This window comes from Gavia stellata, chromosome 12 (genome assembly GCF_030936135.1).
Source record: "Gavia stellata isolate bGavSte3 chromosome 12, bGavSte3.hap2, whole genome shotgun sequence".
NCBI classification, from domain to species: domain Eukaryota; kingdom Metazoa; phylum Chordata; class Aves; order Gaviiformes; family Gaviidae; genus Gavia; species Gavia stellata.
Window position 1 is genome coordinate 16,711,784 of NC_082605.1, and position 56,134 is coordinate 16,767,917.

The following is a 56,134-nucleotide window of genomic DNA, read 5'->3' on the forward strand; positions in this document are numbered from 1 at the left end:
GCGTGCAGGAAGAATGATGAGATCCAAGGCCTGCTTTAATTAGATCTCAAATTTCCTAGCAGCACTCAGCTGGGAACTGTCTCTCAGTCACTTGACAGTGGAGATCACCCTTCCTTTCTTAATTGTCTCCGACTATTAGAGAGCTGCCGGTAACCCCCTTCCCTCTCCACCACCGGTCCTCCCCCAGACTGTTGTGACCCATCAAAATCCCTTCTGGAAGGGGGATTGTCTCCGTTCAGAACAGGACCTCAGAGCCTGCACTTTATCGCCAGCTCTTTTGGGTGTGCCCTTCCTTAGGTGTAACTCTGGTTTATCAGCCGATGCCTGCATGGAAGAACAGGGGCTTCCACCAAGCCGCTGTCACCTGGTTTATGTGATAACCTGCGTCTACTCACTGCTCAACTAACCCCAGAGCCGTGCTAGAAAAAGCAAAAGTACTCATCCCCATCTCAGGCAGGCTGGGAGGGAAGGACAGATGTTCCAAATCCTAGAGATAAAGCAGTGAATGTTCCCCATGGAGTACATTTCTAGTCATACCTCCCCGCTGCATCTGAGCCAAGAGCTGTCATTGAAATGGGCGCGCACTACACCATCGATGCCTGGTGTTTTGCAACAAAACCTCGACAGCTCCGCATGCCACCTCCCGTGCTGATTCCGTGCTGAATGCATGTGTTGCTTGTTTTGTTGTTCTTGTGGGAAAACCACTTGGATTTGTGGATACATTCTCGTTCAGATCTGCTGCCAGCGGTGAGCCGCGGAGGCAGACCTGCCTGAATGGGGGCACGGCAGCTGCCCGGGCTGACGGAGCCTTCAGAAACAGGGCAGCACGCAGCTTCCAGAGCAGTACCCGCACATGGACAAACAACATCAATAACTGAAATTGCTTGTTGACGTAAAATTGCTGGTTAAAATCAATACACTATACATCTGCCTTCTTTCGTGTTGCTGCATTCTCACCTGTAAGGTCCACGTTCTGGTTCACCGGGAGAAAGAGGGAACCGGGGGCACTAGAAGGGGACTGTGATAGTGTGACACGGCAGTGCTAGCAGTCACAGCCTGCAGAGCCTCTGACTTTGTAGCATGCTTCTTCCAGCCCTTGCTCCAGGGCACTGCCTCATGCTGCATCCCAGTAACAGCCCGACGCTAGCCCACAGGCAGGCTCCACCTGCCTTGCTGCCAAGGGAGCAAACATGGGAGGGCAGGGAGCTGCTTCCCTGCCTACCAGGTCTTCGGTGGAGGATGCTACAGCAGCACTCTGCATGTCTTTCAGGCCAGGGACAGGCAGCTGGGCCCGGACACCCAGGGAAGGCTCCTCTGCCCAGCTTGGCTGGTGTACCTCCGTGGAGAAGATGGCAGCCCCTGTGTGCACAGGTAGGTGGGAACATAGTGCTTCGGAACAACAGTACGAGAAAGCTGCTTAAATACCACTTGCCTGGGAAGCGCCTGAAAGATGGAGCCGATGGCAAACTGAACAGGAGTCAACACCGCTTGCTGCAAGAGAAAGACGAAGCAGACCCAGGTCTAACCTGGGACCAGGTGAGGAAACCCTCCCATCCTGCTCACGGCACATTTAAAACCGTATCTTGAAGGGAGGGAGAACCACACAGGAAAAACATGAAACCCCACTGAAGACAGGCAAAAGGAGAGCAACAGTGATCTGGAAATCCTCTGAGCAAAGGATGAACTGGGATGTTGCCCAGTGAAAGGCTGGAGAGGGATGCCCTGGGGGAGGCAGGGGTGGAGGAGAGGCGGTGGGGCTTGTCTCCTGGTATTTAACACACCAGTCCTGGAGGAAGGGTGTAATCTGCTCCCTACATCTTTGGTAGATAGAGAACTTGAACAGCCACAAGGAAGGGAGGGGTTGGGCAGTGGGAACATCTAGGAGAGCGATGCAAGAAAAAAAGATCTGTCTGTGTCAGTTACAGAAATCAGGACAACCCAAGGCAGCCCCTTAAACACTAAGACCACCCCCGTCTACATTTTCGTCAGATAACAGCAGCTCTGAGGTGGATCCCACCCTGCTGCTAGCCCGATCATCACCCATATGCTCATACGCCACGTGGGGCAGAGCTCGCGGCTCTCTTCTCTAACCCACCCTCACCTTGAGCCAAGCTCAGCAAAAGCCCCTTCATCACCGTTCTGGCAGTGCAGCTCTTGAGTCCCTGATCCTCCTGAGCCATCTTAGTGAGCACCACAGGCGGGAGTGGAGGACAGGAGAAAAGGCAAAGCCTTGGAGAAGAGCTTGGATTCTGTGCTTGTGCTGGGGAAGAGGCCTGGCTGAGACCTCTATCCAGTGGAAACATATAGTAAGTAGTTCATTAATACTTTGGCATACAAAGATACAATTTACCAGCACTTCTCGCTACTAACAATACGCCTGAATTAATTGGTGGTATCAGGAGATCCCAACTTCTTCTGTAATAAACAGCTAATGAGTTTAGCCTTTAAGGCTTCCAGAGGCTGCTAGCAGTCGTGCTAAGCAGGCACAAATAATAGCAGCATTTTTATTAAATGGATTCAAATGCCAGAAGGTGTACTTTTGAGACCTTTTGCAACATAAAAATAATTTTGATCAATGGTTTGGTCCCAGTCCTATTACTTAGCCACTTCAAACTCTATGAAGTGCTTCATGCGCTGATGTGTCACCCCCACCTGCTGGCACCTGCCTTATTGATCACTTGTGGTTTCTGTTTCCCCTTTGCTGCCAATCAATGTTTTTGATGTCTTTCTGACTTTGTAATGCTTTAAGAAGCAACACTTCACAAAGCAATCTTTCCTGACACTGTGTTCAATTAATCTGACAGTCACTGGGCTCGCTTTTCTTTTCTAAAGTTGTTATCTTCCTTATGTCTTGAAATCCTTGTTTAGGAGTTGACGCCTGCTTTGCTGGTGTTTTATGTTACGTTTTTGAATTTTGAAAAGATTCTGCATTTCAGTTCCATGTCTCTTATGGGAGCAGTTTCCAATATTCCATATTTCACTGTCTCTGTGTCCATGTGCCATCTTTTCTGTATGGCTCGTAATTTCTGTCACTCCCAAATTCACACCCTGTTGGTCATATGTCCCATATCACAGGATATTCTTGCACAATATCTAATCATAAATACTTGTTCGTTTATCTAAGGAGCCGCTGAAAGAGAGTGTTTCTGAGTCAACATCAGAAGAAAGCCAGAAGGTATGTGTGTTTTGTCTTGGAAGGATAGCGTTATTGGCTGAAAGCCCAAGGCTTGATAGAAAGGAACGTGGCACAACCCTCCACCAGCTGTTTTGCTGTTATTTTATGATCTAAAATGATGCCCCATCTGAAAGATGAGGGCCAGCAGGCTCTGATTGCACAGGCTCCTATGTAATGTAGATGTTTTCCTGCACTATTTAGGGTCTACGGGTCCCAGCTTCCTCTGGGTCCATCAGGGGATGATGCCAACAGCCAGGAGTGAAGAGAGCACTAAAGCTTTTCCTAGACATGTATCTGGCCTAGGATGGGTTTGAGACAGTTGCTGGCTACTTTTAGTACTGCTCCATAAAATGTATTGCCGCTCAGGTCATAGGCACCACATGTGTACAGAAGGTAATGTGCAGTCCTGTTAGCTGGTGTCACACTAGCCCTCACAAGCCGGACCTGGGGGAATGAGACACTAAGGCAACAGAGGGAACCTCCACATAAAACCCAGGCACTGTAAGAAATCTAGTACAGATTCTTGAAAAGTATTTGCACATCCTAATAAAGAAACTGTGGCTTCTCAGCCGTGCATCACACAGACCCACAGTCCCTCCCTGCACCATCCACTGCCCAGCTGCCTGCCACATCCCATGTGCTGTTATGAAGCGTGTGACAGCTCCAGTGACATTCTGGAGCGTGTGACAGCTCCAGCGACTATTTGGGTGGAAATAGCAGTAACATCTGACCAGCCCATTTTCTATTGGTTTACACTAACTTCACACTGGGTGATCAGTAGGCTGTGTGTGGGACATAGATGAAGACTTGATAGTCTGCTAGAGTAAGAAATCAGCGTGCCCCACAGCCACTTATGGTGGTCAACGTGTTCTCATCCATTGGTTGAGGTGCTTCCTTAACACAGACCTTTAGTGAGGCAGGAAATACTGGTGACAATGACAATCGCCATGAATTTTGTAGAATGAGACTTAAGGGAGGGAGAACTCTATTTCAAATAGTATCTATTTGGCATGTGGCACAGTGCCACGTTGTGTAGTTCAGCACCAGAGCTCCAAAACGCTGCATGCCCCTTCTTTCTGTGAGAGGGGAAGACTGCAAACCTCTTCAGTTGCTTGCTGAGAAGGAAAAGCAAGGGGAGAGCTGACAAGCTTGATCACAGGATAAAATGAGATCTTTAGCATTCTCTCAGCCAATGCATGGGAGGAAAATTATGGTCTCTTAAAGAAAGCCTGGCAGTTTTCTCTCTGCAAAGAGGTTTGTACGTGGTGCACAAGAGGGATGGAATGGGGGTGTCCTGCATGTGCTAGATAAATGAGCAATCTTCTGTAACAAGGTGCTTATCAGGTTTCATCAGCAGACAACCAAGAAGAATAGAAAAACGTAGAAAACCAGTAAATTGAGACCTTCATTACATGCAGCCTGATGGGACCATCAGCACCACACAGCTTCGCCCTCCAGGAATTTTTCCCAACAGGCTCAAATCATTAATGGTATTGGCTCAGTGTCAGAACTGTTGGACGAACTCTGAGTCCAATCATCAGATGAACATTCTGATTCTAAGCTGTAGTTTTAATTTAAAATATCATTTAAATTAAATATCATTTCATTCATGACACTGTGAATTGGCATTTGTAGAGAACATCGGGTTGCAGAATGTCTGACGTGTTCAAATGCCATGGGTGTGACTGTGACCAAAACGAGCTGTTGGCTATCGTAGCTGTATAAAAATACGTGACACAGAATAAAAGGGTTAAGCTATTTAACGCTTTATTTAGCTAGGTATAGAAAGGTTGCCACACTTTGCCACTAGCAAAGAGTGTCTTTAGTTTTGCTTAATATTAGCCTTCAAGCTGAAAAACACCATTAGTGAGGGGGAAAAAAAACCATAAAACCTCTTAAAAGTTCAGTAACTTAGGTTATGAAAGGCTCTGCCTTCTGAATTTTAGTGCTTTAAATAAGCTTCCTTATTACTTAAATCCAATTTTCTAGATAGCCTCTTACTTTGAGCCTGTTAGACATATGTTATGCCTTTGCCTGAAAGTCTCCTAGTGACCTGTAAATTGATTGCAGCCTGTGAACTGGCCCAAAGTAAATCTTCGCTCTTTTTTTTTCCTATTTTCTTTTCTTTTTCTGAAATAAAAAGGATGCAGGTGGCTTGTCTACTTTCAGGTTATAGATCCTGTATGCACTTCAGAAGTGCTATTGACCTCCTAGCAATGATGTAGCTCCTGAAACCTGTAGCAGTAGGCTCTTACATTATGAAGCTAAGATGACTGCGTTCATTGATAATGCCACTATGTAATAAAAAAAAAATCTTTTCAATCTTTGTTCTTTGTCATCACAAGTACATTTGCAATAGGTGGGGTTTTATTAATCTGATAGATTTACATATCTCATAGTAGTCTACTATGTAATGTATTTGGAAAGAATGAGGCACACCACAAACTTACCTAATTGGTTTCATGCAGGGTAACAGTTTAAAGAGTTTTACAACATTTGTTTATCTCATTATTTGTGTTTACAATTTACATGTGTTAAAAAATGTCCTGTATCTTTCTTGCATCATAACAACTCTGCAATAGCAGAATGCCATAGCCAGCTCTCACGTCATTGCATCTTCGTAACATTCACCCAGTGAACTGGGAGAACATTTTATGACTGTGTAGGAAGAATAACTGATTCAACCTAACCTGGTCAGATGAGCGGAGCCCTGTTGCAACACAGTTTTCTCTATCATCTGCCAAAATTTTCCTCCTCATTCCCCAGTTTGAGTCATGGGCGCCTGATCAGCCAGGGCTCAGCACCTTCCAGTCCCCAGCAAAGATCAATGACTGGTCTCTGATTCATCAGCTTTAATAGTTTCTGAAACACATTGTTGTGCTGATATCCACAGAAATCGGGAAGATTAAGTATGTAACTGACAAAAAAAAATATCTTAAGCTGGAGTTTGTCACATAAAAGGTATGACAAAAGAAAAAGAATAAGCTCCAAAATGATAAGTGAAAAGAAAACGGTGATTTAATATAAATGGCATAAAGTTGTTCCAATTACACCAAAGTTCACAAATAAGGGATATTAGCAGTCCACACCTCTGCCCCCATTTTTTATGACCTTATTTCTTTCAGATGATCCCTGGTTTTATACTCCTGCCACTGCATGTAACTGCGAGGAAGACCGTGTCCCACAATATGGTAAAACTAATTTTGCAAATCATCACAAAGTCACAGGCACATGGCACAAAATGTTAACCCGGTCCAATGCCCTCCTGGTGGTTTCCAGTTTGTTCAAAACATTGTTTTGGGGCAGCTGTATCCCCACAGACTTTACACCAAGTGAGGAAAGTCCATTCTCTCACAACTAGCATAAAACCACCACTTTGGGTGCTTTGACCAGATATTTGTTATTAACAGGCACTTAATCACAGCCTCAGCAATGAACAGCCCTGAGCAGGGCTGATGTCTTCCTGAGCACGCAGCCACCCCTGCCCAAATTTTTGGCTTGAATCATCTCTCACCCTCTTTTCTTCCTCAGACTATACTGTGGTCCCTTTCCAAAACAGAGAGCAAAGTGCCATTATGTTATTTCCTTCTTAGTAAGTCCAAAAAGCGTGTCCCAAAAAGGCAATATTAACTTTGGCAATTGGACTCTTTGCCTTTGGAGCTCTTATTCCACATTCTGCCTGCGCTTATAAAGACTTCAATCTTTATTGATTTTCCTGTGCCACCTCTCAGCATCCTTCCTAGGCAGCATGATGCATTAACTTTCCATATAATGAATATTCCTGTTTGGTTCCGTACTCTGAAATACACCCATCTCTGAATGAGATTTCAACACTCTGCATTGCTGATTTTCAGCTGCATGCCATAGCCCTTGTATTTCATAGGCTGGGAACACCAAAAGAGCCCTCTAGACCCAGCGGTCTTGCTTCTAACACAATCACTGTTGTATTGGTGGGGAGGAGAGCCTTTATGTTTTTTAGACCAGTTCCAACAATGAAGTTATTAAAGCTATTTTCCACCTTGCAAGAAAGCTACCTGATGATGATATTGTTCCTGCCTTCTAAACTAATTTTATTTCAATATGGTACATTTGCAGTCATCATAATCCTATTGTTGCATGTTATTCCCAGTATAATGACTGAAAATGCTATTTCTTGGAGGAAGGGTTTTGCTCTGTTTTTTTGTGGGTTTGGGGTTTTTTCTGTTTAATTTTATCTACCGCTATAATATCAGAAGAGAAGCCAATTTATTCACTAAAATCCTTCCTATCCATTCCTTTGTTGACTTCAGTTTCCAGTGAAGGATACAAGGTACTTTTACAAAGCAATATGAAGACAGACCTACAGTTATTCCGCTAAAGGTAGGCTGCATCCACACAGCTAAGTGTCTGTCCCAGCCACAGTGCAGAGCAGGTAGCATCCTTGCAGTTCAGCTTCTCGTAGCAGATGAGAATAGGAGCTGTAAAGCTATATAGTCAGCTCTTCCACACTGGGTTTGGAAAATTGTGGCACTAAATCCATAGCCCCTCTAGGGTGGCACCTCCACAGCACTGGGGGCATCGTAGTCTTCTTGATGCGAATGGCAGCAGACCTCCAAATAAAAGAATCCCAGATATTTTATTTTTACTCTTAACTTGTTGCTGGATTTTAAAAATTCATTTTCAACTTGTGTAAAACAGGATGATGATTGGTTTCACACCATGTCATTACAACTATTATAGCTTACACTATAGCACGAAAGCACTATTTTGAGTCCCAGATGAGGCAATTTAGAAGGTAATGAGGTTCAGGAGAGTGGAATTTTAGCCTTCCTGCAATTACGATTTTTGAGTTAAGCAGACAAACCTCAAAGGCTTTCTCAGATATCCATGTGAACCTGAGATCCAAGGTGGGTATGAGGTACTTAGTGACCAGGTTGGCACAGGAGGCCATTACCCCGCTTAGCTACCCAGCTCTCCACCTACGGTTAGGGGGTAAGATTGGATTGATATGGAAGAGTTGTTGCAGGGGGGGTGACTTCCAGAGGATGTCATTTCATGTAACCCAACTTAACTGCACAGCTGTTCTATGCACTGCTGTAACAAACCGTTTCTTCATGAAACCGTTATTGCCTCCGCCCAGCTCAAAACCTGAGCTTCCTAACAATGCAACAGTAGAAGAAAAATAAATTTCTCTCTCCTCACACATGAGCTCTAGCTGACGCATTTCCTATTTACAGAAGTCTCTCCTCAAGCACAAGCAAGTGCTGAGAGACAAAATAGCATTAAAAAAGTGATCTCATATTATATGCCCATGACTTCCATGTTTTGTATTAAACTTCCTTTTATAATACTTAGTAAGAATTAACAGATATTTTCACAAATAGGTCTCAATTATTATAGGTGATTACAGAGTTCAGCAGGTTGATTATTACTGTAATAGAGCATTATCTGCTGATGAGCTTGTAACCCATGTTATTCTTATCTGTTAGGTGCTCATACTATCTATTAATAATTTATAAACTAACCTCATTATAAGGTTGTAATGTGGACTGCAACAGATTACAGCACAAACAGGCAGTACTCAAGCACTAAGAAGTTTCTCTATGCAGCTAATCCCAGCTCCATTATGTGTTCCTCGTTTAGATTTTATCATATGCTGTTGATATTCTGGAGGCCTCCGTTTCTTCCTAGGATGTGGTTATCAATAATCCATGTACCTCATTTCCCCACATGGCAACTGATGCCCATAGCAGAAGCTTAGCTCTTGCCGTTGTATCGGTGTAGACAGATTTGGGAATAAGACCAGGAGTTTGCTAACAGTCTTTGAAGACAGCAGGGCTCTCTCTACATAGGTTTGTGGGTCTGAGTGCAGAGGCGAGGCCACCGCGATTGCCATCTCTGCTCTCATCCCCATCTTTGAGCTAGTTCCTTCAATTCTCCTTTCACAGGACTTCTGTCTAGTGCCTGAAGATACAGCTTCACCAGTACACTAAGCCATGTTTCCCATCCGTGTCAGCCACGCTCTTAATAGATTTATTTCACTGAAATGGCCACAACATAAAAAGTACTAAACTACAAGCAGAAGCACTTGCTGTAAAATGGCTGGAGAAATTGCCAAAGAAGGGCTGGTAGTGGTTCTTTTCCTGATTAGTATGTACAGAAGATGGAAAGCTTGGGGAAAAAAAAGTGGTTTATGCTCAAGTCTTTCATTTTTCACAACAGTCACTTTCCAGTGCTATCTAAATAGCAAGCCAACAATTTTTTACAAAATCCTCTGTACTTGAATGTTTTTTGCCAGTTCTCCCTCACAAGGTGGAAACACTGACAACCGTGAGTGCTCAGCTGCGGTATCTGACTTTGTGAAAACTAATAGCAAAGCTGGAAAGAGTAGGTTGTTCACAAAAAGAGTAGCATAGCCATCCATGGTGCACACATGCTTGTTAAAACCCATTTTTTGGAATTCATGACAGCACACCTTTCCTTGGAGCCCCTTCAGGCAGGAGATGCTCTCAGGACATCCAGGAAGAGCAGTTGGTCTGGACAGAATCTCAAGGCAAAAATCTGGGCTTTACTGAAGCCACTGGCAAAGTTCATTTTGACTTTAGCGCAGCCAAGATTTTACTGTCACATTATCACTAAATCTCTTGGCTTTCAATATTACTGCATATTTTCCTGAGCAATTTTAGGCATATCTATTTCAGTCTTCTGACAAAGATATTTATGATGAATAGTAATTATTCTGTTGTAGTAGTATCCTGGGACCTTAGCTGTGGACCCATGTGCATCATCAGTAGCAGTGTGTGGATGCATAATAAAGAGACATTATTTATGTATCGTGCTCTTTACCTTATCCTCAGACATTTACGCAAAGGAGTTTAAACTGAGGAGTAAACACAAAGATGTGGATACGAGCTGTGGTTCAGGATGTGCCTGGTCTACAGACTGTCAGAGCCTGGTAAGAATTAATGCGTGTTGTGCTTTATCACTTTCCCTGGCTATCCTCGACTGTCCCTTCTTAGAAACAGGATACAGTATCAATATTCCTACACTCTCAGTAATACAAATTTTACTGCCTGTGTTATGTTGGGAAGATCTGTCTGGAACTTCAGTGGTGCCATGACAAACAGATCCAAATCCTGCACCCTGACTGCAAATGGATGGTTCCTTCTAAAGCACTTCTGTGATGTGTGCCTTATTTTTTCATAACTAGAAATGGGGCTTTGTAGAACATTTTGACAGTTTAAAAAGAATGATGCCATTTCTAACTTAGTGTTTCCACTGAGATTAATCTGGTTTTCAGACATGTATTTTGGCTTAGAAAGTAGCTAGTAATCTAACTGCCTCTAAAATTTTATACAAAATAAACAAATAATTTTCCCAAGCCACATTTATTGTAAAACTCAAGCTTGTAGTTGTGAGATCTTTCATTGTCTTCTTCCTCACCCCCATATCATGCTGAGTCATTTTCTAAAACATTTTCTAATCCAATTGCTTTTCTATAAGCAAGTGAATGAAATCTAAACACAGACTACACAAGGAAGACGATGAGAAGGAAGGCATATGTTATCATAACTTCCCAGTCTTCCAAGGGTTGTATTTCCTCATAGTCTCGCAAGCATTTGCAATAAGAACAAACAAAACTCTCAATAAACTACAGGGGAAAAGAATACCTCCCTTTTTCTCAGAACTTGTGTGGGCTTTGCAAACACACAGTTCATTAGACGAGAATTCCTTATACAGGGTTACTTATCAGGCTGAGTCAGGAGCACTTAGGTTCTGCGGTAAAAGCATCTCAGCTTGGAAGAACAGGGCAGGGGGTCAAAACAAGGTGGAGAGCACATCCTTAGATGGAGATTTCCTTTCTGCTCTGTTCTAAACACTAGCAATTAATGCTCTCTTAGCTGAGAGGAGCAAATTCTGCAGTAGCAGAACAGTTCAAGCGCATGGTGAGAGCTGCTCCTGACACTGCCACACAGCCTGGGGTCACACACTCAGCTCTGCAGCCTCCCACCGAGGAATAGGGATTGCCTGGCCAGAGGCTGCTCAAGTTGTGGTCCCAAATACCTCCTGCTGTACATTGTACCAGTGGCTGTTAGCCTTTAAGGTTTCCCTTGGTTTGGGTATTATGCAGAGCACAAAAAAGGACGAAGCAAATACATTGCTTTTATCACACACACAGACACTAGTGTGAGACGGTGTGGAATGACAAAGTGGATCACCAGCTGCAGCTTCTGGTCAGCATGGGTAGTGTGTATAGGCATGGGTATCTGGTTTGGCGTGCATCCTCTTCTCCACCCCTACCACCCCACTGGCTAAGACTGAAGGCACACGGAAAAGAGCAGTTAGCTGAAGAGCCAAAAGCAATGGAGTAGAGCTGAAGTCCTTTAAAAATTCTCTTTACTGATTCACTTTGGTTCTCTCTCATAGTGCATCTCTAAAAAGACTCAGTGACTGAACAGTTTCTGACTTGCGTAATTCCAACTTTACTGTCCCAAATTATCTGGCTCTTTATTTTTTTAAAAATACTCAGTTCCCTTTCAGAATGAATTCCTATCGTTTCTTTTCTTCATCTGGTCTCTGATTTTAAACGAATGTTGCTCCTAATTCTATGCTATATCTACGGTGGGAGAGTGTCCCAGAAATTACTCCTTTAGTGTCCAAAAATACTTGATAAATAATACTCAGGCTACATTGAAAATGATCTTTTATTGCCAGAGATTACATTTTTGGAAGGTACCTTCAGCACCTTGTGGTGATGTACCTTGCTACCTTCAGCATGCCGTGGGGGATTTAGGCCATGAATACCAACAATGCTTTCATGATCTTTCCTACAGGTAACACCCACAGTCTCTCATACATGAACAGAGACTAATAACCATTTCTTCACTTGGCTATGCGCCTTCTAGTGCAGAGACAACAGACCCTTCTCAGAGCCTATAACAATCTAAGACAATTCAAAGTACATAAAAGTTATAAACTATGTTTTTTTAAACAGAACTGGGGAAGCATAATTTTAATCAGACTTGTTTGATTATTCCAGTCGGCACAATGTATAAAAAGGTATCACAAATTATTTTGAGAGATTAGCCAATTACAGAGAGCCATTTCCAGAGAGGAAATTTAGGGCATCTCACTAACGGCTTGATTTATACAGCAGGCCATATTTTAGCAACAGATCACTTGATCACTTACATAAACTGCTTTCATTTCACTTGCTTTAAATACAGAAAAAATGTAAATAAGTAGATAAGCAGCTCTATGAATGAAAAGAACCAAGGAGCCTGGTTTCCTATGGATTTGAGTTGGTAAGAAAAAATCCTACATGGACCCTCTGACATCTAGCAAGTGGTAAGCTCTCCTTATAGCCTTTCTTTTTCTCTGAATAGACATCTATTTTCACAAAACTTTTAGAACCGCGATGTCTGCGGGACTAGTAACCTTGGTGTTGAATTTGGCTGCAATTGGTCAACTTCAGAAATTACTGAAAAAAGAGACGTGAAAGACATGCACACGCATGCATGCGCAGGTACGCGCGCGCACACACACAGAGCATGACCGCATAAGCCTCATTTAATTAGAAAAACATGCTCTTTAAAAAACTGATATAAACTGCTGCAACTCTACAGCTTTTGCCAGAGTCAGGTCCATTTTCAGAAACTGAAGAGTTAACCATTAACTGGTATTCTTCTGTGATATGGTTTAATGAAGAAAATAAATGATACTCCCTAAGGAAAGTCATTTTCTCATTCTTTGGAATGTATTTATTTTCTCATATTTCTTACTGAACTTACTGCTTCGTCTTTCCAAAGAAAATCTCCTTTACTACATTATTGCTAAGCTGAAACATAAATGACAGAGAACCGAGCATTGACCCTTTTCACGTCAATGGCAGCACTGACATTTTTACCCAGTTATTTTAAAGCCTGGACTCTATAGTGCTGTCCATAACTCTGGTTACAAATAGAGTCCTGTTCAGTAAAGCCAAAGACAGTCAATTGGGCAAGAAAATCTGAGAATGTTGTTAGAACCTGCTGTTATTTTAATATTTTAAACTGACAGCATTTGAAAACCAACTTGAAAGCTAAAATTTAAATTCACCTGCCTTTCTGTGCCTTAGGCTATGAAATAGGTTCAGACAAACAGCCAACTACAAATAATGTCATGTAGGACTTTGTAATATAAAGCTCATAGCAAGATCACAGGTAATAGAAGTTTACATTAGGAAGCCTATGCAGACAGAAAGATCTTCACAACATGGAGATATTTTGTTAAAAACATTCTCCTTCCAATGCCTGAATGGCATAGCAATACTCTATAGACACCTACACAGCATTGGTGTCAACTGCAAGCAGGCTGGCCTGGCAGGCAAAGCCAAGCAGGCTGCAGAAGTTCTGCATTACATGGTTTATTGTCGATTTTCCCTCTGCAATACTATTCGTAGCCAGAGGCTTAGAGCAGCAGGTGACTTGGAGCTTTAATTTCCAGGTTTTCTCTCAGAGATGACTAGCAGCTGATTACAATATTGATGCTGGTGATGTGATTCTGGAATTTCACCAGCACTGCTCAGCAGAACATGGCTGCTACAGAAGACTTGCCATTGGAAAGGCTCTGCAAGTCAGGCTTCCCTCTGAAGGTCATGCAGAAAGGCATGTCGCAGGCTCCCAGTCACAAACAGATGAAGGTCTGTGTTAAAATGAATCTGTTTTCTTGCTCTCCCTCCACCTCTACTCTTTCTGGAAGGCTGTCCTAGATGTTCACTTGTCTGATGCTTAAGCACTTTCCTCAAACTTCTCTGTTCAAGAGAAGGTATATTCATTACATCCATTTGTCCTTCTGCTAGCTCTATCTTTTTCCTTAAAAAGCTTTTTTCCTCTGATGTTAACTACTCACTTATTAGTAGAAAGCAATCAGATACTCTTCCTGCTTTTGTTTTGATAAATAAGCCAAACATTTTAATCTTTTCTCACAAAACAAGCTCACTCCACTGTCTTCATCATCCTAAAAGCTTTTTCTATACCTCTTCATTTTTCTTGAACTCAGGTGACCAGAAACATGCCATAACCACCACAGCTGGTCAAATCAGTAGAATGACCCATAGCAGGATTGCAAGGACCTCAGGTGAACAATTCTCTCAAAAGGAAAGAGGGGTGCTGTAGTCCATCTTTTTCTCCATTTGCTGATTATGGGTAAACCTGAGAAGGGGGTTTAAATTGAAGGATAGAGTATGTGCTGTAATTTGGGATTAGTGCAGATTATTTCTGTCCCTTGGAAGTATTAATTTATTATGCTTTTATATTACTTATATAACTCTTGCCTCTCTCTGCTTCCCATTCATCCATACAAAGCAAATATGATGCATTGCTCTTTATTCTTTACATAGCGTTATAAAGCAAAGTTGATTCATTTTATGACACAGGGCTTGAGATATTTAGATTCTGTTTGCTTTTCTTAGATTTATGTGATCATGCTGCTTGCTTCTCTGCTTTTAGTATGGTTATTAGTGTTCTAAAGGTTTTGTTACATTCTGTTTACATTCATTCATCCAAACTTTAAAACACATCCTGAAGATAATTGGTTATCAAAACAGTATTTTGTGTTTCTAAAAAAATGTAACTTCTCTCCTAAAAAAAAAAAAAAACCCAACACAAAATAACAACCACCTTCATAGAAGCAAAACAGAGGAAAGAGATGAGGCAAAAAGAAAAAAGAAACCTTGCATATCTTTTAAAATCTGCTATAAAAGCTACTTCTGAGGGTCTTAATTTCTGGTTACCTAACAAGATGCCATTAGACCTTTTTTTTTTTTTTTAGCAGTGCTAAGGGCACCGCTCAAAATGATTTAAATTGCAGTTCTGAGCACTCGGCTACTCTGAAAATCAGGCCCTATATGGGTCAAGTTGGTCATTTCCTCTGAATGAACACTTAAGAAAACATTGGCTTTAAGCGAGGTGGTTCCAACTGTGAATCCACCCTGGCAGAGATGGGAGCAGAACCTGGGTTTTCTGACTGACTGATCAAATGACTCGACTGTGCTATCACCAAGAAAGAGAGTTTAAAGAATGACTCTGAAAGGTTATTTTCACTGAATTGCTGAGTACATAAAATGTGTTGAAAGAAAGGGTAAAACTTCTTGAAAGGGTTTAGAAATGGTTATATTTATAATCTGTTGTGGTAGGATTTTCAAGTCCAGTGTTCAGTGAAGCTAGACTGACAAATTTATTATAGTTATAAGGCTGAGAAACCTATTAGAAGAAATATAATAGAAGGTACATTTTTGTGAAGCTTTAACAGGAACTGAAACAATTCAACAAAAGACTAAATTTGGTGAGGGGGGAAAAGTCATTTATTAAATCTTTCTATAAAGATTGACTGACCTTTCTTTAAAAAGAGTGGGCTTTTTGTAAAAAATGAAAAGCTCAACCTTCATAACAACAACCTAGTAAAAGGGTTTATTAGAAACTGGCTTCTTGTGCAAGTTCAGTTATTTTTATTGTCAATAAATGTTGGTGTTATGCAATAAGAGAAGCATTGTTGCCTCTCTAATTTCTCTCAGGGATTGAAGAAACTCATAATAAAAGCATTCAAAACCTAAACTGAAAAAATAGAACACTACTGCTTGGGTTTGTATGGCAAAAAACAGAGACAGAAACTATGGGCTGAGAAGTCAGCTCATAAGGAAACTTTGCCAGAACTGTGAAGGTGGTGTTATTTCTTCTACCTCTGCTTACAGTAAAAGTCAAGCTATTAATATCAGGCATCTTGACAGTCACATAAATGCATATATTAGAATTCAAAGTACTTTTTGCTTCTGTAGATGTATCATCATTACAGAATAAGACAATTTTAATGTAAGACCAGATGGCAATAGCATTACTTACTTACAGTGGATAAAATTTATAGGCTGACTTGTATACCCAGTGCAAATGGACTAAAACTGAAGATGGTGTCTATCATCATCCCAGAGCAAGAGTGGACACAAAGTTAAATACCCCAGTCCGCTCAAAGCAGTGTGGGAAAGCAGTTGGAAGACTTTTTAAATAACCAGCAGTGCCTGCACATGATTGGATTCACACAAACATTAGCAGGCACTGACTTGCTCCTCAGTAAACTTGCTACAGTTTCAAGCAGCAACCTCAAGTCAGACCAAAGCTGACAGGCTTTCCATCCACGCAGCAGGCAAGATGAGTCTCGAGAAAACCAGTCACAGTCCAGGAGTCTGTGATAGACATAAGCTGTTGTTGGTTTTGAAGCAGATGATCAGAAACTGATCAGGTACACCATTATAGGCACCAAGCTGAGGAAGCCAGTTTCTCAAAGCTCCCTGTACCAGATACCTCTGGTCCTTCAGAGCAGCCCCAAATGCTCAGCCTCATGCTCTGCACCACTGTCACGGAGAGCTTATCTCCCTGTACCGATTAGGGAGGGAGCCTAGGAAAATCAGCCTTCTCGTGTATAAATCATCTGATGTGACTCTCTCACTTGAGAGCCAAAAGGTGTATTTCTGTCCCTCTTGTTCACGTGCATCCTCTTGCTGCTCTCAGGAGGAGTACATTCTCAGTGTGCAAGGGAAGAAAGATGTAGCCTACATGGGGAAGTGAAGTGCTGCTTGTAAGATCAAAGCTAAGCATCCCCGTTCGACACACTTCAAACAGGAACTGAGAATGGTGGTTCTCCAAGTGTTTGTTTTCACTGGGTTTCCTGTGCTCAGTTTAGGGAAAACAGGAGTTGTTTGAAATAAAGCTGTAATTTACTATCCTAACATGCTGAGAAGCAATTAGATTAAAGCTAATTACTGTAAATAGTTTTTATAATTACTTGTAAAACATTCTACTACCTGTACTTCTGTTAAAGTCAGTTGAGGCCTGTAGATTTTTATTTTTTTTTTTTAAAGAGAAGTCTTAATGTTATTACTCAAGGGCCAAACTATTTTCTTGGAATCTTCAAAAAGAAGTAGCTATGCCTCAGAAACTACTGATGGAAGGCACCTGTTAGGGCACGTATCCCCTTCACAATACTGAGTGGGTGTATCAGTAAACTGTCTCAAGAATTGTCTAGGCTAGTTTATATTTCACAGCTATATCTACTACTACCTGGAAAGTCTGTTCCAGAACCTAAAAGGATCTTTCTCAAAAGAAAAAAAAAAAAATCAAATAATTTGCAGCTGAATACAGATTTTTCTGAGCTTTGTCCTATTTATCAGGTTTTTATCTCTACTTGAAGCATAAAGAAAATATTCTCTTCCTTATGTCCTTCTACCAAAACCATTATTTTTTCTTTGATGTTGGACAGAGTTTGGCCGGGCCTGATCCACAGTTTTATACTGCACTTTCACAGGCACACAAACCAGTTGGGGTTCCACCACCTCTGTGCCCTCCCACTCACAGCCGTCGGTTCTTCCTCTTCCCACAGGTCTTCCAACTCTTGTTCTGAACCTGAACCCAACTGTCTCTAGTTTGGACAACTATTTTTGCACTGGCTGATGGGTGTTCAGCCCATCCTTGTCTGCTGTTTGGGTTCTGGTTCACCTGAAACAGGTCTCCTGATGTCTAGGGGCAATTCCAACAAGCACACACAGATTATTCACATTAGTTTGTCTAAGCATACAGTAATTCACTGGCAATTTTCTTTCAACAAAATGTGACTTCCACACGTGTACCAGTCTTCCCCGCACCAAATACACGTCTTCAGCTGCCAAATAACAAAATGCAAATACAGGAACGTGTTGCTGGGTTGTCCTGCCGTTCATGAGCTTCATCTCAGCTCTGATCTTACTAACACAGAGAAAACAACTATTTGTAACCCTGAACAGAGAATGGTACCTGAACGGTTTGTAACCCTGAACAGGTATGAGACCTGCCAACAGTAAGGTAGAGAGCAACGCCCTGAATATCGGAATGTGAGGGGAACAAGGAACTGGAAGTCCATTTTTGCACTTTCTTGGTTTGATGCTTTATTAGCTTGCTCCTGCACTGGGAAGACATTTCCTTGCACACCTTTGCCTTTTTAGCTTGTTGTAACTTAAAGCAGTTTCGCACAGGGCTTGTGCAGTTGATGGAAATGCTTCTGCAGTTGATAGGAAAAACTGCCAGAACCCAAGGTGATGCCCACAAGCTGCTCTGATGGGATTTCACGGCTCTTAGACTGTCCCGTAGGCCTGGTATATTTTACCAGTGGTATCACTTACGAAATGTTTCTGAACAGATGATAGATAGACTTTGGACCTCCAAGGGGATATGAAGCTACTATAGCAACAGAGGTGTACCTCCAAAAGGCAAGTAAAGAAAGAAGAGGAAAGCAAAGCAATTAGAAAAAAACTAAAATATATGCATTTGAAAAAAAATTTGGAAGTGGTTTCATGTAAAAAACCTCCTTTCTTATTGTTTTCCCTTTGAAATACTCCTGTTTTAAAATCCCGATAGATAAAAACATTCCATTTTTTAAAAACTGACATATGGCAAAAGTTGGTACCAGTAAATAAAAGCACATAAAGCTAAATCGCACCATTCTAAATGTTAGTAAAAATGACAAAATAAAATACTAGCTACATAAACTACGCACAGGTGTGTAGCATATTACAAGCAAAAAACATATCTTGCAATTATAAGCCTACAGTATTTATTTCACTTGTCTGTAATTACATTTTATACATGTTTGTTTAGTAATATCAATCCAAGACATCATTTTGAGGATATAATTAACTGCATGTTAGAACAGAATGTGTTTGACTGGGGTTTTTGTGTCACTAGACTTGAAAGTCTTTGTTAGCAGTGTTTAAGTGCCACCTAGTGTTACAATACACCAATTTCACTCAGAAAACCCTTTTCTCCTAAATTCTCAGGCTAAAATCAAATTGCAGGGTTAAGAAAAGCCTGGGGTCACAATGCCCACATTTCAGTGCTAACAGTAAGTCCTTAATTCGTATTTAGGCACTCATGGAGTACACAATCTCATGCGTAACACTCCTACTGCAGACTGCGACCAAGCAACAGAGAGACTACACTGGTGTTACAGTGTACACTCGGTCATATGAGCACAAGTGGACAGTAAATAGTTTTTCAAATTTTTATACCAGTGATCAAACGGTAAATTCACACAAAGATAGAAGTATTTAATGGAGACACACGCATACAAAAACTTTTAAATATTTTTTTTCTGTAAGATGCACAGTATAACTAGAAACTGGGGGGGAGACAGACAACATCATAACAATCTATAAAGCATGCTACAATTAGATGCCTGTGCATTAAGATATGCAACAGAATGCCCTTCCCCATGTAAGTGATCCCTACCTATAAAGCCCTGTTTCTGCAATGAGCCTCACTGACTTCATTGTGGGCGCTTCACAGATACAAGGATCCACCTATTCAAGCCAGCCTGCTATTGGAAATTTCTGGCTGTTATCAGCAGTGTTCTTTTTTTCAAAAAGAAGTTTAAAGCTTATATTCTTGACAAGTTGGGAACTGATCTAGGTTAGGTTGCTCTTCTAATGAAAAAATAACACTAATACTGAAAAACTAAATGCAGGGTTTATAGCTCATTAGCTATGAACTTACAGGGTGTTTCATCCACTGTCACATAAAGCAGTCATTAAGAAATTACGGTTTCCCTCCTGTCTCTGTTTCTGCAACGCTGAACAATTGATAGTATCTGTAGCTTAACTAAAATGCTCTTTGCATTCTCTCCACAAATGGCATATATAATGGCTTATGTAAACTGAAGTTCAATTTGTCTCTATTCTTTCTGAAATTCATTAAATACTACAAAAAAGAAAGATCACTGCCATTACAGAGAACTGGTGTAGCTCAAAGCAGAATATGCAAAACACTTAGGCTTTCTGTTAAATTTAGTGAGACCGCAACCATTAGCTTTTCACACCATTAGAAATGAAGACAGGCTTCTATTTCTCCATATCATTTATTGGAAAGTCTTGTCTTTAAATCACAATGGTAAAAAAAAAGATTTTAAGTACTATTTATCCTTACTGCTGCAATAAGCAGGGGTAAGTTGACAAGTACATTAAAGAATTTCCACTTAATTATATGTCATAAAGTGAATTAATGCGAGTTTGTTGCAGAAATAGAAAATCAGATAATGGAAAAAATGGAAAAGATAAAGAGCTGAAGAATTACAAGAAAAAACTTCCGATCAGCAGTAAGAAAGGCTCGTGATGAGGCATCTTAAAGCACTAGAAAGGCAACAGGGAAGACAAGCTCTTCAAGAGCACCTTTTAGAAATCACCTGCAGCTGCAAACGTGCATAAATCTATCAGGCAACAATGAAGAAAATTCAGAAAAATGAACTTCCAGCTGTATTTGGCTTAGAATTATTTGGTTTGTTTTCTGCAAAGAACAAAACATTCACCAAAAAAGTAGACTGATTGTGCCTTTTTTTTGGAGTACGTTTTGATAAAAATTTTAATATAAAGGACTGAGTCAGCCTCAGTAACTCTTCAGCATTGAGGCCTGGAAGAAATTCTGCTCTCCAACATACAGAGGGCAAGATCACACCACAGGGTTTGGAAATGCATGTGGAGAATCTGGTAGGCATTCACAGCACGCTTCCCGTGCCAAAAACGTAAGTTGGCACAATGCCGTGCCTTGTGTAGGGAAGTAACAACTGGCTTCAAATGTAAGTCTACCTCACTAGAGAACGTGACGGCGTTGGGACGAGCGGGCTCTGGAAGGCGCGAGAACAGGCAACGCTAACCCTCAGCAACAACCCAACGCCACTCGGAATGGGTTCACTCTTCCCCGCTGTATTTGGGCTGCAAAGCCCAAAAAGTGTGCCCAAACTATTGCCAAATCTCGCGTGCGTGTGCGCAGGGGAGAGGGATGGTTCAAGCGATGAATTTCACCGCGGACAGTGCCTCACACGCTCCCCGACCCCGCTTCCCGCCGCAGCCCCCGGCGGGGCGGCCCCTCAACAGTAACGGTCACTGCACGAGACCGTCCCCCAGCCACGACGCGCCCGCCGGCAATGATTGGGTCCTGCGTCCTCTCCCTCCTCCAATCCCAGTGGCGAAGGCGGATCCCGACAGCTCCTGATTCCGCCTACCGGGGCGCGGCGGGGCCAATCAGCGCCTAAGGCTAGCCTCCACCTTTCCGGCCGTCTCCATGGCAGCGGGGAGGGGGGGAGAGAAGGTTACGGTGTCATGGAGACCATGGTGGGTGGTTGCTTTCCTTTTCGAAGCCGGCGAGGCTGAAGGTAAACTAGGTCTGCGTATTTATTTATTTTTCTTTCCTGCCTTCTCCTCCCTCAATCCTACAGAATGGTACATTCCGACGGGCTCGTATATCCTTCCCCCCCCCCCCCTTCCCAATGGTAGGGCTAAGGGCGGCGCCTGCGTGCCCCTTCGCGCGCGCGCCGCCGGTCGTGTGCGCCCCCCTCCCTGTGGCCGCCCTCCTCCCGCCTTTTCAAGGGCTGCCGGCCTGAGGGGGGAGCGCCCCTCCCTCCTGCTGCCCCTCGGCCCGAGGTGCTTCCTAAGGGCTTCTGGCGAGCCGGGGGGTGAGCGCGGGGCTGCCGGCGGGGACCTGGCTTGCCTGCAGCGGCCCAGGCCAGCTTGCCTCACGCCTGCTTGCCTCACGCCTTGGCAGCCGCCCAGCGAAGCTGCGTGTGAAGCGATTGCCCCGCGGTGCAGCGGGCGGAGGGTGCTCGCACTGGGTGCTTGTTGATGGCTGCTGTTTGTACGCTAGGCTCCCCTAAAGAACAGAGGTGCGTGCGGTTGCGCTCCCCGTGCTGTAGCTTCTCCCGTTGCCAGTGAAGGCGTTGCCCGATGAGCAGAGATCTCCCCTGGTCTCGCAAACAGCGTGAAGTTCCATGGCTGAGGCAGAGAGCACAGAGGGGATGTGCTCCTTATTAAACGAAGGGGAGGCATTAGCAATAGGCTAGTTGCATGGAATTGTTTTTTCAGAGTGTGATGAAACATGCATCCACAGAAAATGGGCTCTGCTGAAGTTAGAGGGCACATGTAAATAACTTGCTTCAAAGTTATGTGTGAGTCTCTTGACAGGAGGCCTTGATGCTCTCGTATCTTGATGAGATCTTTAGTTCTCCCACTCTTCAACATTGAGAACGCATGATAGGTTCTTTAATTTTACTTAGAGGCAACTGCATCACATTGAGGTGGAAGAATACTAGACTGCAAAACACTTTCGGCCCTCTGTAAAGTGCTGTAGGATCTTTGATTTGCATACAGTGGACAGTTGATTTCCTTCACATCTCAGATAAATCAGTAAGATGTAAATTTAAGCTGTGTATTCCATCATGTACTGTGTTACAGTGCTGAAGAGCTGAGCTCAAGAAGTTTTCACTTAATTTTCCAAGCACTCAAAAGTTAAACTGGTTTAGCAGCTTTCATCCCTGTACTTAAACATAGATTCCTATGAACAGGGCACTGGATCTATGAGAAGTAGTTATAACCAATATTTACAAGTATAACTTTGTTCAGAGTAATGTGACAAAAGCCAGAAATCACTAAGGTAAACAGTAATGCACAAATTATGCAAGCACATAGTTTGTGTGTGTGGCTGTAAGCATCTGAACCTTGAGAAAACTTAATGCTAAATCTGAAACTTGAAAGTCAAATTTTAGTTCTCATAAAATATTAGAATACAGTGAGATTTTCCTGAAACATACTGTGCACATTAGTAGTGTGCATGTATTCAAAGTATAATGTAACAATGTCTTGTGGTGAATATTAAAATTTATAAGCAAGGTTTGTGTAGATAGCTGATACATAAATATAATGCGTGAAACTTTTCAACGTTGAATTGTTTAATACTGAAAAGTGTATGTTCATGTATGTCTTTGGAAGATTTTAATTTCACTTGGTTTTCCTTTAATAGAGTGACAAAACTGGGGCAAACAACTGAAAATGTCATCCTATCTGGCTCAGGAGGTTCACCTTGCTAGAAGACATGAGGAGATGTAAGTAATTGTTCAGTGCTGCGGTCTGCCTCGCAGCAGTTTCTGTTGTGGTCTTGTAAGACCTCCCTCACTGCACATGACCATCCTGTGAACAGTGAATCCAGCTCTATACAGAGCACAGTTGTATTTCAACGAGCGGCTGGTGTTCCAGGAGGTGGCACTCTTCCTTCATGAACTATTGGAATTAGCATCCTTGCTTGCCGTTAAGGGTATTTAGGTTGATGAGGTTTTTGACTTCCAATGGTGGTACTGGTTTAAGATCTCCATTATTAACCTCCTGTCACCATTAAATTCCTGTTTGGGGAAGGTAATTGGATTCTCTCACTCTACGCCTCAATTATACAATTACTTCTTTGTTGCCCTGTAAACTCAGATTGTGCAGCAAATACAGTAATGATTCAGAAAAATCTGCTTTTCTTGTTAACAGCTAGTACTTGCCAATGAGCAAGAGTAGTACTGATCAAGTCACCTCCAACCCACCCTGTCTTTCCTGAGCCGGCAGATTCAGTGCTTCTAAGCACCTTAGCATGTGAGGACTGCTGGTTGCAACATTATAGCTTCATACAAGCACAGCAGGTGGTGTCTGCCTGTACCTTTTCCCTCCCCCAGCACACCCACCCTACAGCCGGCTTAATTAGCCCCATAGTTTTGCGAAAACTGGGTAAGGTAAAAAGGTTATTTTCTAGCTCCTGAGCAAAATGTTCTACCCACTTAGCAAAATGTTTTCCTTTGTAGACTGTCTCAGAGATCAGAGCTGCTACAGCAGATGGAGACTTATCTAGGAGACAAAAAGACTAAAAAGACATGGCAAACTAAAGCAGCTGATGCAGCTCATAAAAGGAATGCAGCACTTTTAAATGTAAGTTTCTGCAACTACCGGGAACCGCATTGAAATGTCATGGTTATGTAGCTTAGAGAATTTAAAAAAAAAAAAAGTGTTTGCTCTATAGTTATCATTTGAATTCTCCTATATACAGTTCCCTTTTCTGGAACTTGACCAAAAGTATTAAATGACAAGTCTTTATTATCTGATGGCATCACTACCTATTTCCCATGCCCTTCTTATATGAGCCTCGTGGTGGCAGCTGCTACTATCTTTTTCTTTTTTTTTTTTTAAGTACATGTAGAGATGCAACACATGCTATTACATGTCTGCCTAAGAGAACTCAAGAGTCTGACAATACTCGCAGCACCTCCACACTTTGATTCAAGATACAAGGATATGTTTGGAAATAGGGGCTGACCAGCCTATAATGCTTTTAGTCCAGGGTAGGAACCATTATCCCACTATGGTTATGTGAAGTTGTGGAAGAAGGTCTCAGTTTAATGTTTTTCTTTAAAGAGGTGTAGAGTGACTTCGAGAATCTTAATTGCAAGTCTGTAAAAGCAGTGTTTGGTGTTTCTGCTCTTCCTAGTGGTGATACTGTTAATAATGTTAATAGCTGTTCTACATACCTGTTGTCATATTTAGGTAAGATTTGCGTTTCCTAGGTAAATTCAGCAGACGTTTGAGAATGGGCAATTAAAAAGATCTAGGTTTGCTGGCAGGGACTGCAATGTTAAAACCTCTTCTGGAACCCCTAGCTTAGGTATCTGGGTTTGGAGAGATTGCACTTGACCACTGACATGAGCACGCATTTGAAAAATGTTTGTCTGTTGTTCAGGAAACAGCAGAAAACCATACCTCATGCATTTTCTTTAAACTCTTACTTACTAAGGGTCCATATTGCATATATTGTGTTTATTGAAACAGTAAGTTTTACTCTAGAAAATTACAAGATTAATTTGTGTCACCGAAAATTTTTTGTTTCTTCATGCAGAGCCTGGTTAAGATGTAAAATGTTCACATTTTGGGTGGGTGTGATTCTGTTGCAGGCCCTCTTTGTATTTAAATGGAAGCTATATTTAGGGAGTGGCAGACAAGGCAGAACAGTTAATCTGGGGTGCCTTCTTAACTATTCTGTGACAAGGAATATTTTTCAACTTGGACTCTGGTAAACTGGTGCGTTCTTGGCTGGGGCAATCAAACCCCTCTGTTGTAGGTGTAGATAAGTGTGGGAGGCTGGGGAGAAGTGGATGGTTTGTTAATTTTTTCCATAGTTCATGCTCCATTGATTTAGTAATTTCAGCCATTGTGACCCCCATTTTCCATATGCATTTTATAATAGATTTTTATTTCATAAATAGAGTTTTTTATAAATTATTTGTATTTTATAAATGCATTCTCAGTTAACATATACAGGCGAACATAATAAATGCAGGGTGTATTTCTGTATGCTGAAAGCTTGTTGTATTGGAAATGTTAACAATAGCTCAGACATATACAGAGTGTAAATATTTTTGCAGTTAAACAGATATTTGCCATCTTCTGTCACATCCTCAAAATTGTTCCTTTCAAGTGTCAAAAATGTTGGTGTTTGTATGGAAAAAAAGCAAAAACATATGTATCAAAACAAATTCTGTTGCAGGATAAAGTAGCATAAATCAGTTTAAATCTATTAATTTTATACTAGTTTTAACAGGCATGCACTCCTGCAGATGCTTGCTGATAACAGAAGAAAACAGGAAAAAAAAAATTATGCAGAATAATATATGAGAAGCTTGAAAACAAGACTGATTAATGTGCCAGCTTCAGAATATTGTTCCTGATACCAGGCACTGTACATTTCACAGTTACCATGTGGAGAGTTGTTGATTTGGCCTACTCAAAAATACATGGACATGATGAAGTGTTATTTTTTTATTTGCATTTCTGGTTTTCTGCATGTAAGCAAAATCAGTTGTTTTCAGTATGTGATCATAGCAAAAGACATTTTTCTTTCTCTGTGCTAGTTGATATTTATGCACAGGAAAGCATTTCAAAATTAATTTATTTACTCATCAGTAGGAAGCAAGGAACTAAACATTTTTTTTAATTGAAATTTTAACATTATAAGCACTTATTCAGCATTTTAACATAATTATCAGAGTATTTTCCTTGATGTCTTTATAGGGAGACTGCAGATTAAGGAAGTATGTATCATTTGATACTTATATAATGTTGTCATAATAAAAGCAGAAATTAACACCAGTATTTATAATCTGATTTATGACATTTGTTTGTCAGTAATATTTCTTATGTTTAGAAATATGTATTACTGTGCAACAGCTTATAACATGAAATGGGAAATAAAGAATATGCTGTATAGTAGTTAGTATTGGGAAGGTAATTGAGACCAAATTTGCTTTCCTTCACAGGCATGTAATTCTAGAATTATTTAAGTGGGATTCTGCCAGACTGATATCAATATAAGTGACAGATGAATTTGGTCCCCTAAAAGCGATGCATGTGTCATGCATTCCATTTTACCTCTGGGGAAGGGTCTTGAATTGTTTTTGTTCAGTCCTTGTGGTTTTAGGGGAAGTGTTGTAAGATGCTCTCTTTTTTCGGTACTGTGACATATTAGATTTACTGGTTTTTCCAAAGATGTTTACACTGCTGACGTATTTATTTTTATATTGAGGATGGGTATTTCTTTTTATACAGCTGGTAAGCTTTGTAGGAGACACACAAGAAGTGCCATCTAATCTTTCAGTAGTTCCAGTTATTTTCTAAAGCATACTACACCTTCCAGCAAAAATTTCTTTCACTGTCTGTCATTAAATCAGTATTCTGAATGACAATAGACTGCACAACATACAAACTGGAGTGAGCAACGAAAAGACACATCCAATATCTAGGCTATGCCAAAATGACCTTCTCTACTAAACATATATGCACAACTGCCGTCTCCTTTCTTGCCTGAAAGACTCTCATTTCCTATCACCGTAAACATTGCAGTGACTTAGCTGAGTATATAAAAAAATAATAATCTTGACTAATATTATTCCTTCCTGTGAAAATTCCTACAGGAATTTGGAAGAAGGAATTGGAAGGGAGGAAAATCCTATGGAAGAATATGAAATTAATATTACGGATTGATCCTTCTTTTCAGTAGGGTGATAACTTCTCCAGACTTAGTCAGAGCCATACTGATAATGAACTTCATTTGGTGCTATTTGTGGTGTATCTGCTCTAAGTACATGCAATGGAGAAATTCCTTCTTAGGTTAGTTAAGTCTGTATTATCCTCTGTTATTTTGACATTGTGACTTCAAATGGCTTCCATCTTTGCCCATATTCCCCCCTTAGGTTTATTCCCTGTTAGTCTTTTCTCACCTGGAAAGGGGCAGCCACTTGCTACTTCCCAGGATTTGGATAAATCTGAGATTTAGTTTGCTCCTTCTCAGACATCCTTTAGCTTCCTACAAGGATATGCACTTTGCTGTAGAAAAGGGAGAACAGTTTTGCTTGGATTTGGTTTGTACTTAAGTACAGAAGAATACAGTCATGCTGTAAAAGGAATTAATGAAATAGAATAAGATGAACACTGTAAACTGAATGAACTGGGTGTATCTGTATCACTAAGTTGAACTTCAGCTAACAGTAAGGCTGGTTTTTGCTTTTATTAACCATACTCTACTGAATTTGAATCGTATTTTTCAAACTAAACTTGAGTCAAGCACTGTTTACTTATTGATGTATTCAGACTGGCTATTATTCAATACGAGTAATCATGTTTGGTCTCTCTTGTGGATATGCCTCTCCAGAATCTCACTCTTCTTTTCAGCGGCAGTGGTGGTGAATATTTGGGAAGTCCCTTTGGGGAATTTCCTCTCTCATTTAGTTTTTCTGTTGTACTCTTCACACCCGCTCTCTGCTCCCAACTCTGCCATCTGCTATACTTTCTTTCCCCCTCCACTCTGTTCAGCTTTGGCTTCTTCACACCCCACTCCCACGTCCCTTTCTGTCTCTCTTCATCTGCCCACCACTCAATCTCTTCAATGTTTGGGTATGGAACTAAGCCCACAAGAATGGGTCAGAACTTTAAAGGGGGAGGGCAGTTAGTTTGGGGGGATGTTTTGATTTGTCTGTTGCTGTTGGGTTTTGGTTGTTTCTTTTTTAAAAAATTTATTTAGGCCTTTGTGAATCCAGCACACATCCACTGGATGAGCAGAAACCCAAATACTGATTTTTTGTAAGAAAGCTGTGTGAGGTGCATTGTCATCCAAGTTTGTCTGGTGAACAGCTTGCTGCAGCTCTACATTTTTGTGCACATGTTATGCATGCATATTAGCAAGTCATCTTTGTCTTGAGGAGTAAAGATCTTGCACATAATTTGCCTAGTTACTTTACAGTTACAGTAGCTAGAATACATACTTCAGCCTTCATGCAGCACCAAGAAAACCATTCTGTCATGTCCCCCCCATTTTTGTATGTTTTAGAGAACAGAATTTAACTTTAATTTACCCTAGTGTCCAGAAAGAATAATGGTGTTTTACAGCAACAGTCTTATGTGGTAATGAAATTTATTCTTGTATCAAAAAGGTACAGCAAACATATTTAGAAACTGTAGGATGTTAGTTTTACTAGTACAAGTTGGATTTCAGAATGACTGAACAGAAAGATTTGAACTTCAGTGTTGTTATTTGAATGCTGTTTAGCTGTAATGAGTTCATTTAATTAAATGTCTTTATGTGAGTGTGCATTTTCCTTTTAATACTCCCAGTATTTTTTCTTAAAATGTACTTTGCCTGTGTTTTAGGATATAGAAGCAGCAGAAAAAAAGCTGCAAGAAAGAGTGTATTTACTTCCACATCCTGATACTGTTAAGTTGGAAGTAAGTCCTAGAACTCTGTCTTTTCATTTGCTGTTTACCAAATATTTTGCTTTTTTTTCCCCCGAAGCGTGTTCTTAAAGTGAAAATAATTGATTTTAAAATCCAGTGACTGGTATAGCCAAAGGCCTGTGTTCTGTGTAGCAAGCTGAACCTAAATTCTGGGGCAAGGTCCCTAGATTCTGGAGCATTCTGGTGGAAATATTTAGCAGCTTTCAGATCTATGCAAACTTTTATTTAAAAATTAAGTCAAATATAAAAATTAATATTATTAATATCAGAAGATAACTGTGTTGGTTATGTCAGAGCTATTTACTTTGTTTTATATGGTCATCCCATTTTCAGTTTGCCACAGATTGTCATCTTCACATTTTAGGGTCAACAGTTTATCAGCATGAACAGAGAAATTTTCACTTCTCAGAGTTATTTGATGGTTGTATGGCAGCTTACGAAAAGTACTCCTATAGTAGGAACACTCGATTTTTACTTTTCAACCTGTAGTCCCTAAAACATTATTTAAAGGTAAAGATTTTGAACAGCAAGTTACTCGGAGAACTAAGTACTAACCCGATGCAACGTAATGTGTTCAGTTCCCTAGTCTCAAGACTGTTTTATCGGTATTACGCAGTGATGAATGAATGATGAGGACAGAAACAGTCCTGGGAAGAGGAATTGGAGCACAGCTCTTCCTGATGCAAACTAAACTTCGTAACCACAAGACCACTGAGTCAGATTCCCACTTGTGTTTCTTGCACCAGTGGTTTGTGGGTTCTTCATTGTATGGTGGCTTAGTTTCCACAGGCATAGTAGCACGGAGTGTCCCATGCTAGTTTGTGTGCTAGGGCACTGTCAAAGGAGGGAAAAGGTGTAGATTTTAGTACTGTCAGCCTGTGAAGAGAGGTGTATTGTACATTAGTTTCACACCTGCTGGGCAAGTGTTGTAATGCTTAGGCTATTACTTAAATGAGAGGCATAGCAATACCTTGTTCTAGTTACTGTTGAAAGTTTTTGTCTTGTCATTGTATTTTGTACATAGCCTACTCCTATCACTGTGACAGGATGCACACTGAGTATGCCCATTCAGTGATTTATTCTTTTTTTAGGGACTTCAGGCAAAAGGGTATGTTTTTTTCCTGGATAGCTGGACATCTTGAATGATGCTAAGAAAGATGCCAAGCCACTAATATTGAACCTATTTTGACTGTGTTCAGAAGTAGTTTTAGACTCCTCAAGGATTTTCAAGGCACCTCTAGAGTTGTTTGGATCAGTTTTGGACTGCTTCTTCCTATGTCCTGTGTTAGGTGTTAAGCTGCTTGCGGCATGTAAACCGAAGTCTGCACAAATTGGAGAATGCACAGCAATTGCTTATGGCTGCAGAGATGTCTACACTCTGCAGCAGTGGCTGAATTTTAGAGAGAACAGAGTTACTATTTGAAGGAGAAGATCCTATTTCAGCCTTTTTTATACTTCCAGAGAAGAGTGCTATAAATAGTGGAAAAAGAAAACTTTCTTTCATGGTACAAAATTCTTGTGCGTGCTTTGTTCCAAAACACTTCTGAGCATATTTCACTCAGCCATATATGTGTCTGTATTAATATACTTTGAAAGTTATGGCTATAATGGATCCCCAGCTTGCTAAGTTGGAGTAGTTTTGTGTGACAGCACATATGCTTGTCAAAAAAGATTTCTTTGAGTAAATCTGTTGAAGAAAATATTTTTGTAAATCTGCAAGAGCCACAGTTACATCTGAGTTACATGTAAGGATCAAAATGATTAGCCAGGAATCTAATACTCTGCAGGGAGATGTTCAGTTTTGCGGTACGCTTCTTCTACATTACATACTTAAACAAGTAAAGAAAAAAAGGCTCAATACATATGTGCCATAAATGTTTTCTACTACAGAATTACTTTTTTTCTGAATGGACATCGATGTCTAAAAATACTGAACACTTACATTGGTGGATGGGTTAAAGTGTTGGCTTAATACTGCTCTTTGATCATAGTATTTTGTGGGGGAAAAAAAGTATGCATGGCACTTAAAATTTTCTTCAAAATCCTACAAACAACAAAGTTATCCTTAGGACACCAACACAGAAACGATGAATGGTATGTCCATTCCACAGATAAAACAGAAGTTAAATTTATTACTCAGAGGCACAGGGTAATGCAGAGAAAGGGTTAGATAATCCATAGTGGTTTTCCTAGACCACAGGATAAGTATACAGCTTTTTTTTTTTTCCATTTGTGATCCAAATATTGGAGCCAATACTTCATCAGTAATTTATCACAGCTAAAATTTTACTCCAATATTTCAAACTACATTACTGCAAACCTTTCTAGAATAACCAATTTACATAGCACTTTTTCTTTATAACTTTAAACAATTTTTCCCACTTCAAAATTAAATTCCACTAACATACATAATTAAATATAAAAGCTGCTCTTGGAAAAGTTTATTATCATGAAAAATATTTTATTAAAGGTACTGTGAGGGTCTAAACCAATCTGTTGCTTACCACAAGAGGGCACATTCAGTCACTTCACAGTTCATGCTGCAGAAAGAAATCTTTCCAGGCTGGTACTTTGTATCGTACAAGAGGTTTGAAATTTCATGTGTAAGTACATTGTTCTTTTCTGAATTGCTTCACTCATAAAGCAAGATTTAATAATGCATTGCATATCTTTATTGTTTTTAAACAGGCTGACACAGATTTTGAAATTAAGTTTATTTTTTCTTATATCTTTCTCAGACTCTCTATTGGGCATCAATAAAAGAATCTCTTCCCAAGTGGGAAGAGTTTCTTTTAGGAAGAGCAGAAGTTCCTATTGGTTTTAAGAAAATGAAAACTACGAACCAGAACATAAGCTACCCAGAAGAAGATTCACAAAAATAAACACTCTAGTTTCATTTTGTTTTGTAATTTATGGCTTAAGCAGCGAGATCATCCAGACCAGGCAACAGAATGTCATGCCATTAAATTGTAATGTAAATAATTTAAATGAAAACGAAGTATATTGGATAATTTGCTTCCACTGTTGCATTGTGTTCAAGTCTTGATTTTTATTCTGTAGTAGAGAAGCAATCCTCAAAGGGGCTTTTAGGATCAAAAGTAAGAAACACTGGTGTACAGAAACCCACCAAGGCAATTGCTTTTTCAGTATGAGAAGAGTTTTAGGTTATTTTTAATCCTCTGTTTCTACATATAAGTGTGATAAGTAAAGACAGATACATGCATTATCTTTCTTCACTGCAGTCATCTGTGCCCTATGCCTCTCTGGGGATGAGGGAGAAAGGAGGAATTTACCGTTAACAGGAAAGGCAGGCTGTTTGCATCGGACAGAGTAGCCTTGGTTTAGCACCAGGAATCTGTAAAAACCTTCCTGAGAGCAGCTGTAGAAGGAACACCTTGAATTTCACATCTTGCTTTCCCTGATTTTTGTCATTGCCACTTTCATTGCTTCTGCACCTCTCTCCAGTAATCACTGCTGCTTTTCCCAACCTCCTCCTGCCTACTTTGTATTTCCTGTTTAATGGGTAGGTAGAGACAAGAAAAAGTAAACGAATCTCTAGGGCTTTTTGCTACTTCTAGGCTGCTCTTAATGCTATTTTCTTTACGTTGACATAATCTACAAGTGAGAACTTTTGCTTAGGCATGAAAAGTTTGAAAGAAGCAAACTGAAAGGTATCTGTCAGTGGCTGTCCAAGAACCAAGCATACATAGAAGTTGAGATAATATTTTAATTTTCAGCCATTGAACAGCTCCTCAGCTTCCTTCTACAGAGGTGCAGTATCAGTGAGTTTTGATTGTACACTGGGTTAACTCAGTATGAAATTTTCACTGCTCTAGTGCAGTGCTTTTTAAAGTATCAGTTCAGTGGAAGATCCTTCCAGGTGTGTGACTTGGCCTGCAGAAATTTCATCCTTCCTAAGCAAAGGAAGCCTAGAAAAAAAGTATTTTTTTTTAAATTAAGAACCTGGACTTGAGTCAATATATTGTTAAAATTTAATCTCATATACAACAACATACTTCCACCTCCAACCTGGAAGTAGGAGAAAAAAAATTTACCTCTGCCAGTATTTGAGGATATAAAAATGTAATTGTTACAAATTTTGCTAGGCTGCAGTGAACTGATCTATGCATCTCCATGCCACACAGATAATTTTTTTTTTTTTATAGTAGGGTTGTTTTAATTACTTTCATTGAAACTGAGGTACTTTTTAGCAACATATCTCATAAATGTCCTGACTGCTTTGGATCTATGCACTAAAAAGCTTGTGTTCTTTTAGTTAATTAAACATAGTTAAGTTATTCACTGATTAGCTGTTGGTGGGGAGTTTATGATCCAGTCAGAACTAGAGAACTAACTGCTAGCTGAAAACTATAGGAAGTCTGGGTAGTCTGCAGATGCTGTTCTCCGGGAAATTAGGCACTCAGTTTTGTCTGAATTTAAATTAGCTGAAGAATCACTGACACAATAAAATCAAAACTTCAGCTGTGATATAAAATTGTTGTATGTTTTCAACGGGAATATTAAGAGTTCATTTAAAACTTTTTCTATTGAAGTGTCCATTAAACTGATAAGTTTTTACAGAAACTGCCATCTTAGAAATATCCTGTTGAGTGGGTGTTGGTGTTTGTAACAATAACGTTGTTTTCATAATATGTGATGGCAGATTAGCACGCTTCTCTGCGGTGTTGTTAACAGTTGTAATTAAGGAATAAACAGTAAAGGGTGTCAGTCCGATGACAATTTCATCTATAGTGTCACAATACAAAATGTCACAAAATATTAGAACTGTTATATAACTACAAAAATATCAAATTAGACTTTCATCTTACAGGCAGAGAGCTTAAAAAAAAACCTGGCATAGAGACCATTGCAATTTTATACCTACTCAGTATTCTGTCACAAAGACAACTTGGTAATATTTTCTTCTGTAAGATCACAATGTGGTTCTCAGTCTGATTTAGCGGGAATGTGTATGGATCTTAGAATTGTAGAGCTTACATTTAAAAAGCAAATAATTGGGACCAGTTGAGCAGACAAGAAGGGAAAAGCTATTACACATGATGCCCAGAACGAAGGGACGAGTGAGCAGTTAGTTGCTAACAAAGAATAGGATTCATTCTGTCTTTGCATCCAAAGGGAAATCACTTAAACCGAAAATCTGGGCCCCTAAGTACTTTATATGTGTGAATAATCTGGGTCTTTATCTCTTTGGACTCCGCCTAAACACCGGGACACAATGCAGATGCTCACTATCTCCTTGCCCCTTTTGATTTCCCATGGAAGGAAAGCGAAGTGTGTGCACTATGAGGGCACGGCAGCTGGATGGGTGAGGATTTGGGAAAACCCTGGGTGCTGTGAAAGGCACCTGCAGGCAGCATCAGCGTAGTTTCTGTGTCGCAGTGAACTGCTCGGATACTGTGATTCTGATTATTCTGTTGTTGTTATTGGGCAAAGAGATTAAGATTAAAATTAAATTATCTTCTTTCTGAAGAAGGAAATTACTTTTTTTTTTTTTCTGCAGCATAGCTTTAGAAGCAATAGGGCAGCTAGCGCATGGAAAATTATATAGGAACATGTCCAGAAAAGGAAAAAAGCAGGAATGTGTATAGGTAGCTGCTCTCAGAGACAAAAGCCTTCTTGTTGGCCTGTGGGCTGATATAAATAAACGCAATTGCATATGACTGTGAAGCAGCACAGCAGTAGGGGCAGGGAGGCACACAGCAGGGCCATCAAGGTAGAGGAGTGAGCATTTCCTCATGTGGCACGGACTTCGGGGCAAGCGGTGGCAGGGAACACAATTACGTGGTATCTCCTGTTGGATTTGTTGAGTGCACAGTTTTTACTGTGGCTGAGCTAGCTTGTAACTTGCCTTTCTATAGATACAAATTTGAGAAAGCAAATGTTAGTTAAACTTAAGTGTGCTTAAAAAAAAAATTGCTTTTAAATCCCCAAAACTGATTGATACCAATAGGGTTTAATATCGGCTTTAAATGAGATCTTGAATGGGTATTCTTCACCAAGTCAAAGCTTTTACTTCAAATATATTGATTCTATGTAGTTATCCCCCATCTCATCCTAAGCTTTTATATATATAAAAATACAATATATATATATCATATATATCTTACATTATATGTATCTTAAGTAATTTCCTAGCCATCTTGGGTAAATGCTTTTTTTTCCCCCTCAGAACATAACCTGCTACTCTGCATTCTGGACTTGCTGCTTGCCCTTTTGTGCTAAAATACATGTATATGTGAGCTGCAATGGTCCAAAGAGCCTGTCGCTTCTTGTGCTTTTCTGGTGGGTGGGGGAAAGCAATTGAGAGAACAGCAGTAAGGAAAACCAGCGGTTTTGCCTGTTTGTAAGTTAATCTTTGTGTATCTTACAAGAAGAAATAATTAATCATCCTTTTTTTAGGCTTATGCACAGATGAGTAACCACAGTACTAACCCAGGAGCACAGCCTGTTCACCCATCTTGTCACCTCTACCATCACATTCCCAGGCTTCCTACTTTCTCAGTTATTCTGGCTGTGGGGGCAGTAGCAGAAGGCATGTGAGTTTCCCTAGGATAAGAAATTTCTTACTCCGCAGGATCTTTCTCAAGCCTCTTAATTTCATTTGAGCGTACATGTGAAATAATAAGAGGGTTTAAACGCGTGATGTTTGACACTTACTGTGGTATCCTCTTGATTGTATTTATTCAGGGTCATGTTTTCGTAGAAGTTGGGAGCTAGATTTTAGGCTGAGCTTATAGTTCTTCCTTCCTGTCTTTTTTCAGTCACAAAGAGCAGGTCAGGGATGTAGATGCTCAGTTTGAGCTTGTTGGTACTGAAAAATAGGAAAACCGAATTTGAAATGGAATGTACTTCTAGCGGTTACATCTGAAAGAAAACATTATTTGCTCCATAATGGTAATTTTCATAATATTTTAATAGCTGTGTTCAGATACAACTTGACCTTAAATATCACCCCAAATGCAAGCTGTTTTAACATATTTGTAATGCTAAGGTCTTCATTACTGTAATATTCTGTTTGCTCAAGGATTATAATCCATGGATATAGAGCGTTACAGTTGAAATAAAGCTTTGATCCTGTAGTCACTGCCTCTTGGATTTCAGTGTTATATTTATTGCATGTACGAGTTGGATGTAAATTGGTGCCTGCTGCAGCCAAGTGTGTGGACGGTGAGTACGCCAGTGATAAATACTTTGCTTAGGTACGGTGTTTGTTTTCCTCTGACACTGATCTGAAATATTAATCTGCTGAGTGAAGATTAGAATCTCAGAAGTTTACTGCTGAAAAATCCAAATGTAATGAATCCCAGATCGATTAGTTGCACTCTTCCTACTGTTTCGCAATAACTGTGTGCTAAATTACTTCAGATACGTGATTACTAGCAAGATATGGATAGAGATACTTAAACCCTTGCAAAGGAAACAGGTGGGAAAAAAAAACCCGGTTCTTTAGTGCATCCTCCTGCTGTGTGAAGCTCTTTGTCTTTGCCGTAAATAGGGTGATTTAATTTGGGAATTTGCTACTCCTTTTCAACACAGCTGAAACAGCTCTTGAAAATGCCCTAAATTGTACTCGCTGCGTGTGTAGTCTTCCAGTTGTATCTTTTTCATTTGGGTTACTTTGCATATGTTTGTTTTTAACGCGTACAGATAGGAAGTATGCTCGCTTCTTCCCATAAGTTTTATCACTAGGGATGATGATCTTAAAAATAAATGTGTGGTGTTCTTTCTCCTTACTCTCAGTCGTATCACCTACCAGAAAGCCCTAATAGGCATCAAAATAGTGTGAGACGGTATTTACATCACACGTTTGAAACAGATTCAAGCAGAGCCAGCTGCTGTAAGATTATTTTACAAATATATTGCAAATTAATAAAAGGAAAAAATTGCCGTCCTTTGAGTAAATTACAGTCTCCTTGCCTAATGACATAGCCTGGAGCCGCAGTAAATTGGTACCTGCCTCACAGCGGCGTTGGGAAACGTCATGTTGGTTTCCAGACTTGCATTTCTTTACCCATTTAGTTGGTATGCGTTCCCAATAGCTTCAATCACGCTGCTCTCTAACTGTTGCGCAATAAAAGGTTCCGGAGGGTAATTTGCTGAAGGGAACCGCATGCCTGCAGCTGCGTTAAGCGCGGTTTAACCTGCGCGCTTCCCCGGCAGCGGGCCGCGGCCGCGCTCGCCTCCGCGCCGGGGCTCGGCGGACCTGCCCGCGGGGCAGGGCTGCTCCAGGCGGAGGAGAGCCCAAGCCGGCGGCTGTGTGGAAGGGAGTAAAGGGGGGGGGGAAGGAAAGGGCATTTCTCTGTCGTTTCCCAGTGTGAAATGGGGTCGCTCGGGGCGCGGGGAAGGTCTGAGTGGGAGGACAGACAGACAGACAGACAGACAGACGGGCGGCGGCCGGGCGTCTCGGGGGCTGCGCGTCCTCGGGAGCGGTGCGCTGAGGACGGGGACGAGAAGCAGGTTGTGTGTGTCCGCTCTCGCTTCACGGCGCCGAGAGTCCCAGGGCAGCTCGGGGCAGCGGGTTTGATTCCTTGGAAGCGTTCGTAATAATAGCCGTAACGGCGGAAAACGTGTCCGTAAATCCATAGGGGAAAGGTTTGTGTATGTGAAGGAAACTGTCGCATCCCCCCGTCACCTGTGAAGGGTGTTTAGAGTGAGCTTAAACAACTGCAGCCGCTTTACACTACTTCTCGGACGTTTCGTTTTATTAAGTTTCCGGGTACACTTGGCTTTTTCCTCTATAATCAGCTTTCTTTTGCTGGATTCATTCAGCGACGCGATAATCCAATGTTGGTAATATCTCAATTCATTAACATAATGAATCAGAAGGAAGAGGCTGATTATAAATCAGAAAGCTTCTATTTATGTGAAATATCTTGGCAACTGGCAGCAGCGAGGGAGACAGTAGAAGGAGTATCAGACAGTTAGCGGGACGCGGGGAACGCCATGGCAGGAGGGCCCCGGCGCTCTCGGTGCCCTGCAAAGGGCAGCCGTGCCCACCGCGGCGCTGATGTGGGGGAGTGTTATTCGCCTCCTGCGGCCTCGGTCTTCCAGGTGGTTCAAAGCGCCCAGCCCCGCTGCGTTCGGGCGAGGGCTTTGCTCCCGGCCGGCGTCTGCGGAGCAGCGCGGTGGGCTGGGGCTGCCGCCACACCCCCCCCCGCCCCGTGCCGCCGGGGCAGCGCCGTCCCTACCGCTGCTGCGGGCCCGTTTGTTTGTATCGCCCGCGGGCTGGGGCGGCCCGGAGGGGGCCGGGGGTGCTCCGCGAGGCTCCGCGAGGAGCCGGGAGAGGCGAAGCCGCAGCGCTGCGGGTCCGGCGAGGTGCCCGGTCCCCGCCCCACCGGCTGGAGGTACTCCTGCCCGCGGCCCAGATCACTGTTAAAGTTACTCATCAGCCTGCGTCTTCTGCAAACGCAGAAGACAGCAAAGATGCAGTATTCGTAGTCAAGTTTTGTGTTGTTTCGGATTTACAAACTCTCGGACCAGACCCTTTTTCTGCGCTCCGTGTTTGACAGCGTTTTGTCCCCATCCCCGCTGGGGACAACAAGGCTTTCCCACAACTAAACACGCTCGTACCGGAGCCACTTTAAAACAGATTTTTACGGATTTTAAGAACCCCGGTAACTTTCAGCACCCGCACTGAAGGGCTTTTCGTGCTCCCTCAGCCGAGGGGCGGGACGGAGCAGAGGGGACCGGCAGCTCTCGGTGCCCGGCAGCTCCCGGTGCCCGGCCCGGGGCTCCCAGCAGGCTCAGCCACCCGGCCTGGCCGCAGCCTCAGCACCTGATGGAGAGGCAACCCGCCCCAAAATGGAGAGCGCAGAGGTCCAAATCCCCTCCCCCCTTTTTTTCTTAATTGAGGGCACGTGTTGGGCTCACCTTTCTGTGATTCAATCAATTAAGATTGAATTGAGCAAGAGATAAATTACATATTTACGAATAACACAAGCCTGGGGCTTTGGCCCAGGCAGGGTTAGTGGTGAGAACGGCCTAGGAGTGGGGTTAAAAGGTGGGGAAGGGTCGCCTGGAGAGGCCGGGAGGACGGTAGAGGCGAGCTGGTAAGAGCTTTTTCCCTTCTTTACATGTTTTTTCCCGAGGACCCGTGGTGATGGTGTCGGGCGCTGGTCAGCACAGCGCTGTGCCTGCGGGAGGGCAGGACCCGCAACAGCGGGGCTGCCCTGGGGAGCGGCAGGGCTGGTGGCTCGGGAGGAGGTGGGGAGGGTGGCAGCAAGAGGCGGGGTAGGAGGGCGAATGGTTTGGGGCGAAGCTGGCCATGGTGTGAGGTCTGCCCGGAGGAGCCCTCGGGAGGGGAAGGGTGCGGGGTGACCGTGTCACCACGGAGTCGTGGCCTCCCCCCCAGCCCGAGGGGTGGGTACCCGTCGCCGTGGCATGCCGCTCGCCCCCTCTGCCTGCACAGCTCCCGGCCTACCTGCCCCCTCGCTGTCCCGTCCGCATGCGGCTGTTCCTGGGGTCAGACGCGGCCGGGGTAGCCGGTAGCCCTCGCCGCGGCCGCTGTCGGTGCTGGCCGAAGGGCGATGCCCGCGCCGGGACCCGTCGTGCCGCCGTCGCCTCGGCTGCGGGGGCAGCTGCCTCCGGCCCCTTCCTCTCTCTTCGCGGAGCTCGGGCGCGGGTCGCAGCGCAGCCTTGTCTCTCTAGGGGGTATCCGGGCCCCAAATCTGAAGGGGTAGAGGGGGCCTGAGGAGAGAGGGAAGGAAGGAAAGAGGCGTTAGGGAGTGGGCACGGGCCGCGGCGTCGGGGGCTGGGGAAGGGCCACAGGGGCTCGGCGGTGGAAGGAGCGGGAGCCCGATGACAGCAATGCCCTCACCCCAACCCTGGGCGGCGGCGGGGAGCCCCTCCGTGGGGGGGACCCTCGTGGGCGACACGCGGGGGCAGGCTGGCACGCTCGAGGCCCGGCGTGCTCGCTTAAAAATAATGCAAATGGTCTCGTAACACGGCTTAAAGCGGGAGAAGGACACGTCCTGCGGGCACCCGGGCGTCGGCGGGGACCCGGCGGGCTGGGAAAAGCATGTGTCAATTTAGCCGTAGTGTTGACTTAAGCGAAAGTGCTAAGCCATTCCTAAACCTAAGTCAATACAGACTTAAGCCAAAATTGTTATTAACGAGCTCTAATCTGATTTAAGAGCCTCCGAGCAAGCCGTGTCTACACGAGCGGGGAGGAGGCGCGTTGCCTTGCGCTGCGCTCCGCCGTGCCCGGTCCCCGGGGGGGGTCGCAGCGGGAGGGGTCGGCGCAGGTGGGCGAGGGGAACCCCGGGGGGGGCAAGGCGGGGTTCAGGGCGGTGCTGCCTCCTGGGGAGAGCCAGGCCGCTGTGGTTTGGGCTGGCCGGTGCTCTACCTCTGCGGGATAACGTCTTAGAACTGTACCCGGCTCGGCTGGTGTGGGGTCCCCTTTCCCGGGGGGGCGGTGTGGGGTGAGGCCAGGCTGTGCAAACGCCCCCGGGCCGGGGTGGCAGCGGTTTGCCTGCGCTGGCTGCAGCGGGGCGCCGGGGCTGCCGGGCCCCGATGGCTGTGCCCGGCCCGGGGGCGGTGCCGAGGCCCGGCAGCTCCGCTCGATCGGGAGAGGGACGTGCCAGTGCGGAGTTGGTTGGTTTTTTTTTTTTGCCCGCCCCAATGGGGCAGTTGAGCCCTCCACTCCACCCCCCAGTGGGGGCCTTTCTTTTCTTCCCCACCAGCTTTGAGCAGCCCTGTTTCAGATTGGCCTTTTTATGTTTGATATAAAGAATAGTTGTTGGCCAATTCCATCTTTTCATCGCTGCTCTCCAGGCCCGGGTCCAAGCGGCTTGTCAGATGCTCATTAACTCCCCCTTTGGCTCTTTCCAGTGTGTCTCCTAAGCTCATTGTGCCAAGAACTAGCGCTTCTTTCTCTTTACACGGCTCCCTTTCTCTGCTCCATCAGGGAGACAAATTACTTTCCAAAAGGGATCGCCAGGGACGGTTTAATGAGAATTTCTCTAGGGCTGGCCGTGGAAATCAATGTAGTTAACATTCGGTGCACTTAATTGGACTTTTCTCTTCTGCCTCCTTCAAAAAAACTCTGAAGCTATCCTGTTAATCTCTCATTTGTAATCAATTGTGTTGACTAAACAAAAGTCTAGGTCGTCCTTTCTTCCTGTCCCAGACAATCCTTTGTTGCCTCTAAATGCCTCATTCTTGAGTGCTCCTGGTCGTGTAGATGGGTCCGATTGTTGACAGTTCATTATTGCGCTTTTGTCCATTTAATCTCCCTCGCTGTGTTTTGCATGTGCATGCCTTAATGAGCTCCGTTGGCAATTAACATGTTTCTAGCAGCAAACTGGTTGCTCAGACGTTTGGAGAGCGGAGTGCAGGGAAAAGGGCAACGCAGCTGCCTTTGGGTTGTTCGCTGCCCGGTGCCCGGCGGGACGCACCTGGGTGCCGCCCGGTCCCGGGGAGGCGGCGGGCCGAGGGGGGAAGCCCGGCGGCGCTGGCACGTCGCTCTCTGCGCGGAGGCACCTCTAACCCTCCCCCCGAGGCACCGGCACCGCTCAATCTGTTGTGTGCGCGGCTGCGGCGCCGGGAGAGGGGTTTTTGTGCGGGTTTTGTGTTATTATTGAGGCTTGCTGGCAAGAGTGCCGAAGTGTGAGCAGTCGTGGACAGCAGAAACATCTTGTGAGGGAGAAGATAATTGGAGTCTCTGGCGTGTGTGTGTCTGACAGAGCCGCCCCTCCCCCGCGATCTGCGGCTTGTGTGTGCCGGGATCCGGGTGCGATCCCGGGGGGGCCGGGGCCGGCCGGCGGCGAGCGCGCTGCGGTGGCCGCTTCCCAGTGCGTCCGGGGTCGGGGGGAAGCCGGAGCGACACCCGGCCCGGGGTGGGCTGCCCGCCGCCCCCCGGGAGGGGCGAGCTGACCAAACCCGGCCGGCGCGGCCCCTGAGGGTGCCCCGGGAATGCCGCTCCCCCTCTCACAGGCGGCTCTGTAAACAACGTCGCTTTTTATAAAAATGCGAAAAGAACGCGCTTCCTCAATTTTCTTCCCGGGAGCAGGCTTCGCGCTGCTCTCGCCCGTCAGGAGGGCTGGGGAAGCTGCCTGCGGGGCCCGCAGCCGCGCCTGGCTCCCGCCTTCGGCACCCGGCTGGCAGCCCAGACCTCTTCCCAGCGCCCGAGGTGCGGAGGAAGCGCCGCTTCCCCCGGACCCGGCAGCGGGACCGGCTCCGCAGCCGCGCCGGACACGCCGCTCGCCTCCGCGCCCCGCTCCCCTCCTCTGGGACCTCGTCCTGCCGTGGCCTCCCCCCGCACAATGTCCTCACGGAGACGGGGGTCCCTTGCCGCTGCCCCCCGGCCCGTGGGCTCTCCCGCCCCGTCTGTGGCGGCGGCGGCGGGGAGCCGGGCTCGGCTGGCGGTTTGCAGCCGCGACCCGCCTGCAAAGGGTTGAGCTACAGCCCCTTCGCTTGGGGGACGGTTCCCCCCCACCAAGACTTCCCAGAGCGGTGACTTACGGCGACGAGGCTTGCATTTTTCTTTTTTTTTTTAATTTCCTTTTAATCTGAAACTCTCCCAAAATCTTTTAACAAATTCTGGCACTCTCTCTCCTCCCTGCCAGGATCACTGGGCATCCTTTCCCGCTCCTCATCCGACCCAAACCATCAAAACGCTGCTTCTGGCGCTTAAAAATGCAAACCCCGAGAAACTCTGAAATCGCCCCCGTCCCTCCAGCGGGAGCGCGGGGCCCGCCAGCCCCCCGGCCCGCTCCTCGGGGAGCGCGGGGCGTCGCAGCTGAATAATGAATCCAGAAAGCCGGAGCGAGGGGTCGCCTCCCGTTCCTGCGCTCGGCGGCGAGCTGTGCCCGTCCTCGCCTCCCACCATTTAACCACTCAATTAAGCGGAGAGAGGTGAGCTCCCCGTTACGCCGTCCCCAGGCATTTTGGTGTCTCGCTCGTTCCCCTCTTCATTGGCAAGCCCGGCCCGAGCAGCACGCACACGCACGGCCGCCTCCATCTCCTTTCTCCGCTAGAATAATATTGTTCCTAACGACGTGGCCGGAATAGACACTTGCATATTAAAAGGGAGGGAGGGGGGGAGATGAGAAGGGAATATTTAGTGTAATCCAAGTGCTTGATTATCCATATTCTGATCAAAAAGAGTTTCTGAGGCCTGCTGGGAGTGATTAGATTAATGTAATGCGGTTTGAAGGGTCTGTGTTTTCTCTCTTAATTTGGGTCATTACTCGGAAAGCAAGCGTGAGATCATTTCATCTGCATGCGGGGAAAGATAGTCATTCAGGAGCGGCTTAAACACGCCGTAATGAACCGGCCCCGGAGAGCGGCGCTGGGAAACTCCGAGCCGCCCTTCGCGCTGCGGCCGGGGGTCCCGCAGCCCCGCCGGGGGCCCCGCACCGGCGCTGCCCCTCTCCCGGGGGGCAGCGGCCCTCTGAAGCCGCCCGGTTCCCTCCCGCCCTCGTTTTGTTTCCGCCGGGGCCCGCGGCGCTCCCTGGAGCGGCAGGGCCCGGCTCCCGGAGCTGCCGCCCGTGCGCGGGGGATAGCGCCGTTCAGCCCGGTCCCCGCTCGGACCGGGGCCGAGGTGGGAAATGAGACACCTGCGAAGGGCCGGTTTATTGTCCCATGATAGATAGATATATATATATTCCTCACTTATTCGAGCGTACATTTAAAATGGAGATTTACAGACACGTATAAAGAGCGCTGTCCTGGCGGGGGGCAGCCAGCCCGGCCCCTCCTGGCCCGCTCGGGCGGCGCAGCGCGCCGTTAAATAAGATTCCTCTTATATACAACTGCGGCTCGGGATCGCTTGCTACCGGCGGCTGAGCTCGCTGGGGGAAAGACAGAGAAGCAAAGGCTGGTTTGGATAAATAGTGCTGGCCTGGTGGAGCAGGTCCGGGGCGGGGGGGGTGTGTGCGCCGGGCCCTTAGCTCTGCCCGCTGCGCCCAGGGTCCCGCGGCGGCGGCGGAGCGCTGGAGACGCTGTCGTGCAACTTTCGGACGTGCTTCTTTAAATCAAAGTTTCTGCAAAATCCTTTCCCGCAAGTGACGCACGTAAAGGGCTTCTTGTCGTTGTGGGTGTGCATGTGGAAAGTCAAGTTATAGATCTGGTGGAAGGCTTTGTTGCAAATGGTGCACTTGTACTGCTTCTCTCCGCTGTGGGTCAGCTTGTGGTTCTTGTAGTTGCCTGTGAGAGAGGAAGAGGGTGGAAAAGGGGGTTACCCGAGGGTGCCCGGGCCGCACGGTGCACAGGTAAGGCGGGGGGGGGGGGGGTGTGTGTATTAGGAAGTGTCTCCCCCCCCCCCCGCACCCCTGTCTGACTTGTCAAACTCGGTCCGCGTCACCGCGGAGCAGCGCGCAACTGGCACGGCACAAATGAGAGGCAGGGTCAGGCCGGTGACCCGCGGCAAATGGAGGGCTCTGGATTAGGACCAAGGCCCGGCACCTCTCATTTAAAAAGCATTTAGGGAGAACCGTCAGCAGTCCTCGGCGATGCGACCCGGCTTAGAGGGAAAGTAATTGGGAGCGGCGGCGGCTCTGCCCGCGCCCCTCTCTTCCCCCAGCCGGGCAGGGCTCGCCGCGTTTAATCCCCTCTAATGATGGGCGAGGGACCCGCGGGGGCGCCCGGCCCGGCTCGGCTCGGCCCGGCTCACCTTTCTGGTGGAAGCCCTTGCCGCAGAACTCGCAGACGAAGGGCTTGTAGCCGGCGTGGATGCGGATGTGGGTGTTGAGCGTGGAGCTCCTGTTGAACGCCTTCCCGCACTGGTTGCACTTGTGGGGTTTCTCCTGCACCGGGGGGCGAGAGGCCCGTCAGGGGGGCTGCGGGGAGAGCAGGGGGGGAGCCGCCGCCTCCTCCCGCACCCCGCTTGCCCCCCACCTACCTGGGTGTGGATGATTTTGTGCCGGCACAGGGTGCTGGCCTGGCGGAAGCCCTTCCCGCAGACCTTGCACACGAACGGCCTGGCCCCCGTGTGCACCGGCATGTGGCGGGTGAGGTTGTAGTGCGCGTTGAAGACCTGCGGGGAAGCGCCGGGAAGGCGAGGTCAGGCACGGCACGGCCGCCCCCCGCACCCCCTCCCCCCCCCACGCCGGCGCCCCCCCTTACCTTGCCGCAGACCTCGCAGGTGAAGTTTTTGGGCTTGCCCTCCGCCGCGCCGCCGCCCCCCAGCTTGGCGTGGCCCTTGGGGGGGCCGCCGCGCTCCGCCGCCGCCGCCTCCTTCATCACCTGGTCCAGGTGTCCCGGCAGCCGCTCCTTGTGGGCGAAGGGCGGCGGCGGCGGCAGCTTCTCGGCCGCCAGCCCCGCCAGCTTGGCGTTCTCCAGCAGGAAAAGCTTCTGGTGGGCCGAGAGCCCCCCCGGCGGCGGGGCGCCCAGCAGGCCGGCGGGGAAGAGCTGTCCGTGCAGGATGTCGGCCGGGTGGTACGCGGCGTCCAGGTAGTTGAAGTAGTAGAGGGAGCGGGGGGCGGCCGGCACGGCCCCCGCTTGGTGGATGACCTGCGGCTTGATGAGCCGGCCGCTGGGCTGGCCCAGGGCGAGCTCTGCCTTGCAGCAGACGCCGCAGTTGGCTTTGCAGAGCCCCGCGCCGCCCCGCAGGCTGCTCTTCCACAGCTCCGAGTAGTTGAGGAGAGTCTTGGAGGGCACCTCGTAGCCCAGCGGCGGGATGGGGATCACGCAGGGCAGGGGCGAGCACAGGCTCAGCGGCTTCTTGCCCGGCTCCGGCCCCGGCCCGCCGTGCCGCTGCTCGAAGGCTGGCTTGGGCTCCGACGTCTTGGCCATGATCCGCTCGATGGAGAAGGCCAGGGTCTTGGAGGGGTTAGCGGCGGCGGCCCTGCCGTCGTGCCGGGGGCAAGAGGAAGGCATGACCGTCTCCAGCGACCCCGAGCTCGCCATGTCGCTCCGCCGTGCGGGAACTTGGTGTGAGCAGCGACTCGCTCCCGCTCTCGGCTCTGCATTCCAGAAAAGCCAGGAGACAAATCAATTTAATAAGCACCTTGTTCTCCCCCCACCACCACCACTCCCCCCCACCGGCACCCCCTCCCTATTTACATTCAAATGAACATATCCAAGAACAATGGCACGTAGGGTACCAGATTACTGCTCATTAAGCGGAACACGCTAGAGTAACATGCAAGCTAGACCTTGTTAGTATTTAAAAAAAGAAAAAGAAAAGCCTCCCCCAGCCCAGTGCCACCCAGCCCAGCCCCAGCGATGGCCGCGGTCCGGGCAGGGGCGGGGGGCACGGCGAGGGGCGGCGGGGCTCGCCTTGGGACCGCTTACCTTTGCCCAGCGCCGGCGAGACTCATCCAAGCAGCGCGGTGTGGCCACAGTCACATTTTGATAGCAAACATCTTCCTGAGCGTCAGATCACGGTCTCGTACATTTAAAGCTGACATCACATGAAGTCACTTCGAGCAGAATGACATGGGGATGCCACCATGGATCTTCCCCGAGCCGAGGCGCCGGGCTGGAGTGCGGTGGGTTGGGGCAGAGAGAGGAAGAGGAGCCCCCCCCCCCCTCCACGCACAATTTCCTTCCAGTTTAAGACGCACAAATCGCTCGTGTGCGAGCTGGGTTTTTTCCTCTCTCTCTCCCTTCTTAAAAAGCAACTTGCAAAGCAGAGGAATCGTTTTGCATGTGGCAAATTAGAAGGCAAGTGCGATTCACAAGTTGGGTGGAAAAGAGTGCTCCAGTTCTTGCTGGGGTTAGAAGAGCCACTCCGAGTGAGCGTGAGGATTTTTTTTTCTTCCTTTTTTTTTTTTTAAGAAGGGGGAGAATGAATTTTTTTTTTTTCCTAAAGCAACTACCACGCAACCATGCTCGAGTTATTTTGGCAACCCATCTGCAATCAGCTCCGTTGCAACCGAGCTGGAAGATAATTAATAAATTGTCACTTATCTGCGAGCCTCCCCAGCATGTATAAATTAATAGCCAACCCATTAATTAGGACAGTGTATTAATGTTAATTAAACTAAGTTTAATTCCACCCCCCTCCCCTCTCAGGGTAGCTGGTGATTAGCCTTAAATAAACGCGGAGGGAGTCGAGTCCAGGGCGGGGGTTTCGCTGCTTCTAAAAAAAAAATTAAAAAAAAAGGACCCGTGCGCCGCGAACGGGAGTTTTGCAAATTGTCACCCCGAAAGGTGTCTGCTTTCCCGGGGGGCAGCCGGGCGGCTCTCCCTTTCCCTTCTAGCCCTGGTCGTGCCCCCCCCATTCCCCCCCCCCCCCCCCCCCCCCGAAATAGGCGACGCTCCATTATAGCGCCTGGATGCCGGGGTTTCTTCCCTTCCTCTCTAATTAAAACGACTTGATGCGGGAGGGGGGGATTTGCAGAAAGCTCAGACGCGAGGACGCGGTAATTGAGAGAGTCCCGTGTCCACCTGTTTTAGGGGGGCCCGGCGGCAGCGGCAGCACCTCCCCGGGCCCTGATTAGCCGCCCCGTCCCTCGCCGGGGCTATTCAGCCGAACCAATTTTCCCCCAGCGATTCAGGGCGCTCAATTCTCTTTCACATGTAGCCACTATAGCGCTGCGTGGAACCTGGTTTTGTGTGTTTCTAAAATAAAGGGGAGGATTATCCGGGGGAGGGGGGGGGGAAGCGAAGGGTTTAGATTGAGCCTGGCCAGAGGTAAAGCAAGCAATGAAAAGGCCCCTATATGTATTTTTTTTTCCGCCTCCTTAGCACGCCTAAGAAAGTTTGGAGGAATTCGGGGGTTTTGTGCGGCGCTGACAAAGCCGCGCCTCCTCTCCCCGCCGGGGCAGCTCGCTGGCGGCTGTTTGCAGACAGGCTTTTTCACCTGCGAACCACAACACGCTCCAGAAACAAACTTTGAAGGCGGCGGCCGCCCCGGGCTCCCGGCGGGCGGAGGGGAGCGCCCGGCCCCGGGGCTGCCCTGCGCTGCGCTCGGGGCCGGGGGGACACCCCGCCTCGGGAGGGGGGTGGGTTGTGGGGTGTCTCTCCGCCTGGAGCGTCAGGTGTGGGCGTCCCCCCAGCCCTGCCCGCTCCATCCTCCCCGCCTGGGTCTGATGGGCCAGCGCGCAAGGGAGGGAGGAAGCCGTCCCGCTGTTGGGGGGAGAGGACGGGACGGGACGGGACGGCGGAGAGCCACATGCACCGGCACAAGCCGCGTCCGGTGGTTGGAGAGGCCGGCGGAGCCCCGGGGAGCCGCGCCGCCCGCCCAGCCCGCGCCTCCGCCGGGCAGCGAGCAGCGGGCAGGCGGCGGCTGGGCTCCGCTCGCTCCCGGGGCTCGCCGGCTTTAGCAAAGTATTTAATTAGCCTCCACAAACTTCTTTTCCTTGCCTGCAGATTACACTGAGTGGAGGGTTGGGAACTATTTTACACCTTGCCACTCACATGTTAATTAATCTCTATCTAACCCTAATTGCAGTTTATTCAAGCACCGCTCAACAGCTCACCCACACAATAAACACTGGGGCTGCTTTTATCCATATTACTCCCCGCTCACACGTTGAGTAATTAACTCCAGTACCAACTAATAGTGCAAACAAATATTTTCTGTAAACGAGATGATTTCGGGCAGGATAAAAGAGGGCTGCGGAGCCGGGGCCGGGAGCTCGCTGCCAGCTTCCCCGCGCCGCCCTCGTCCTTGCCGGGGTGTTTCCCGGGCCGGGGCTCTCCCTCCTTCCCTCCCTGGCCGAGGGGACGGCTGCCGGCTCGCCGCTCCGCACCCACCGCCCTGCTCGGGGCAGCGGGTCCCGCAGGCCTCGGGGCTCCCGGGGGCGAGGAGCGGCGGCGGGGATCCCGTGCAGCAGCCCCGGGGCCGCCTCCTTCCCGCGGCCCGGAGAAGCCCCCGCGGAGCCCGAGTACCGGCTGCCGGCCCGGGCTGTGCCGTGCCGCTGCCTCCCGGCAGCCCGGGTACCGCACGCCTTGGGCATCGGTGCTTTGGGACCCCGGCTAAGACCCGGGCATCGGAGCTCAGTATTTTAATTGAAATCGCAGGTTTAGGCACAGCTGGAGGCTGTCTCTGCCGATTCGACTTCTGCTCTTCCGGCAGGCGTATTAGAGATGACTGACTTGGAGCCAGCTGCCCCAGCCACCCCGCCCTGCCCACCGCCGCGCCTTCGCCCCCTCTCTGCGCCGTGGCCGCCCAACGGGGCTGGCGGCACTGGGGGGGCGAGGTAGACCAGCCCGCTTTTGGGGGGCAGGAGCGGCTGCACGTCGGGCGGGCTGCGGGGTCCCGGCTCGGCGCCGCTTTCTGCCTCTCCCGTGGAGGCTGTTCTCCCGTGGGGTTTTAATCCTCCCCCCCCCCCCTACCCCCGACGTTCGGAGGGGAGATACGGTTTGCGGATTTTTTTTCCCGGGCAGGCGCACGCCGCAAAGCCTCTCGCAACGCAGGCGCGATCGCTCTTACGGTTATTTTTGCGCCGCTGCCCCCCCAGAAAAACGACTGCGGTGCCGGGGCGGCCGGGAGGGCCCGGCCCCCTGCGCGGAACGCACCGGGCTCGCCCCGGGGCTCGTCTAACGCCTCTTGTCATCAGTTGGGCCCGTGCGCGCCCGGCAGCCCCAGCCCCAAACGCTCCCCGGCCGCCGACATCGAAAACGGGCGGGGGTTTCCCTTTCGCCCCCCGACAACCAGACCCACTCGGCGAGGGGCTCCCGGGGGTGCGTCCCGGGTGGGTCCCGGCCGGGCGGGGAGCGCAGGGCCCCGCAGGCCCGGCCCGGCTCCCCGCGCCCGGTGGGCCGTCCCCGCCTGGGTAGTCGGCGCTGAGCATTTATGGTCCGCTGGGAGATAACTTAGGATCCTCCTAGTTATTTAACCTGGCAGCTGCTTAAACTCCACAGTGGAAGCCGCCGAAAGTTATTAGCATTGTGCTTCGATCTCTCTGAAATGGTGGCTTTGATTTCTATGCTGCTTTGCTTTGCTTTTTATATGTATTTTTTAAATACTTCTTTTTTTTTATTAGTAGCAGAAGGTGATGGATGACCGGGCAAGCCACCAGCCCAGGCAATTAGGATGGGGCTGCCTTTTGTGAGCCGGGGGGGGGGGGGGGGGGGCAGCTTCTGACGCAGCTCTGTGGCCGGTGCGAGGTGCGGCGGAGGGGCGCAGGGTCGGGCTGGGAGGAGAGCGGGGCTGTGGGGCTGCCTGGGCCCTGGCCCCACCGTGCTGGGTTTGGGTCTGGCTCGGTGCAAGGCAGCAGTTACGCCCTCAGAGCGCTGCCCGGGGATGGCCCCAAGGTGTTTGGCTGGAGTTCGGTTTGCTGCGGTCAGACAGAGACAGTTTGTGGACAAATTAACACGCAATGAATGGGGAAATCAGGATAGCAAAGTTTGGGGCGGGGGTGAAGAGGGAGTTCTTACCCATTTCACTGCTTCCCATTACCCCTTGGAAACTACGGTACCTCGTGTAACGGGGGCCGTACCAAGGCCTCGGCCCCCACGGGCAGTCCCTCTCACCCTGCAGGGCCCTTAGGGTTGGTGGGGTGGCCCCGCTGCCGTGTCACCCAACGGGGACCGCCGCGACTGTGCGTGGGGCAGGGGCAGTGCATGGCAAGGCCACCGTGGCTGGAGCAGAGGCATTGAGTCTCTCCAGACTATTTTTTCAGCCTGTTCACCGAGTTACGCACACATTGCTGCATATATGTAGGTAGATAATTTTAATTTATTTTATTTAGAATATTTTTTTCGGCATAACGAAACACTACTGGGGAGCTAGGTTGTGGAGCGCTGCATGGGTCCCAGAGCAAATGCGGTTAGTAGGATTTTGGAAGCGCACTGGCCCAGACTCCTTGCATGGCTTTGCTGGTTGACTTTGTCAGTGATGGCAGGGGTGACATCAACATTCTTAACCTGAGTCTAATTTTAAGAGCTGGTATCTGACCTGCTTCTAAAGCTGTTTGAAATCTAGCCCCACTGCAGAGCAACCGGCAGGGCACTGTGGCAGGAGCTGCACAGAGTGCCTCGATGGCAATCAAGCTGGCTTATGTAATTCTAAAAATGGCAACTCCTTACTCGCCACCTCTCTTTCTGTCTATACGGAGAGTCCTGCAGAGCTGCCAAACAGAAGCAATTGAATGAACTCTTTTCTCGGCTCATTCCTCCTTCCGCAGCTCGGAGAAAGTGAGCCAGAGCCTATTGTAGTTTGCCTGTCAACAGGAATGGTAACTAAAACGGCTCGATCCCAGCCAGGCTTTATGCCCCAAAAACACTGCCTGCCTGTGAGGAGTGGAGAGAGACATCATGGATGAAGTCTAGTCCCTGGTGTGAGACCGGTCTGGCCCAGCAAGCAGTTGGGGAGTTGGCAGAGTCCACATCATATCCGAAGTCAACCTGACCAGTAAGGGAAGCAAGAAATTGTTGAAGGGGTGAGCTGCTGTTCTCCATCCTTATTGTCAGAAGCAGTCATTCTTCATGTTGCAGTAATGGAGCAATGCTGCATTTAGTTTCTGAATGCTGAAACTGAAAGATATCCCTTCCTAATGTTTTGAAATGTTGTACTTCTTCATTTTGAAAGAGTGGGAGCTTTTAAATTTTTCTGGTTTTGTGGTTTTTTCCCCCTTATTTTCTATTTAGGAGAAAAGGTGGGAGGAAGTAGAGAAGGAGAATATAATGGGGGGATGGCCTTGTTCTCACTTTCCTACTGAAAACGTTTCAGAAAAAGCAAAAAGCAGTGAAAACGGGTAGAAGCCCACTTCAGTTTTGTGTTCCTATTCCTTCCCTTTTTTGCTTGAAAGAAGGATGGCCAAAAAAATAAGTGGGACAAACCCCACGTGTTTTGAATTATTCTCCTCTTAATGAGATAGGAAAACATCTCATTTTCAAAATTGCTTGCTTTTTCAATGAAAAAAATCAAATAGAGTAAGAATCTTTCCACCGTCTTTTTGCAACTCACTCCCCACTCGGTGTTGACCAGCTTTTCTGGCTATGCCACATGTTATGTTGGTCGAGATTTGTATTTGCCCTTGTTCGAACTGTTGTCGCGGATGTCCCTGTCCGCTGCAGAGCGGGACTCCACGGGCTGGCAGGCACCGAGGCGACAGCGGACGGCAGCACGTTACCTCTGGGGCACACGGGACTGTCTGGCTGCAGCATCCCTGTCCCTGGTGGTGGTGGCTGAGTTGGAGAGAGCCTGGCAGGACTCCCAGGTTGACTGGCAAAACTGCTGCTTTGCTGTTTGGGCACAAGAAAAGTGCCGATTTCGCCCCAGAAGACATGATCTAGAAGAACCACTAACCCACCCCCCCCCCCAACAATCTAACAAACTAAAAATCCAGACCTTGTTATTGCAGGAAAAAACTTCAATGCACGATCCAAGTATTCCCTGGATGTTCAAGAACACCCACAAATTCTGTAAAAATAGCTGATAATTTATTTATTTGATTTAATTATGAGCCTAGCTTGTGATTTTGGGGTGGGGGCGGGGGTGGGGCTGGAGTTAATGATGCTGAAAAACCAATTTAGAGGGGAGCCCAGGCAAGTCATCAGCTCTGGGGAACAGAGGAGCTGCTTAGGCTCTTCCTCCGAAACACAGAGCATTGCAGAACCCACCAAGGGCTCTCAGACTTCTTGGGTGAGGAGGCTGTCACCAGGGTGACTGTTTCTCTCTGGGGAGCTATAAGCCTTCAGCCCCGCAGTCCATGGATGCGGCTGGTGCCCTACGCCACGGCCAGTATGTGTTGGAGGGACTGGCTTATCTCTTTTTGCTTACACACCTGGCTTGACCAAGGGTCGATCTGTCGTGGTGAGCATTAGCTGCCCCTTGGCCGGTCATCCTTCCCATCCCCATTGGGCTGTGCTACTGGGTGACTCCCGGCATCGGTGCATATGGTTATGGGACATGTTCTCATCCCTTACGTGAGGGTCCAGATGGGCTTGGAGGCTGCCGTGTGCTCTGTCTCTGATGTACATCGCAAAACCAAACCTGCAATCTTTGCTGATTTAGGGGGATAGAAAAAAACCTTCCCCGTTACCAGAGTTCACCACCATGTTCACTTCAAGCCTTTGAGCTATTTCTGTCCTCCTTCCTCCCTTCCAGTGCATGCTGCTCCTCTCCAGCTGACAGCCTGGGACAGCCCCCCAAGATCAGCTGCTTGTGGTGCTCTCGCTGCCGAAAGCAGTCCTAAACGGTGTGGCCTTTGTTCCCCCCAGCTGTCGTATCCTCCAGGATCTGCAACAAGTCCTCATTTTACAGACCCCCTCTTGACAGTCCCCAATCTGATCTGACCACCTGGTTTGTTTTTGAATCGAGCACTTGAGTCATAACATTTCTGTTTATTTCAACAACTGTATTCCTTGCATAGGAAATGAGCCAAGATGGTCTAAGGCGGGGAGAGCGAAGCATGTCGTGGTTGTAATTGCTTTTGCTCTACCAATATCAAATTTTACAGTATAATCAAAATCTTATTTTTGAACTACTGGACTCTGTTATTGACTTAATCTTCTTAAGTGCTCCTATTATTCCAGTGATTTCATCGTTGCATGTTGATTTTAATCTTTTGATCTCCATATTAGCTACTGCCTGCAACTAATTTGTTGCTCAGTGTTTTTCTTTGTTTTGACCTGTGAGGCATTTTCCTCATGGCACACAACTCTGCTGGCAGATTGCATATAATCTCTGCACTTTTTTTCTCCCATATTTTGCATAGTTACAACAAATGCAGATTTACAGCTTGAAATGGAATATGTATCTTTTAGAAAGGCGGAGGAAAATATCACTTCAGGTTTAGCTCAAGAACCTAAATGTGCTTGAATGAAGGAAATACTGCTGAATACAGCTCACTGGAGAGAGGTGTCAGGCGGCCTTTTTAGTCCAGCAAGTTCAGAATGGGTGGCAATCGCAATAATTGTCACTTATATCATATGCAGTCAGGGATCAAAGAGTTTCTGAAAGCATTGCTAGACCTAAGATGAAGAAGGCTGGGTTTTGTGAATGGCTTAAGGGACTCTCCTAGCTGGACTCAGCTTGACGCAGCGGTGGGTCTGTCGAGTCACGACACCACAGAGCAGGTTTTTGAACAAACATTGTTGATGGTGGCGGCAGTGCAGAGTTCACAAACTTCACAAAGTGCAGAGGCTGAAATACGGCTCAGCTGTGTTTTGGTTGGCCGTTAGATGAGTGCTTTTTCCCTTGGTAGTTGATGGTTTAACCTGTGCTGATTTTTGCTTTAGCTTTTTCTTTTAAAGCTTACAGAAGTAATTTTTGCCTTAGGTTTACTGTGACTTTTTTTAAAAGAACACAGCCTGAACACTGACAAAATCATCTTTGCTTTGCTGCATGCCTGTTTATGCTTCTGAACACAAATTGTCTTCTAATATGTTTGACGTTTTGGTCACTAGAGAGGCAGAAAAGCAATTTCTGAGATGCCTGTGGGCCAGGAGACATGCATTACAGCAGAGGGGAAAGAATCTGTTAGTTGCTGAAATATAAAACAAATTGGATGAACAGCTGCTGACACTTGTCAGTCAAATAGTTGATAGCATTTTCAGTCTCCATGCCACATGCTTTAAGTAAGTCTGTCAAAAAAAGGATATTTTCGCTGGACTTCCCTGTAAATATGAGAGAAGTTTTGGCCTGATCTATCATTTAAAATTTTGCTGGCAGAGGAATAAAATTTTCCTCTTTCCCCAAAACTGATTGACATAACTGTACTGGCAGATTCTTCATCTAGGTGCAGTTGTACTGGCAGAAAGTCCTTTGACTGTTGGAGCTGGTTCCATTGCAGCAATGGGTTGAAGCGAAACCAGCAGCAGACCTTTGCGTTCCTCGGCTGGGTTTGCCAGAGCGCTCCCATCCATCAGCAAGCCCTTTTAGATGCTGCCCGAGGTGTAGCTTTGCTCTGCAGGAGCCTGAGAACTGTCCGAAGCGTAGTCTGTGGCCAGGAGGGCTTTAAACCCGGATTTATGTTTTTCAGACAAAACGAAACCATTTTGGATTCAACAATTCTGCAGGATTAACCCAAGCTTGCACTTCTCGCTCCTGGTACCATGGTGCAGCACGCATGTTGGACAGGGTCAGGCTGCCAGCACCCACGTAACCATTTGCAGGGTTAAAGGCAGTGGGGATCAGGGTACAACGCACTCCTTTCATTGACTACAGGCTGCAGACTCTGGAGTGGGAGGTTAAATCCTGCTTTGCAGCACTGCTCGTACAGGAGTTCTTCTCCCGCTCATACTGAAGTATGTAACTTGAAGCTCATCATCTGGGTCCAAACTCCTTAGAAGAAGTGAGCTGGCTAATGCTTCCTTGTTTTGAATGTGTGGTCAAGCCTGACATATCCTCAGGGTTGTTACGGAGCCTCTGAGGTGCTTTACTGGGGTTTGAGGACACACAAAAAGCCATCACAGGCTATAGAGTCATTGCTGATGACAGAGAAACTCAAATAAGGGTGTCCATCACCGCCGTTTCAGGGAGGCACCTATATGTGTTAGTGATGCACAGCCAAGGATCATCTCCTGAAGGCTGCGCCCACACTCTTTCATTCAAAAAACTGAGCAGGGCTCACTATTTTGAAAGGTGGCAGGTGGAAGTGGGCTGTGTTTTTACCCAATAAATATTTCATGTTAAAAAAAAAACCAGGGAGCCATTTCCAGAGCAGAATCAAGCTGTTTCTCCGGCTCTGCTCTGCCTGACTGGGAGCAGAGCTACAAATTTGGGTTTCCCTCAGTGCTTTTTGCTACCAGCCTGGTGACCACCCCAGGTAAGGCTTTCCCAGTGCCTCCTCTTGGAGCTGTTGCCCTTCATATAAATATTTGGGACAGCTGAGGGAGATGAAGAGGGCAGAAGCACACGTATACATCAGTATGTGTATGGGTCTCAGGTGGATCTCAACCACCTAGAAAGAAGGGACCGGGTGGTGCTTGCACTTTGTTCATTGCTTTATGTCTTGTGAGACTTGTTTTGTCAGGCAAGTCCTGCGAGGGCTTCAGGGTGTGATTGAAGGCTCCAAGCATAACGATGTCAAGATATAGACTTTTTTTTATGCGTCCCAGTGACAGACCTGCAGAGGCACCTGAACTGGTTTTGGTAGACTCAGTATGACTTAAACACTCAACTGCTACCTTAGTTCCTTGGGGGGCTTAGGATTAAGTAGTTGCACAGCTGGAGGGTGGGTAAGAAGGGGGAAGAGCTTCTTGTGTCAGTGGCCACAAGGCCACGTCCCTGCCTAAGTCCTCAGAGGTGGCTTTCCCTGCCAATGCATCCCTCTACCAGCATCATGGACCAAGACAAAAACCAAGAAGTGGTCTCCTGGGCTACAGTCAGGGTTCAAATCTTATCTATCCTAATGCATCTAATGGCTTATTAAAACGTCAGTGGTGCTACGTGTGCATGCCTACCCCCCACTCGTATAGTAAAAAACCCTGCCAATGTCCCTGTTCCAGGGGGGTGGTGTATGCAGGTCACCATGGGTAGGTGGGTA

At 46.4% G+C, this 56,134-nt stretch overlaps 2 protein-coding genes across 3 annotated transcripts; one reads left to right on the plus strand and one right to left on the minus strand.

The window, feature by feature from the left end:
* Positions 1 to 21,328: 21,328 nt before the first annotated feature.
* Positions 21,329 to 32,008, plus strand: CEP15 (centrosomal protein 15). 2 transcript variants are annotated; one of them, XM_059823549.1, is made up of 5 exons: positions 21,329 to 21,358; positions 22,999 to 23,080; positions 23,816 to 23,939; positions 28,704 to 28,778; positions 31,526 to 32,008. In XM_059823549.1, the coding sequence occupies exons 2-5, from the start codon at positions 23,028 to 23,030 to the stop codon at positions 31,667 to 31,669; spliced, it is 396 nt and encodes a 131-aa protein (XP_059679532.1). In that variant the 5' UTR covers positions 21,329 to 21,358; positions 22,999 to 23,027; the 3' UTR covers positions 31,670 to 32,008. The 2 variants fall into 2 exon arrangements, with proteins under 2 accessions (XP_059679532.1, XP_059679533.1); XM_059823550.1 differs by lacking the exon at positions 21,329 to 21,358 and adding an exon at positions 21,724 to 21,865.
* Positions 32,009 to 43,695: 11,687 nt separating this feature from the next.
* Positions 43,696 to 45,656, minus strand: FEZF2 (FEZ family zinc finger 2). The gene is made up of 4 exons (XM_059823364.1): positions 44,874 to 45,656; positions 44,650 to 44,784; positions 44,422 to 44,554; positions 43,696 to 43,955 (listed from the first exon to the last, which is right to left on the minus strand). The coding sequence occupies exons 1-4, from the start codon at positions 45,654 to 45,656 to the stop codon at positions 43,696 to 43,698; spliced, it is 1,311 nt and encodes a 436-aa protein (XP_059679347.1).
* Positions 45,657 to 56,134: the final 10,478 nt, after the last annotated feature.

What these genes read in the sequence shown, in the direction of transcription:
- CEP15 (XM_059823549.1), top strand. Translation starts at nt 23,028, where the DNA reads ATGTCATCCTATCTGGCTCAGGAGGTTCACCTTGCTAGAAGACATGAG. An exon ending in GGAATGCAGCACTTTTAAAT is followed by an intron (nt 23,940 to 28,703) that starts GTAAGTTTCTGC and finishes CCTGTGTTTTAG; the next exon opens with GATATAGAAGCAGCAGAAAA. An exon ending in CTGATACTGTTAAGTTGGAA is followed by an intron (nt 28,779 to 31,525) that starts GTAAGTCCTAGA and finishes TATCTTTCTCAG; the next exon opens with ACTCTCTATTGGGCATCAAT.
- FEZF2 (XM_059823364.1), bottom strand. Translation starts at nt 45,656, where the DNA reads ATGGCGAGCTCGGGGTCGCTGGAGACGGTCATGCCTTCCTCTTGCCCC. An exon ending in CCTGCGAGGTCTGCGGCAAG is followed by an intron (nt 44,785 to 44,873) that starts GTAAGGGGGGGC and finishes GCTTCCCCGCAG; the next exon opens with GTCTTCAACGCGCACTACAA. An exon ending in ACAAAATCATCCACACCCAG is followed by an intron (nt 44,555 to 44,649) that starts GTAGGTGGGGGG and finishes CCCCCGGTGCAG; the next exon opens with GAGAAACCCCACAAGTGCAA.